Genomic DNA, 72,089 nt, shown 5'->3' on the forward strand with positions numbered 1-72,089 from the left:
AATAATGACAATCAATAACCAAAAGAATGTTTATATATTCATACATTCAATCTTATTTAGCTTCTTATTTGAAATTTTAGCCAAGTAGGGGAGAAAAAAACACTACAACACATGAAATCCATAAATGGAGTCGTACAAAAATAAAAAAAAATAAAAACATAATTCTACGAAACATACCTCATTGTGTTATGAAGATTTAATGGATTCAACAAATCCACTACTGAGAAGCCTCTCTACATACTTGCCAAGTATGTCGACCTCCAAATTCACCTTCAGCCCTACTTTTTTTAGAGGAATCACCACCTTTTGTTGGGTATATGAAACCAACATGAAATTGAAACAACTCTCATCATCAAACACATCCACCACAGTCAAACTAGTTCCATCCACAGTAATAAACCCTTTTGGCACCACATACTTCAAAATCTCTTTGGAAGCTTTCACCTTGATCCACAAAGAATCTCCCTCAGGCTCCATACTCACGATTTCTCCTGTTCCATCCACGTGCCCCTGAACAAAATGCCCTCCCATTCGGCTCGTGGGCTGAACCGCTCTCTCCAGATTGACCAGCGAACCGGTCGAGAGCTCGGCCAGCGACGTCTTCCGAAGCGTCTCGGGAGCTAAACCAACTGTGAATTCAGAAAATTGGTTGTCGAAGTGGGTGACTGTGAGGCAAGTCCCGTTCACGGCAATGCTATCGCCGAGGTTGACTCCCTCGAGTACTGTCTTGGCACCGATTATCATGTCGAATCCGCCATGTTCAGCGATACCAATTTGCTTGACTTGGCCCATTTCTTCAACAATTCCAGTGAAAAGGCATCTGATTGCGGTGTTTCGGTTGGGACGAAGAGATCTAGAACGGTTTCGATGAAAGGTGAGGTTGGAGATGAAGAGAGTGAGCGTTGAATAGCCAGAGAAAGGATTAAATTTGAGGTTTGCTTTGGGTGGAGTGGTGGTTAGACTAGCCAGGACTGAGCTTCTAGGAAGAGAGATTTTCGTTGTAGAGAGTACGGAAAGACAAATGGGAATTGCCATTGTTGTGTCGCCCTTCCTCTCTCCCCAACGGCCAATGTTCTCTTCTCTTTTTACTTTTCACTGTTAAACCCTCTCTCTTTAGGGCCGTTTGGTATGCAGGTTTTATTTCATGAGAATGGGTTTAATATTGCTTGCATCATATCTTCACCTCTACTCTCCCGTTCGTTTTTTCTTTTCCACTGCTGTTTTTTAAAACTGCAGAAAAAAATGGTTTAATTGATAATGGTGACACAACCATCGTACCAAAAACTAATACAAATTTACGAAAATTCATATCTGCATCAAGTTTTAAAATAGTAACTCACTTATATGCATTGCCAATTATGTAAAGTAAAAAGTATGTAAAAAAGAAAAATCACAAAAAATAATAATAATAATAAATGATGGTTACAGCATATTAAACTCAAAAAACTAACAAAACAAACACATAAAACACATAGTTTGAGCCCAAAAAATAAGTATTCTTTCTTAATGAAATAGTGGACACCCCATTTATCAAACTGCATATTATCACCAACCACATACTTGAAACAATTAAGAAAAACACTCTAAAACAGCAGCCAGCCAGTACAATATTGTGTTTCAACTTTTGGGAAAACTAGATGAGCCATTTATACACTATTATATATATACACCTCTAAACCCAATACTACTCAACATCATAAACCAAAACCACTTCTCATTCTCTCAAGCTCAAGCTCGATTCCTTGCATTTAGAAAGAAAGAAAACATAATGGGCATTGCATAAAGTACCTCTTCCCTTAGTTTAGAGCTGAAAATTGTAGAAGCAAAAAGTGTAGAATCAAAACCAAGAGGTGACCTGTTTGTGAGATGTTATCTTCCAATAGGAAGCAACAAAAGAAAAGTTTGGATCGACACTAAAGAAATCCCCACCAAAAAGGACCAAGTTTGGAATGAAATTTTCTCTTTGGAGTGTTCTGGGATTGAAAGAAAAGACAGTAAAGTAAAAAAAGATGAAGACTTTGTTTTTGAATTGGACAAATGATCTAACACAAAAAAGGCACCAACACTAACCATGCCACCTTGAGAGACCAAAGGGTAATCAGAAGCATTGAGATTGATAAACCAATCCCACTTAGAAATCTCCAAAAGGATTGACATTGCATGAACCGTGGTGGAAAGCATAGTGGGTCCTCTGTAAGTCACCAAGTTTGAATTTTTAACAATCCAAATATTACCCACTTAGCTACACATATTATACTCTAACCCCATTTTCCCTCATAATGGTCTACACATATTATATATATACACATGTGTGAATTATTTAGAATATGCTAGTGATAGTAATTGACTGAAGTTTGGGAGGCACGCACATCTTGTTCTTATAAGGTAATTACTACTCAAAGTATTCAATTTATTATTTGATTTGGAACAAAATAGTCAAATTTAGGCCCAGCGTAGTGGGAATATAGAAAAGAGAGAAGATAATGGAAGTTGCAACTAGAGATAACATGAACACTTTGATACTCATTTTTGCAGAAAAACAAAGATGAGTTTGAGTGGGAATATACAAGTCAGTGAGTTTGAGAATAATACTACAATACTAATATATAATAATAATAACTAAATAATAAAACCAAATATATACAGATAGTAGAAGATAATTATATAATAATACCACAATTAATATTCACTCTAGGTACTAATGAGAATACAATCATCACACAGTGTTTTTTGGGTCATGGATCTCAACACCAAAACTACATTATTCTTTGATCTCTTTCATCACTTCCCCTGAATCCAAATACACTACTCAAGCTTAAAATAATTTTTCTAAGTCACAGTATTGAAAACCATCCAAATACAAATTCAGCCACGCATTTAATAAAATTGAAAATTAAAAACCACTTTGAATCTCTACATATATCAAATCGCATCACTGGAAAAAAAAAATTGATGCAAACTATATGCATACATCAATAACAGAGTGGCAAAAAAACTTGGAAGATCAAATCAAAAAAGAGAAAAACTGTTTGAAAAAATCATACCAAAAAATTGCATAATCCCCAAATTCAAAACCGATTCTCAGTTAACTTTAGTAGAGAGAGAGAGAGAGAGAGAGAGAGAGAGAGAGAGAGAGAGAGAGAGAGAGAGAGAGAGAGAGAGAGAGAGATACCTGGTTCAGCAGAAGAAGGATGAAGAGATAGGGGACGACTAGGGCTTCACCAAGCTAAGCTAGAAGATGTTGATTTTCCAGGCAAATAAAATACAATGTTTTGGGAGATGTTAATTTTCCCTCAGTGTAAAGGTAAGGGAAGCCCACAGTAAAATGAAAACCCCCTTTAAAAAAATTAAAAATACAAACCAAACACAGACTGGACTAAGTATTCCCATTCCTGAGTAAGGAAGCCTGAGTGCCAAACGCCCCTTGGGACCGTTTGGTATGCAAGTTTCATTTCATGGGAATAGGTTTAACATTGCTGGGAGTGTGATGAAGGGAATTATAAATCTAGGAAAGCAATATTAATGTGTTTGGTTATGATGATGCTTAGGAATGTGAAGATTACTTTGTTTGGTTGACATAGGAATAGAATGTGACAACTTTTTTTTTTTACAATAATGATTATTTTTTTAAAAAAAAATACTAATAATTTAATTTTTTTTTTTCTTTTTTAAATGTTCAAAATAATTTTTATTTATTATTTTTCATATAATTTTATAAAAAAAAATTAACAATAATAAATAATTATAAAAAGTAAAATATACATATATAAACAATTCTTGAACCATTGCCACCTCTCATCAGTTGAACCATCAAGAATTGGTTCAGGCTTTTTTAATAATAGCCCGTGAAGACGCAACAAAGCATTCAAAACAACATTAAATTGTCTACTCACTGTTTCACCCGAACGTGCAAATTGTTGTCTCACAATTCTATTCTTAATGTCATAAGATATAATATGTAAAAATATAGCAACCATTTCTTCAACATCTATATTCTTTGTTCCCTTCAAACCCCCGATAGTTCTAAATTGGTGACACAAAATACCAAATGTTTTCCTATCTATACGAGTATTTTCTATACAAGCTAAGTCACCAGCATGTATCATTCTAAAAAGATTTAGTTGACGTAATTGGTGCCTACGGAAAGAACTTTCAAGAAACATATTTCTACTTATATGTCTCTTACAACAAATAATAATTATTTAGAGTATGAAAAGAAGTGTCATCTTATTTAACATCTCCATATATTGAAGTAAAATTGTTACAAATCTTTTTTTTCTTTGCAACCAATGGAAGACGAGTCATATCTGCATCAAGTTTTGTAATAGCAACTCACTTATATGCATTACCAACTATGTAAAGTAAAAAGTATGTAAAAAAGAAAAATCACAAAAAAAAAAAAATACATTCAAAGAAATTACACTCATCAATAAAAATCTCACAAACAAACGAACAATTTTGTTTGCATACTTGACTAGACCAAACATTTCTAATTATGTTAAAACTCAAAGTTACAGCAACTTCCTTAAAAGTTACAGTTTAGAGTAAACAAGTTTAAATTCTTTCAGGGAAATAAAATTTTCAATTAAAGAGAATAACGTTTTTCTTTTCTATCAATAAATGAGATAGGTTTCTTATTTGTATCATAGTCAAGCAAAAAGATAATTAAAAGAATGAGTAAAAGAATGAGTGATAAAGATGAGTAAAAGAATGAGTGATAAAGATGAGTAAAAGGGTGTTGTACTTATTAAATAGAAGAACACAAGTGAAAAGAAAGAGGGCACTGAGTAAGTATTAGAAAGAAGAAGAAATGTGGATCTTACAAAGATGAAAAGCCTACAGTGAATCATACAATGATCCATTATATCTGTTATATTCAGAAACAGAAGAAATTGGAACTTATATACAACTGCAATATCTATACAAAAAGGAACCGATTTAGCCCCACTCCAAATTGACCACATTCCAGTAAGCAAATAAAGCATGAGTAAGGCACAAAATGCTTAATTTTAAACACTATACCTTAGCCAGAAATTATCTTCCAGTATGTATGTTAGCTTAACATCCAACATTAAATTAGTCCATCATTGAGGACATAAAAATATCTGACCTCCAAATTTGGAGGAAACCCCAAACCCGAGAAAAAATTAAGGTATCCTTTAAACAAGGAAATTGCCATCATCAGTGGCTTACACTGAATAGTGCTGGAAAGATATTGTAGTAAAAAAAAATACACAAAAGAGAAGAGACCCTCATTTATCAAGATATCATTTCACGTATGAGTATGAAAACTGAGCACTGGTGATAGTACTACGGTAAATCAATTGTATTTTACAATGTAAAAAACAAAATCAAAGTAAAAACCATCTATTATGTCTTGGCTCAAAACTTGAAATCACCATAAATATCAATGAAACATATCATTGCCCCCAACCCCTGCTCTGCTTGAAGGTTAGGCTGTAATTTCAACTCGAGCAAGAACTGAATCCAAATACAAACCAAACAAACAAAGAACATAAAAGAGAGCAAAAGCTTTTTTTCATTTTAGAGAAACAAAGCAGAATGAACATAATCTCAGCTTTATATGTTTAATTGTAAACTTAAATAAAATAAAAGTAGATTTTTAAATAACTGAGATTGAAGGGTTTATAGGTCACCATCTACAAAATGATCGTTAAATCTAAGCATAGCAATTCAATTCATGAAATTCACACAAGCACAAATATATTCCACAAAACAAATCTCAGATTCAATTCAATAAACAATTATACCATCACAATTCAATGAAACAATCAACAAAAGCATCTCATCTAGAATCTTTCACTTCCCATAACCCTCGTCCCCAACCAGAAAATGAGAGAGAGAGAGAGAGAGAGAGAGAGAGAGAGAGAGAGAGAGAGAGAGAGAAATACCTGAGAATTGGTTGATGGAAGGAAGGAGATGAAGAGCAGGGGCGGGTAGGCTTGGTTGTTCTTCCAGTCGGGTGAGCTTTCCTGAGAAATGAAACTCTTGTGTTATCAAGACTAGAGGTGGATTGGATAGGGAAATTTACACCCTGTACTGATATTTCCCATTTTATTTCTTTTTTACTGTTACACGGCAATTATTATATTTTTACTGTGTATACTATTTTTTTTTTTTTTAATTTTGTTCAAACCTATTTAATGTACTGATTGATGATTTTTATGTCACTTTCATGTCAGATTTTTTATTTAATATACTGATTGTTTTTTATTTTATTTTTTTTAAATTTAAATTTTAAGTCCAACATGTGGTCCCATTTTTTAAAATTTATATATGTGTTTTGGTGATTGATGACTTACATCACTTTTTTGACTATTTTTTTTAATTAAATTTGAAAAAGTGAAATACCCACCCACCCACCCACCCACCCACGTGATCTCCATTAATTCCAAGGCTTTACATATATTTTCTATTTCTCTCTCTATCTCTTTTTGTGGGTTGGTATCTATTAAAAATTTCTTGAGATTGGTGTCTTGCATAAAGAAAATTTATTGAGATTAGTGTCTAAGATGAAGACCATCAACTAAGGACTTTAGATAAAATCCTTTTTCCCACTCTTCACTATTTCAGAAATTTACAAAACTCACTCCTTTCATTTATTTTTTTTTACTTGGGTTTTGAGAGAGAAAATCAAGATATATATATAGAGAAAGTTTTTGTGGGTGTGTTTCAGAGAGAGAGATAGAAAAAACTTGAAACGAGAGTAGACTGATGAAGGAGTGTGGAGGCTCTCTTGGTGAAGAGAGTCCATCTCGTGAGAATATCTTCAAGAAGAACAATACAGAAGAAGAAGAAGAAGAAGAAGAAGAAGAAGAAGAAGAAGAAGAAGAAGAAGAAGAAGAAGAAGAAGAAGAAGAAGAAGAACAGACAACTCAAACTTTCTAAGTAAAAAAATTCTCTTTTTTTCTTTATTTATTTTTTCTTTTTTGGGGTTGTAGTTTAGCTCTGGTTTCGTGAGTGGTGTTGTTGTATCGTTTGATAACTCTTATGACTTATTTTGTTATTGATTTATTATTGTTTTAATGTTGTTTTACTGTTGTTTTCTTTCAATTTTTATCACATTTTTCTAAATATTATTGTACTGCTCTATTTTTAATAGTAATAGAGAATAATGAAATTTGTATGTAAGTTATTTTCTTCAGTTCTCATATGCTCTAATATATGTTCAGTTTTCCTCTGTTGTTCTACTGTTGTTTTTTAGTTGTTCTGTTTCTTTTCATTTTTGTTGTCTTCTCTTGTATGTTCTTTTGTTGTACCCCAACTCCCTACATTTGCTGCATTTATTATGTTGTTTCTTTTCCCATCCAGCTTCAATCCTTTTTTTTGGTCTTCTAGATTTCACAACTTTAATAGAAGGTAAGACTATTACTGTCCATGATTATTTCATTCTGGTTACCTCAAATAAATATTCAGTAATTAGTTTAACTTGTGTAATTTAAAACCAATATTTGTTAAACATACAAAACAATAGTAGAACAACCCAAAAACAACATTAAAAAACCATGACAACCCCAATATTAATGGTTTTAATGTTTTTGCTTCATCTAAACGAATTTAATGGTTGTTTTCTGCCTGTTCTGGTGTTGTTGTAGTAGTTTTGTCTGCGGGTGTGGAAAAAAAAGACCTCATTTTTTTATTTTTGATGTTTACAGTATAAAAGAAAAAAAAAGTCTCAAGGCAGTATAAAAGTTATTTTTGCCGTGTGGCAGTATTTTTGTAAAGAGTAAGTTAAAATCCAGTATTTTTGTAAGTTTCCCATTGGATATTACCTCAATGTTGAGCCCATAGTAAAATGAATCCCCAGGCCCAGCTACAAAAATAAAAATGTAATACCAAACATGGCTTGGGTTGGGCTTTAAATTCCCAATCCTGAGTAACCAAACAGCCCATTAAACAATATGAAACAGTAAGGAATAATAATATTTTGTTTCCAAATATCATCACCTCACTGATGCGACAAAAGTTGTTCAGTTGACCACCTTGTGTCGCAATTGAATGATAACCAGTGAATATTTTGTTTATGTTAGGAATGGCGTGAAAGAGATGCATTCTACTGTTGCAAAGAGTTTAAAGCTTCGCTTCTTAAAAAATATCTCTCTTCCTGTATTCACTGGAGCTCGAATTGAAAGAGAAGAAGGCTTCCCATTACAAGTAGCTTTAGTTGATTGTTTTACAGGCCAAATTATTTATTCTGGGCCAGAATCCACAGCCAAGGTGGAAGTCAACATGACTTTACAAACATAATTACCATGTTGTCCAAAACATGTACAAATAGTTTGTTTCATTGGTGTAGACTTCGAAAACAATAATAAGCCCATCACACAATTTCAATAATGAAACGAAAAGTGCTTTCTTTTCTTTTCTTTTCTTTTCACATTATATATATTTGCTCTGACTATGTCTGAGCTGTAAACCTCAAGCTCAAATTTTGAAAGAGAGAGAAGAAAGAGAAAGACAAAAAAGAAAGTGTTTTTCTTTCTTTAATCAATATAAACTACAATAAGACCTATTTTGTTGTGTTCTATTTTTTGGGTTTTGGTTATGGTAAGGATGGCAACATTTGGAGGGACTACCCAGAAGTGTAAGGCTTGTGAGAAGACTGTATATTTCGTTGATGAGCTTACTGCTGATAATAAAGTTTACCATAAGGCATGCTTTAGATGCCACCACTGCAAACGCACCCTCAAGGTACCCACAAAACAATCATAATCATAATCATGGTTTCTTTCTATTTTGATCATATATTTGTTTGTGTATATTTATATAATAATAGGTACTTTGATTGAGCTCGATCATGGTTTTTTCTATCTGGGTTTGGTTTGGCTTTGAGATTAGGATCATGGTGCTTTACTTTTGTATTTTTGGATGACAAGTATGATCTCTTATACCAACAAAAAAAAAATTAGAAAATTGACTATTGATTCAATGAATAACCAACCGTTCAGACAAGAAAGAGGGTTTTGTTATTACAAATTGCCCTGCATATCATCATCATCTATGTCTCTAGACAATCTTGTCATGGATTGTGTATTAAAATATCAAAATTTTCTCTATCAAAAAAAAAAAAAAATCAGATTTTAATCTTAATTTTTTTTTGGAAAGCAATTTATCAATAAATGGTGTGTTTATAATTATACGGTACATCCGTTTTTTTTTAGGTAAAACCAAAAAAGATATTCCAGTTTCTTTTTTAAGCTTACAAGGTTATTTTTTTTCCTCTTTATATTTTTTTTAATGAAACATAAAAGGTTGGTTATAAAGAAACTGATTTAGAAATCTTCAAATGATCCAAGAAACATGTGAAAAAAATGTCATTTTTAAGGAGCTTATCATATCATACTTAATTTAGCCTTATAAAATAATGTTCAGCTGATAAGTGAAAACTTCTGGCTCAATCACTTCTTTATATTTGGAAACAAATATTTAAAACACTAGTTTCGCATAGTCTCCTAAAAGATAGAGGTATAATTTGGTTTGGAATTTGTGTTCTTGCTGCAGCTAATCATTTTGTCTTTCTGATTTTTTCAGCTGAGTGATTATTCCTCTTTTGAGGGTGTTCTATATTGCAAGCCTCACTTTGATCAACTCTTTAAGAGGACTGGTAGTTTGGATAAAAGTTTCGAAGGTGATGAGTCACTAATTTCCCCTAATCAAATTCTTCATGTTGAAGCTTAATCCTTACTGTGTTTTATTTATTTGTAGGTACTCCTAAAACTGTTAGAGACAGAACAGCAAATCAGGTACAATGTCTTGTTATTATATGCTAACTTATCTATTTCAATAGTCCAAATCACATTTGGTACTTGAAATAAAGCCTCTTTAGTTGCAACTAATTATGATTTAACTTTTCAGGTTACTAACAACAAAGTTTCGCGCTTGTTTGCTGGTACACAAGAAAAGTGTGTTGCTTGCAAGAAAACAGTTTATCCCATTGAGAAGGTAAAGAATTTAGTATTTGATGTTTTTACATAAATAAGATATTTGTTTTGCCAATTCTGTTTTCTAAGACAATCAACTTAAATTTCCAGAAATTATAAGATGTAACTGAGGGGTGTGTGTGTTTTCAGGTTGCTGTTGATGGTACATCATACCATAAAGGCTGTTTTAGATGCACACATGGTGGTTGTGTGATCAGTCCATCGAACTATGTAGCGCACGAGCATCATCTTTACTGTAAGCATCACCATAATCAACTCTTCAAGGCAAAGGGAAACTTCAGTCAACTTGACAAGCATGAAGATGTGAAAATACAAGATGTTAAGGTAGAAGATGTGAAAGGGATGACTGAGAACACAGTGCCTGTGGTGGCCGAGTAGTTGATCCGTACCGTGATCTGCCTCTGATCGTGGATTTTCTCGACCTAAAACAAAAGCAAATTGTTTCTAGTGTACAAGAATAGTCTTTGTTTGATTTGAGTTTTCTGTTTTCCTTTCTTTTTTTTTAAAAAAAAATATATATTTTGTTGTTAAATTTTGAATGTGTTGGTGAGCGAGTTTTAATAAAAAATGAGTGTTAGGCAAAAATGTCTGATGTGTTTCTATTTGAGGCTTATAAAAAAGTTTAAAGTCTTCTGTCTGTAATCATTTATTGGACAGAAATTTATGAATGATGGATCCGAAAAATATAAGCATAACAATATCATAATATGATATCTCAACCAAGGGGGCTATCAGCTATGAGTTTGTATTCATGTCTTAATTTCTTGACAGATGAACTAAGAAAAACTTATTTGGTCTTTCAGGGATTTATGTGATTAGTGTGCCTATGTCTTTGTTATTTGTCTGTATCAAACATGGGTCTTCTGACATTATATGTTTGTAAACCTCACAAATTGCTCATTTTTCTATTCGCTTTAAAACATACAGGCATTGTTGTAGATTTTCAAACACAATCACAGGCTTTGTGGTCCGAAAAGGCAATATTCAATTATTATTTTTAAATGAAACCTTGAAATCTTCTATACACATCTCTTGCAATTTTATGTCACATTTTAACATATTTGCCTCCTTTATTGTACAAAATAAATATTTATAACAAATTTAAAATTATAATACATTTATAAGAGCATTCTTCTAACTCTATTTTTTTTTTTTCCTTCTAACTAGAAAAGGAGTAACTTTACCAATCACGGCTATGGGTTGGCAAGTTCAAAGTTAGGGGTTCGAGTAGCTCTTATGCTTAGTAATAGAGAGAGAATGCTTTTTAGAATAATGAGAATAGCGGTGCTTAGTTGGTCTTCTTTAAGTTTCTCTCGAATGCCACTGTACTAAGATTTATTTGTGCTATCCGCATTTCCAGAGGGGACACGTGCAATTTCAAAGCGGTTTTAGCTCAATTATTCCAGGCCCAATCACAGGTCCAACCAAGATAATGGATTGGATCCATTAATGAAGTCAAACCTTCCGGATATTGAATAGATGACTTGTCCAGACAAGATTCACCTCTTGCACAGTGTATCTCTGGATGGCATCATACAGATCTTCTAGATGAGTGATTAATGGATATCCAGATATCTAACTTCGCATCACAACAATTTATCGTCAAATTTTACAATATAAAAGTTTTATTTCTAAGATAATGTTTATGATTCGTATTTTTTGAATAATGAAATAAAATAATTGTCAACCAAGTATTTATGTGTTTTTATTATTCACAAAAGTAGGACACAGTTTGACAACTATCAACATGATGTAGCATTCACATCAGCAGAAGATCAATGCCTCATGGGCTGGACTTCCCTAAATGAACTCAAAGTCAATGAATTATCTGTATTTACCCCATCAGTGGGCAAAGTTTACATACAAGAATCATAGCACTATAAATATAAGAAAATCCCTTCATGCAAAGAGTTAGAAGCCATTCCTTGAGTGCTCAGGCAAATCCTAGGGTTCAAACACTTGTGTAAATCAATAAAAAAATTTCAGACTTATCATAATAATATTGATTCATGGATTAGAGGTTATTAATCTTTCAACCACATAAAATCTTTGGTCTTATTATTTGTCTATAATATAGTTCATTAAACTTTATTATATTTATCGGTTTCTGAAAATTTTAATAAACAGTGTAATATATTGTTTAAATAATATTGTATTGTATAATATTATATTTATTTTGTTTTAATTTATATTAAAATATTATATATTTATATACGTACAAATTAATAATAAATATAGTATTATTATATAAAAATATGATATCCAATACATTTTAATATAATATTATATATAAAAACATATAACATTAAATGAATACTATTTGGTATGATTTAACATATCCATTTTAATCCAGTTCGCACGATCTAATTCGTAAAGTGTAGATATCCACATTTTGTGAAGATTGGATTGGATTAGAAAATTTGAAATTTGTACTAGTGCGGATTCGATGTTGATTGACATGTAAAAGTAACCAATATAATCCAATCCAAACATATTTGAAAAATATAATCTAAAATAAAACTAAACATTTTTTCGTACATATAATTTTTTTTTTCTTTTTCTTTAAATTTGTTATTCTTTTTTGTTTTAATTTATCTATTCTATATAAAATATAGTTATATAGTAGAATTTTTCATTTAACGATACTTTTTGAGTTTCTACGTTAACTTTAAGAGAATATCATATTACTTAATAAAATATCCTTTATTAATTTTATAATATTATTATAAATATTTAAAAATAAAAATTATATAGATATTTTATATAAAAATAAAATTAAATTTAAATTTAAAATACTTAAAATATTATAGATATTTTAATCATATTTTTAAATTTATTAGTTTAACTTTGAATTAAAATAAAAAGAAAAATTATGTACTAATTATAATTTATTTTATTTTACTGTTTTTTTTTTTTTTGAGATAATTTTTACTGTTAGTTATGTGATTTTTTTATTTTTTTTATTAAATATTAAATAATTTATTATTAAAAAATAATCAAATTTAGGCTTATTAAGGGGGATTGAATTTCATCAACATTACATTTTTTTTCAAAAAAAAAAAGCTATAACATTGTCATTCTTGTTTCACGAACATTGTACAAGGTTGAAATGAGCTGACCAAAAAACAAATTTGAAATGAAAGTGATCACAGCAAGATCCAAATTCAAACATTTTCCCTCCTTCCCTTTCTCGTCTTCATCAACTACATTGTCCGCCATACCCAAACCAAGTCTTATCAGAATTCCTTTTGACCATCCAATCCCGCAAACCCTTTTTCAGCTACTAAAGCAGCGTCCTCAACTCCCTCAGCTTAAGCAAATCCATGGCAGAGTTTTCACCGTGGCACTTTCATCTCATTCTTCTTTAACCACCTCTCTTATTAACTGTTATCTCTCTTTGAAGGACCTCAACAGTGCTAGAACACTATTTGATGGTTACCATTCTTCTTTGGCCCCCACTCTTGTATGGAACCTCATGATTAGAGCTTATTCAAAATTACACAACTCCCAAGAATCCATTTCTCTTTTCAGTCAAATGCTGGCTTCTTCTTTCCCTGATAATTACACGTTTACATTCGTCCTCACTTCCTGTTCTCATCAGATATCTTCACTCCATGGAGAGATTTTTCACGGGTTGGTGGTGAAAAATGGGCTCGAGTCCAATTTGTTTGTGGGCAATGCGGCGATTAACATGTATGCTGTTTTTGCAAGAACGGGAGATGCCCGGAAAGTGTTTGATCATATGTCTGAGAGAGATGCTTTTACGTGGACTAGTCTTTTACGTGGGTATGCGAAACGAGGGGAGATTAACAAAGCTTGTGAACTTTTTGATGAGATGCCATTGCGCAATGAAGTGTCGTGGGCTGTTATGATATCAGGTTTTGTTGGCTGCGATAGAAATATTGAAGCTCTCGGATGTTTTCATGACATGTTGTATGAAGGCAAGGTGAAGCCAAATGAGGCTATCCTTGTTTCAGTTCTGTCTGCTTGTGCTCATCTTGGTGCTTTAGATCAAGGGAAGTGGGTACACAAATATATAGATGCTACTGCAATCTCATTGACCAATAATATAGTTACTGCTCTAATTGATATGTATGCAAAGTGTGGAAAAATAGACCGAGCAAACCAAGTTTTTTGTAGGATTCCCAAACGGGATGTCTTTAACTATACAAGCATGATCAATGGGTTATCAATTCACGGACGTGGGAAAGATGCTGTTCAAGTCTTCTCTCAAATGTTGATGGAAAATGTTATGCCAAATGGCATTACAATTCTTGGACTACTAAATGGATGTAGTCACTCAGGTTTAGTAGAAGAAGGCTCTTCGGTTTTCTTGCGTATGGAAAGCTCATGGGGAATCACTCCTAAGATTGAGCACTATGGCTGCTATATTGATTTACTTGGCCGCGCTGGGCATTTGGAAAAGGCGTACGAAGTTATCAGGAGTATGCCAATGCAACCTGACATAGTTATATGGAGGTCTTTGCTGAGCGCTTGTAAAATCCATCGTGATGTCAAACTAGGGGAGCAAATTGCAAGGCATATTGAGCTGTTAGACCATAATGGACATACTGAAGGCAAAGTGCTTCTCTCTAATTTGAATGCCTCTCTTGGTAAATGGGAGAGAGTTGCAGAACTGAGGCATTTAATAGGTGAGAAAAGAAACCAGTCCAGCCCAGGGCATAGCTGGATTGAAGTCAATGGAGTAATTAACGAGTTTAGAGTTGCTGACCGATCACATCCTCGAATTGCACAAATTCGGGAAAAGTTAGGTGAAGTTCTGAAACGAGCTCAATTAGGAGGCTATATTTCAAATACAAGTCAAGTTTCCTTTGATTTGAGTGAAGAAGACAAAGAACAAGCAGTCACTAACCATAGCGAGAAGTTAGCCGTGGCTTTTGGGCTGATGAGTACCGAGCCTGGGACTTCAATTAGGATTGTAAAAAATCTAAGGACATGTGATGATTGTCATTCAGCTATGAAGGCCATATCTAAAGTTTATAATAGAGAATTAATTATCAGAGATCGTTCTCGTTTCCACACTTTCAAAGAGGGGGCATGCTCATGCAATGATTATTGGTAGTTTTTCACCTTTTTGTAAAATAATCAAATACAAGTTGAATGAAAATTACTGATATGAGAATTAACGTCTGGAAAGTTAATTTAATAAGATTTGATCTATTGAGTATTTAAAAAAGTAGTACCGTAAAGGCTGGAATATTAAGAAAGTATATACTGCATCTTGAAGCAACGATGTAATATTTTTCAGGTGATATGTTCAGAATACAGACAACTCTTACGTGATGCTATAAGTTTGTTGAACAATGGCAAACATCTAATGGCCCGCAAGGAAGAGCATTATGTATTATTGTTGGAATCTGAAGAGACCCAAATGCATAATTCACAGAAGTTTCATGCTTAGAAAAAGCTATATCTGGTGAGCTGGTTCAGATTGTCTTACTCTAAAAAAGTTGCCCATTAAGTGGAGCAATATTCCTAAAGTGATAAAGTTAGTAAGAAATGAAATGGAAAAAGGGAAATAGAGGGCAAAAAAGATGGTATCTTTAGCCTCTGTTTTTCTTGTTCCTGGATGCTGAAAGGCAAGAAAAAGGAATATTATAAAGAGAAACAAAATGGCACGGGTGTGAGAAGTTTCTGCTACTTCCAGCGCACTAAAAGAAAAGATCTTTTTTTTTTATGGTGTCTCTCACTCTCTTACTCTTTAAAAGGTCAAAAAAGTAGTAGTACTACAGCTCTAATGATTGATTACAGGTAATCTTGAAACATTTATGGCTCTCTTTTCTGTTAAAAAAACATACTTTGTGCTAATGAATGTTGGTTATGTATATCATATGCATTATGAAGATTAATTCTCATACTACTTTTTCTTTAGAGCTATGCCGTTTTGTATATGATGACTGCGTGCATGCATGATAGACAACTTTTCTTCTAATTATTATTATTATTATTTTTCAAAAAAAAAAAAAAACTATTTAAATGCTTGCTGCTGCACTATCAATGTGATATTTTGTGGCTTTCATATGATTAATTGAATTTTTTTGAAAAACAAAAGTGGGGGAAAATACAGGTGCTACTCATGAGTCTCTTGGTTGTATATTTTGGAAGTTTATTAGATTAATAATAAAATATTTCTAGTACTTAAACCCCCATTTACAATTTTTTTTTTTCTGGAAATTGATCATTATTAAAATATGAGTTCAGTATTGTGAATTGAGAAAGACAAAGTAATCTTCAATATACATTTTCTCTAATTTGGTCATTTAGTTTACCTAACATTAACATAATTACTGTATAAATTGTTAAATTTTAACATTTGTATCACATTTTTGTGAGGGTATGCATACTAGCATCTCCAGTAGTGTACTAATTTAGTAACATATTGCAAAAAAATATAATTCAAACTAATTTGCTGCATAAATATTTAAGTTTAACTCTCCGTTGCAAATGAATACTTAAGTTTAATTTTTGATGGTAATAATACTTAAGTTATATGTTTAAAACTCTATAGGTACTTGGCCGTTAAATATCAAGTAATTATCTACATGTTATTTTCTTATTGTTATATTTAAATTATTTTTTAAAAAAAAAAAAAAATCAAAAATTCATGACTTGGACCGATGAGGGATTTCCATGTTGCAATTTGCTTATTTAACAATTAGGTACCTACAGAGTTCCAAAAATATAACTTAAGTATTATTGTTGCCAAAAATTAAACTTTGGTATTTATTAATAATTGAGAGTTAAACTTAAGTATTTATGTCATACATTACTCTTCACTTTAGAAAAAACTTGCTACAATAATAGTGTGTCAATTTAATATTGTGAAAAATTTGACGCACAATATATTAATGTGGGAAAATTACAACTAACATGCAGAATCACATAAAACTTAATCAACGAACAATTAACAAAACTACAACTAAGAATCGGAGATATAACATGGTAGAGCAGAGTAATTAAAACCAAAAATGATTAAAGCAAGAAAACAATAAAAACAACACCAAGATATATTCTGGTTCAATTCCTATAGATCGATGTGATCTATGGCTTTACTCCAGTTGTGGAACACCACCAAGATGTCTTTATTCATTGAGCAAGAACAAGGGTACATTACAGTCAAGATTGATTCTCTGTTGGAATTCTCTCAAACTGTTTATCTCTCACACTCTTACCCAAAAAGCTTCTTCATCAACAAAATATTCTTCATACAAGTCTCAATCTCACTCTTAACATCTGCTCTCAAAATCATCTCCTGTGTTGTATTTCTAAAGAAGAGGATGGTAATATATATAGATTTAGAAAATGATTCCCATAGTCGGTGGTTGCAACAACCAAGTTGTTAAGTCGGTTGCGACTTCACAGACTTAAAAAATTCCTTGTAACAAAATCTCCCCATCAGCTCTGGCACAAGCTCTGAAAATGTAAAGCACACTTTCTGAATGGGTGTCCCAGATAGATGAAACATGTTCTTGGGAGGATGTTCCAAATAGATTCAACGCCAGCTAGAGTAGAGTTATCCAGAACCCCCTTCCTTGAGGGAACATCTAGCCTTTTGAAACTCCATTCTGGAGGACGACTAGCTTCTCTGAAGACTACTTTCGGAGTGGACAAGCTAGACTTCTAAAACTCCTTTCCCGACGACTGCTAGCTTTCCACGAGACTCTTTCCAGAAATCTTTTCATTTGGAAGAACTATACCACAAATTCCACCTAGTTCCTTTAAATTAAAAGTGATGGTAATTATTAGGCCAGACAGTTAGAGTTAGTTTAGTCTGTTATGTACTGTTACTTTCAGTTAATTATTTCGGTTGGGATGTTAGTTGTACAGCTGTAGTTTGTTACAGCTTTCTGTTATTTGTACCTGTACTCATTCATTATATATATTGAATAAGATACTTGAGCCTCTGATCAATTCAAGCTCAATTTTCATCTCATTTTCTTCTCAAGTTGGTATCAGAGTTTCTAGGTTACAATTTTTTTTCCTTTCTTTGTTGTCTCTGCTGAAGCTTTCTCCCATGGCGTCTTCTTCTAATGCTGGTTCCAGACCCTAAGGTGCCTCCTCTGCCACAACATATGCTCCTCCAACACAGGTCGTTCAAGTTATCCCCAATCACATCGTGCCCCTCACCTTGTGACTCGATCGCAACAATTTCTTTTACTGGAGATCTCAGGTCCTCTCCACTGTTCGTGCGCATCAACTAGAAGGCTTCCTCACAGGAACACGCATTAGACCCCCTGCCACCATTGTTGACCCCTCAGATACATTAAGAACCCTGCCTAATCTGAATTTGCTGAATGGATATGATTGGATCAGTTCTTGCTCAGCTGGTTGCTCAATTCGATCTCTAAAGGCATGCTGGGACATGTTGCTCGTTGTGTTTCTTCTACAGAGTTATGGAGTGTTCTGCTGCAACTATTCTCACACACCTCCCGTGCGCGTGTTCTCCAGCTTCATGGCATGCTTCAATCAACAAAGAAAGGCTCTACTCCGATTGATGAGTACATACTCAAGATGAGATGTCTTGGTGATGCTTTAATGGCAGCTGGCCATAACATCACAGATGATGAACTCATTGTTGGGTTTTATGCCCCAAATAAAACTCATTTCAATATAATCAGATTTACTTATTAATATAGATCAGAAATAACATTTAATGTTGCATGGTTCACATGATTTATTTCATGATTATATGTACATAATGTATGAATTCTATTTAAGTCCAGAACATATCAATTTGTTAATGATTATAGTGTTGTCAACACAGTGGAATATAATCTTAATTATATGTTCGAAAGTTTATTCCCTGATTTGTCAGAACACTGGATTTAGACTGACATGGTATAATCAGCGATAGGTATTCTTACACCTTGGATAAGTGTTATGTCCTTTCCAGGACATTAGTAAAGTTTACCAGCATCGGATGTATGGAGTATACATCGGAAGGGACCGATATTGAACTTTAATTAGATATATTAGAATTTACCGTAATATCTATTCAATTCAATATCACCTGTTGATCCTAGATCAAATGATCTTAATCCTGATATGATTAGGTTCAATCTCAAGAGTGTTATTCGTGTTCTTTGATTTGTTAGTTAAGCCTACTTTTGGGTCAGGGTGATACGTACATTTTGGGAACACGATAGTGCAATTGAGTGGGAGCGCTAACATAAATATGGAATCTATAGTTTCTATCTGGCGAATAGAAAGTAAAGGATGATTTCCTTCGAGCTTAACCAAACGAAAATAAATGGTGGAGATCTCATTTCACTTAGCTGAAATATCATTTATACGGGGTTAAGTGTTTTAAGGATAAAATACATTGTAGGGTGTTACGGTAATTTAATCCCTTTACAGTGTAAATCATCTATATAGAGGATCATTGATCACATTAGGGTTATAATAATGGATAACTAATGACGTGTCTATATCGTGGAACATATAAAGTGTTCTATATACTGAGAGTGTAATTCTAAGTTCTATGCGTGGATTCAACGAAGAATTAATAAGTCAGTGAATTTAAGATATAAATTCTTGATCTACTTATTGGAAGCTCTGATATATAGACCCATGGTCCCCATACTAGTTGAGACCATACAGCTTGTAAGACTCAGTTAATTGATTTTGATTAATCAATTATAATTCTAAAGTTAGACTATGTCTACTTTGTGAATTTTCACTAAGCAAGGGCGAAATTGTAAAGAAAAGAAATTCTAGGTTTATTTATTAATTAAGAGACCTTATATGTCTAATTAATGAATATATTAAATGACAATATTATTTAATAATTAATTTTTAGTTATTAAATAATTAGAATTGGCATTTAAATGGTTGAATTTGAAAATTGGCGTTTTTAAGAAAATCAGATGCAGAAATGATAAAATAGCAAAATTGCATAAGTGAGGCCCATTATCCAAGGCCCATGGCCGGCCACACTTATAGGCTTTTATCATTTATTTTTTCATTATTTTAATGCCAAATAATTCTAACCTAAACCTAGGTGGTTACCTATAAATAGATAGTGATGGCTCTCATTCACACTTAACTTTGTCAGATGAAATTGAGCCTTCTTTTCTCTATAGGCTGAACCTCTTCCTTTCTCTTTTCTTCTCTAAATTTCAAAATACTTGAGTGAATGAGTGAGTGCCCACACACATCAAGTGGTATCTCAATCATAGTGTGTAAGATTGTGGAAAATCAACCAACAAGAAGGAGATTCAGCATCAAAGGAAGGAGAGAAAGAGATCCAGGTTCAGATATTGATAATGCTCTGCTACATAAAGGAATCAAGGGCTAGATATATGAACGGAAGGAGTCATTATATTCCGCTGCACCTAATGTAAGGTTTCCTAAACTTTATATGTGTTTATTTCATTGTTTTAGAATTCATATTAGGATGTTAATGAAACATACTTGTTAGTAAATCTAGATCCTGGTAAAATATATCCAACACTCATCATCTATATTCTTGGAGGTCTTGGAAGTGAGTATGATCCTGCTATTGTCACTCTAACCTCCAAAGAATCAGTCTCTATGCAAGATGTCCAATTCTTGCTTCAAACTCAAGAAATGAGAATCGAACAACAAACCTCTGCTGCTGCACTGGATCTGCATAATCCGATAACAAACTATGTTGCTGCAGCCAAGAAAGGTCCTCCGCCACCCCCTTCCACTGGTTACAACAATAGCAATCGAGACCGTGGGACAAACAGAGGAAGAGGAGGACGAAACTCCAATAATAGAGGAGGTAATAGACCTATTTGCCAAGTTTGTGGTAGATCTGGCCACACAACATTGAAATGTTATCACCTGTTTGATTTAAGTTTCCAGGGAGAAGGAAACTCGAACAATTCAGATCATACTTCTGATGAGCCTCAGGCCATGCTTGCCACAACCAACACGGTTGCTGATCCTCAATGGTATTTGGATAGTGGAGCCTCCAATCATGTCACATCCGATGGTGCCTCCCTCACCAACAAAATCGACTATAAATGCAAGGGTAAATTGACTGTAGGTAATGGAAATTCCCTTTCAATAATAGCTACTGGCCAAATAACCATCTCGTGTTCCAAAATTCTTTATTTGAATCGAGTTTTATATGTCCCTGATATTCACAAAAATCCCATAAGCATATCCCAACTCTCTTTTGATAACAATGTCTCTATTGTTTTTGACACTAACATATGTTTTGTGATTGATAAGACCACGAAGCAGGTCCTTCTACAGGGAACCCTTAGCCACGGCCTCTACAAAATCTCACACCCCTTGCCAAGACATCACACTCCACCCTACTGCCAAGGGAATCACCAAGCTCATCAACCACAATCCCAAACCAGCACCTCTACTGTGTCTAATAATGTTGTTTATAATCTTTCTTCTACTAATAAATCCTTGTGTAATAATTCTTGTACTCCTAATCTTTGGGATAATAGATTAGGACACCCTTCACCTATAATTCTTGCTAAGGTTTTACATTCAATAAATACAACATTCACTAAGAAAGATTTGTCTTTTTGTGATGCTTGCCAATTGGGTAAAAATCATCTCATGCCCTTTAGTAGTTCCACTATCAAAACCACCACACCTCTACAAATAATTCATTCTGATGTATGGGGTCCTTCCCCTTATCCCACTCATGAAGGATACAAATATTACATTTTATTTGTTGATGACTTTACCAAGTATAGTTGGATATACCCAATGAGAACCAAGTTAGATGCCTATCCTATTTTCAAAACCTTTAAAACCCTTGTAGAAAATCAATTTGATCTAAAAATCAAAAGTTTACAAACGGGTTGGGGAGGGGAATACAGAAAATTACAACCATTTCTACAATAATTAGGCATTCTATTTAGACACCCTTGTCCTCACACTCATCAACGAAATGGTAGAGTGGAAAGAAAACATAGGCATGTCACTGAAATGGGATTAACTCTACTTGCTCAAGCCAAAATGCCATTGCATTTTTGGTGGGATGCCTTTGTTTCTGCTGTCTACTTGATCAATAGACTTCCCACTATAGTTAATGCTTACAAGTCTCCATTTGAATGTCTATTTCACTATAAACCTGATTACTCCTTTCTTAAAACCTTTGGGTGTGCTTGCTTTCCATTTCTTAGACCATACAACCAACACAAGTTTCAATTTAAAACTTCAAAGTGTGTATTCCTTGGCTACAGTCCCTTCCACAAAGGGTATAGGTGTTTACATACCTCGGGCAGAATTTACATAGTACGAAGTGTCAGTTTCAATGAAATTGAATTCCCTTACAGCACCCTATTCCCACAACAACTTCCCCAAGTTTTTCATCAAAATCTCCTTGCCCCAGCATTTATCATACCAGATATATCACCCTCTACTCCCATCACTCCTATACAATTTGGCACAATTGACATTGAGCCAAATGTGTCAACCACTGTCTCAGATTTCCCACACCAGAGTGTCCACACCAGCCCAGTGTCCCCTGCTCCACAAACCAGCAACACAAACATAAACTCAGACCCTTCACTGCCTGAAGTAGGGCTGAACATTTTGAGCGGGTTTGACCCGAACCCAAGCAACCCACCCGAACCCGAACTGGTGAACCCGCAAAAAAAAAATTAAAAAGTTTCGGGCGGGTTGGGTTCAACCCGGTACCCTTCGGGTGGGTTGGCGGGTTGAGATTTTAGGGGTACCAGGTTTTGGGTTGAACCCGCGAACCCGCCCGCCAACCCAATTTATAAATATATTATATATATGTTTTTTTTTATTACTATTTTTATATATATAATATGGACTTTAGATTTTTATGGACTATGGATATTGGATATGGATGTATTTTGAAATATTTTAGTTTTCACTTTTATCATGATTCATGAACATGAATATGAAGTTTGATTTGAATCTTTGATAAATAGGTTGTTTGTTTGTTGGTTGGATTGATTAATGCATTTTTTCTTCAATAGTAGATACTATGAACAAATTGTTATATTATATATGCTTAATTTAATAAATAAAAAAAATAATTATTTGAATAAAAAATTAATTTTTTTAAAGAGTTGACCGAGTCGACTGAGTTGACCGGGTCAACCCGACCAACCGAAACCCGCCAACCCGTGACCCGCCAACCTGCCAACCCGTGCCCTATTCGGGTCCGGGTTCGGTTTCATTTTTTTGAACCCGAAACCCGTGAACCCGAAACCCGCCAACCCGAAACCCGGTAAACCCGCCCGATGTTCAGCCCTAGCCTGAAGACACCATTGTTCCAGACCCTCATATACCCATTCAACCTCCCCCATTACCTACTGGCCACCCTATGCAGACACGGTCAAAATCTGGCATCTATAAACCTAAAGTTTTCCTAGTTACAGCATCTCAGCAACAAGTTTATGAAGAACCTAGGTCTGTTAAACAAGCCATGACCATGCCACATTGGAAAAAGGCCATGGATCATGAAAAGCATACTTTAGTTAAAAAGAAAACTTGGGTTATGGTTCCTAGTACTTCAGATATGAATGTACTCTCAAACAAGTGGCTCTTCAGGACAAAGTATAACAAGGATGGTAGTCTTAACAAATTTAAAGCTTGGCTGGTTGTAAGAGGGTTCGAACAAGCACCTGGTTTAGACTTCAAAAACACATTCAGCCCTGTTATAAAGGCTTCAACAATCAGAATTATTTTTGGGTTAGCAGTGACATTTGGTTGGGATATTCAACAAATTGACATTAATAATGCTTTCTTAAATGGGGAATTAAAAGAAAAGGTTTTCATGAAACAACCTAAGGGCTATGAAGATCCCACTAAACCTGACTTTGTGTGCCAATTAACCAAGTCCCTTTATGGCCTGAAACAAGCTCCACGGGCCTGGTTTGACACACTAAAGAACACCTTAATTACATGGGGATTTACAGCCTCTATATCTGACTCTGCTCTGTTTTACAGCAAACACCAAGGTTCACTATTACTAATTCAGGTGTATGTTGATGACTTGCTCATCACTGGGGAAAACAATGCTGCTATAGCTACTCTCATTGCTGCTCTTAATCAGAAGTTTGCCCTCAAATCCCTAGGCTCAGTCATCTATTTTTTGGGATTCGAAGCCTACAGAAACACCTCTGGTTTATACCTTACACAATCCAAATATATTGCAGACTTACTAGCTAGAACCCAGTTTGAAGATTCCAAAGAATGTGACACACCAATGGTAATGGCCAACAAACTGTCTCTTGATGATAGTCCACCCTTTGATCAACCAGAATTATATCGAAGCACAATCGGAGCCCTTCAATATCTCACCATGACACGGCCAGATCTTGCTTACTCTTTAAACAAGTTGAGTCAATATCTCAAAAGTCCCACAATCCAACACTGGAATGCTTGCAAGAGAGTGCTTCGATACATCAAGGGTACCACTGACTTTAGCCTTCACTTCAAACCCTCCACACTTCTTAACTTGGAAGCATACTCAGATGCCGATTGGGCATCTAGCCTTGATGATCGAAAGTCCACAAGCGGGTTCTGCTTATTTCTTGGTGGCAATCTCATTAACTGGAGTTCTAGGAAACAAAAGGCAGTAGCTCGATCCAGCACAGAATATGAATATCGAGCACTGGCTTCTACTGCAACAGAAATAGTTTGGATCAACTCTCTGCTTGGTGAACTTGGTGTAAAACTTCAAAAGACTCCACCAGTGTTATGGTGCGACAATCAAAGTGCACAAGCTCTTGCCTTAAATCCGGTTTTCCACACCAGAACAAAACATATCGAGTTAGATGTGCACTATATTCGAGAACAAATTGCAGAAAACAGGATCGAAATTTGCTACATCCCTACTCAGGAACAGACTGCTGACCTCTTTACAAAACCTTTGTCTTCACCTAGGTTCCAATATCTATGTAACAAGCTCAATTTGGTTACAACCAAACATAGCTTGAGGGGGGTATTAGGCCAGACAGTTAGAGTTAGTTTAGTCTGTTATGTACTGTTACTTTACGTTAGTTATTTCGGTTGGGATGTTAGTTGTACAGCTGTAGTTTGTTACAGCTTTCTATTATTTGTACCTGTACTCATTCATTATATATATTGAATAAGATACTTGAGCCTCTGATCAATTCAAGCTCACTTTTCATCTCATCTTCTTCTCAAGTGTAATGAAGAAAGTATGCAACCATTATGGTTGGTGTTCCAGGTATCTCAATATGCTAATTTTGAGATTGATCAAATCCAAGCAATGCTTGAACTTGTTGACTGTTAAGACCTTAGTCCCAACACCGACCAGATTATCTTTTGATCTGACCTTCTCTAATTCAGCCAACCCTTCTTCGATCTTTTTTCTAATCCAGTAGAGTCTTATAGCTATTTGTTTGCTCTTTTCATGATAAATTGAGCTCTTACAAAGATGGATAGATGACTGACTATCTGAGCACACAACCACTCCTCCTTTTAGTTGTTTCAATTCGTACAAAATCCCTTGAAGCCATAAAGCTTCTTTGAATGCTTCCATGGTAGCCATAAATTCTGCTTCCGTGGTGGAAAGAGCAACCATAGACTTTAGTTGGGTCTTGTAGCATATACAGTCCCAGCTTTTTGAATCAGATCAGATCAAACTGAAAAACAAGGCTAATTAAGATTTTTTCCCCCTAAACTTTGACATGTACCAAATCATGCCCCCTGAACTTTTAAGGTCATTAAAAATGTCCCCTGAACTATTGAGATTGTTGGATTTAAGGACTTTTATCTAATTTCATTCAATTTTACTATTTCAGTGATTGTTTATATACTAAACCATGCTTCCCAAACTTTGATGTCTACCAAATCATGCCCCTTGAACTTTGACATGTATTAAATCATGGCCTCTAGACTTTCATCCATGTTATACTTTTTTACTAAAATTGGAAAAAAGTCTTTAAATCCAACAATCTCAATAGTTCAGGGGGCATTTTTAACGACCTTAAAAGTTCAGGGGGCATGATTTGGTACATGTCAAAGTTCAGGGGGCAAAAATCATAATTAGCCTAAAAACAATGACAAAATCAACAAAACCACAACTAAGAATCAGAGATAAAATAAGGTAGAATAGAGTAATTAAAATCAGAAACGATTAAAGCAAGAAAATAGTAAAAATAACACCAAGATATATACTAATTGAAGTCCTATAGATTGATGTGATCTATGTCTCTACTCCAGTTTTAGAGCACCACTAAAATATATTTATTGATTGAGCAAGAATAAGGGTACATTACAGTTGAGATCAATTCTCTGTTAGGATTCTCTCAAAGTATTTATCTCTCACACTCTTACCCAAGAAGCTTCTTCATACAAATCCAAAAACTCAATCTCTCTCTTTTCTCTGTACCTATCTCTCTCTCTAATTCTCAATCTCACTCTTGACCTTTGCTCTCAAAATCATCTCCCGTGTTGTATTTCTAAAGACGAGGATGGTGGTATTTATAGATTTAAGAAATGAATCCCAAAGTCGGTGATTGCAACAACTAAGTTGTTAAGTCAGCTACGACTTAACAGACTTAACAAACTCCTTGTACAAGATATCCATCCAGCTTTGGTGTGAGCTCTCTGGATGTAAAGCATGCTTCCTAGACAGATGTCCCAAACAGATGAAGCGTGTTCATGGGAGGATTTTCCGGATAGATTCAAAGCCAGCTGAAGCACTTATCCGGAACCCTCTTCCTTGAGGGAACAACTAGCCTTATGGAAATCCTTTCCGAAAGATAATTAGCTTCCCTAAAGACTAATTCCGGAGTAGACAAGCTAAACTTCTAAAACTCCTTTATGGTCGACTTCTTACTTACCACGACTCCTTCTAAAAATATTTTTATTTGGAGGAACTATATACCACAACTAATATAGTATTATTCTGCAAAACTTTTTTTAAAAAACTTTTTTTTTATGTTATTTATTATTATTATTTTTTGCTATCACATGAAATACTATTTTTTTTTTATTTTTTTCATTATGATCTTTATTTATTACTAATAAAATATAAATATATATTTTTTAAGGGTAAATACTATTTTGGATCATGTGTTTCGCAAAAATTACAAATTGGACCATCTATTTTGTAAAATGGCAAAATGGACTTTGTATTTTCTAAAATTGTACAAATAGGACCCTGAACTGATTTTTTGTTAAAATAAAACTTAATAATAATCTGATCTAGACATGTTATGATAAAACTGGTTACATTTTTTATATCTGTTCGTGTTAGAGATTGTCTTAAAGTTGGTTATATTAAAAAATAAAATTGTTGAAAATTGAGCTCAGGGTCCTATTTTTACCATTTTAGAAAATATAGAGCCTATTTTTTCATTTAACAAAACAAATGGTCCAATTGGTAACTTTTGCAAACCACAGGATCCAAAATGGTATTTACCTATTTTTTAATATACTTTTAATAAATATTAAACAAACATTAAAAAAAAAATTTACATCAATTTTTACTATTTTATTTTTATATTGGAACAATGTTAAAGATTAACTTTTGTAGCAAATATAGAAACATAATATTTACATCTTCTAGTCGACAAGGGGAAAAATACATTTACAAATTTAATATTATAATACGATATTTACTACTACTGATGTTGATTTCTAAATCGGATGATTTAGTACTTTGAAAAAAACAAAAAGAAAATTGGATGATTCAGTTACCATTTTCTTCTTTTTCAAAATTACTTTGCTAATAATTATATATATTTTTTTGAAAGCTGTTAATAATTATATATTAATAGCATGTTTATTATAATTAAAATTAATATTTATAATATATTATTTACTAAAATTATTTAGAAATATTTCAAAAAAAATTATTTAAAAATTAAATAATAATTATTTAACTTGTTACTTTATAAAAAAACGTAATGAGAATATTTAAATTAATTAAATTCTCTTTTTGAGTTAATTATGTGGGAGTTATTTTGTAAAATTATATTTTAAAGAAAAAATTATTTTTATATATTTAATATTAAAAAATAATAAAAATTATTACCTTTAATGATATTCTTAAAATAATTAGTGGAGGAAGTATTCTTTTATCTCTTATTTAAACAAATTTTCACTTTTTTAATTTTTATAAAGTAATAAAATGTAGAAGAATAACTATCGGGTGATTCTACAATGTACCCCTTGAAAGAGATGTATTGATGCACCCATGACGTGTTTCGGTATTCAGAAGAATTTTTTAGTCTAATTTTTTTTTCATATTCATGTACGTTATAGCTATATAAGATAACCTACAAAATTTTGTAAAATTCAGAATAATTTACAATATAGAAAATAATATTCAAACAGTCTATTTTACACGCGTATAAAATAAAATAGTCACGCGTGCAATACACTATTTGAACATATTTTTCGGCGTGTTAAATTTTTCCAAATTTCTTAAAATTTTACAGGATATCTTAAATAACTATAACGTACATGACCATGAGAAAAATTTTGACTAAAATATTATTTCGGGTGCTAAAACAGATAAGGGTGCATCAATATATCTATTTTAAGAGTGCATTGTAGAATTTCCCATAACTATTTTACCATTATTTTTTATTATTTATTAGTAAAAATGTGAGAATCAATCCATAGACTCTTGATAAAATGCAATGTTTAGTTTACAAGGAAACTTACTCTTTTAGAGGTATTTTAGTGCAACTCGTGTGGAATCTTCACATGTTAACATCATTTTACTCCAATAACTTTTCCTTTTCATTTTAACTATTTTTTTAATTTGTAATTCTTTGTTGACTATAATTATATTATTATAAATTAGTTATTAATGTTTTTTTGTAGCATAAATTAGCTATTAATGTTAATAATATAAAATAGGAAATTTTATAAGCAGACTATTTTTATTAAGTGTCATATATGGTGTGATATTTATTTACTGGAGTTGCACAAAAACTTAATAGATTCTACAACGATTGAATATGGTAGAAATAAATAATATTTATAGTTCTTGAAAACAATTTCCATAAAACAAGAGGTTGTGATTAGTTAAACATTGAGATAGATTATGGTGGTTTGAAAACAAATGCAGTTTAGTGCTCTTTCCCCCCCACCCCCAAAAAAAAATAGAAAAAAAAAAAGAGAATTACACTTGCTCAAGTCAGTACTTTTTTATGATCTTTCAAAAGTGTTACTTAGAAAACACATCTCTAATCTGAATTACTATATTTTTGTCAAGATTGAATTTGCAATCTTTAAACATTTGTAGCAGTGAGTAACCTATCTGGATTACAGTTTGAATGCTCTAATTAATCATAGCTCAAAATATACACACAAAAAAGAAAAGGTTCACAAACTAGAAAGGACAACAAATCCATCCAAGTATGAGATGAAAGCCAGTAGTATAGTGTTGATTTCAGTCTTTTTTGTTCATATTTTAGTTTTGGAAACTGAATGACACTCTTTCCTATGCACAATTAACTATTCAACTCACACTCAGATCTGCAACCTCATCAACAACACAGAGTTTTTAAGACCCTCTTCATATCTCTCTCTCTCTCTCTCACTCACTCACTCACTCAGTATAAGTACTCAAGTACTCTTTCTGTGTTCTCCTGCAAATATCTGCCATGACAGTCTCTTCCTTGGATTGATAAAACGACACTAAAATTATTCGTCCTTTTTTAACAATTCAACTATTTGAAGAGGAAGAAGAAGAAGAAGAAGGGGTTGTTTGGTTTCTTCTCATCTGTAGGCTTGGAGTTCCTCCTTCTGAGATGCTATGCAATGAGGGTTGCCATGTTCTTGGCTTGCTGGCAATAGCAGAGGCTGTTCCTGATGATGCTGATCTTGGTCGGTGTCTCTCATGTTTTATTACCTGAAAACACAGATTCAGACCTTGGTATTGTTTCTTTTCATATTCATGAATGAATGAAAATAGTAGTAAGTAAAGGAATATCTGACTTAATCAATCATATTATTGATTCTTTTTATTCATCATTTACTAATATATTAGCCCAACTTGAGATAGCTGGAGCATTCATTATTAATTTTTTAGTATCTTTTTTTTAATTTATTATCAAGCCGTTACTATAGGAAGGAGGACTAATAATTATTATCCCTGATATTATGCTGATTCATTAATAATTAAATTTAGACCCCAAAATAAAAGTTTCTTGTTTATTGTGTAAACCTTCTTAAAATTAGTCAGAAACTTAATTATGGCAAATAAATGCAGGAGTTTAATTTCAAGTAAAGCACACAAGATGGGGTTAATGAAGAACTAAAATAAACTAATCTGTGCTTAAACAAACACCATAAGGCATTAATCTAGAGAAATTAAGATAATGGTTTTTTTTCTTTTTATGAAAACTCACCTGATTGTTCTTCTCCATTGGCACTGAACCTGGTTTTTCTCTACCAACAATCTCTACTCTCATATCTCCATCTGACTGGCTTAAGTTTCTCTTCAACTTCGCTTGTTTCTTTGCCCATAATCCTTTCATAACCTCTGCACCAAACGAAATAACAAATTATAACCCAAACCCACCAACTGAACCAAAAGAAAAAAAATAAATAAACACAACATTATAGTAAAATAATAAAAAAAAAAAAAACAAACCTTGAGTTGTGATGAGTCTATAAACTTGACCAAGAGCAAGAGTATCAGTTGGCCTGAGAAGTTTAATGCGTGTCAACCTGACAGAGCCGTTACCGCCGGTCCCGGTTCCGGCGCCGGTGGTGGTTGTGGTGGTACTAGTAGTAGTATTCTTGTCAGTTGTTGGTTTTGTGGGACACAAAGTGGTGGAGATGAGTAGAGCAACATAGTGACCTGGGTTAGTTTTCATTATCTCACTAGCACTAACAGGACAGTACAATTTCTCTACTTTCCCATTTGGGTGTTGTATCACTAGTGTTGCTGCATCAATGGCTTGACAATTTCCCATCTTTCTCTCTCTAAAACCAGAAAAAAAAGTTGAAGAGGATAGAAGAAGGTTATAAGGCAGAGGAGGAAGGTGTTGAGGTAATGAAATAAGCTCTTTATAGCTCACACACTGCTCATTTACTCACACACATTTCTTTCTACTACTGACCAAATTCTCAATCTTATATTCATGAAGGATATTTTGGTAATTTAGGGGTTGACATGTGAGGACATTATTGTCCAGTGGAAAGTGATGACGTGGTGAGATGTAATTGGTGGAAGTTTTATTGTTGTACAAAACGGGTCAGATACGTTACATACTTTTGGTCTACCTTAAGTCATCCACCGCCCGTTAAATGCTCATCCATAGCGTGCTCTCTCTCTCTCTCTGCCTTTATCGCCTGTGGTCGCCACGTCATCATTTCTAATCTTAAAACTCGTGTTACATGATTACGTGGCTCAACTACTAAATACTATTTCTTGAAAAAAAAAAACTACTAAATACTAATCTCTCACCCCACGCTGTCAAACTTCTATTTCACGAGTTTAGCAGCTTGTTTTATCTCAAAAAAAAAAACCTTCTATTTCACGCTCCTCCTTTCCTTGTGTCCACGCGCCATAAATGAGTATACTTTTATTTTTAAAATTTTTATGGTTTTTTTTATTATTATTTTTTTATAACAAAATTTTGGTTTTTGTATTTTTTAGAATTTTACAATTAATATCGTGATTACTAAAATGTGTTAAAATAATTTTGAGAAATTTTACAATGCACCCCTTTAAAATGATACATTGATGCATCCTTGTCTGTTTTAGCACTCGAAATAATTTTTAGTCAAATTTTTTCTTATGATCATGTACGTACGTTATAATTATTTAAGACATCCTGTAAAATTTTAAGAAATTCAGAAAAGTTTAACACGCCGAAAATTACGTTCAAACAGTGTGTTGCACGCGAAACTATTTTATTTTATACGCGTGTAAAATAGACTGTTTGAACATTATTTTCTAAATTGTAAATTATTCGGAATTTCTTAAAATTTTGTAAGTTATCTTAATTAGCTATAACGTATATGAATATGAAAAAAAATTAGATAAAAAATTCTTCTGAATGTCGAAACAAGTCAAGGGTGTATAAGTACATCCCATTTTAAGGAGGTGCATTGTAGAATAACCCAATAATTTATTATGTGTTTGTTTCATATTGCTCATATGTAAATAATTTATCTTATTTATATTATATTTAGGGTAAATAGTGGCATAAGTACCCAAAGTTTTGGGTCTGTAAGCGGCATAATACCAATGATTTTTTTAAGCGGCATAAGTACAAAATATTTATAAAACTATAATTGTCTTAAACAGGATACATATAAGACCCAAATTCTAGATTATTTGGTCTGGAAGAAAGTATGTAGTATCATTTACTTCTAAATCTTTTTTTAATAAATTTAAAACGGAGTCTGTACTGACGAAAATAGAGAAAAATTACAGTTTTACAAACATTGGGTACTTATGCCACTAAAAAAAATTATTGGGTTTATACCACTTATAAACTCAAAAGTTTGGGTACTTATGCCGCTATATACCCTTATACTTAATAGTTACTATGTCTTAAGTTTTGATTATTGGATAAATGTCATTTTTGATATTATTTATATATAAAAAAGGGAAAATTTTAGTATTATACCTATAATATAATCAATTAACAGAAATAACCTTAATTAAAAAAATGAACCCTAATAACGTGACACGTAGGCTTCTCCTACCTGAATTGAAAAAAAAAAATAACGCAAACAAAAAAAACACGATCGACCATACGCGCCAAAAAATTAACAAAAAATGGAATATGAATCTTACAACCAGTGCGTGAAATACAAACGCACATACAAGAACATATAAATTCACGATTTGTTAGTTTTCAAATCAATTTGAATCATTTTTACCAAAAAAAAAAAAAAACCATTAACGACCAAAAAAAGCTTGGAATACAACCTGAAATTCAATAATCAACAAATCGAAATCAAAAAACGATTTCGAATCTGTCTACGACTTCGATTCTGTGTTACTGTGAGTAAAAAACATAGAAAATTCTTATTAGATCCTGAAAACAGAAAACACCATTGACGAAGAAAAAAGCTTCGGCAACAATCTCCAGTATTTCAATCGAAAAGCAACAATCGAAGTTGTTTCTCAACAACATAAAACGATCCTCAACACAACACAGATTGCAGAGATGTTGTGGCCAAAAAATAAAACAATGGAGAAAAATCGTTACTGCGAGAAAAACTTGTTGGTATGCTCGTTCTTCGCGCAACCAAAAATAATCATCGAACAGAAAAAGGTAATCTATATCTTTGTTGTAATATTACATTGTTAAGAAATATCATTACAAATAACATGATCATAAATTTTCCTATTCACAGTGCAATTTCTTCATGTTTATGCTAAATGCAATTCATCGATTTTTTTTTTCCAAACAAAAACATAATTACTGTGCAAAAAAATATCAACATTAATTTTCACAAATACTTAAAATTTCATTAAAAAAAAATAATAAATAAACTAATATGTATATGATAACACACAGGAACCAATGGACCCCATGACAATCATCCTTTTCTACAATGGAACATGGGTAGACAAAACAACATACAATGATTATGAAGTGGCAGGTATACTAATCCCAATAAAATGTTCCTATAATGTTCTTGCACAGGAGATCTATGAAACCTTATCAATAGACAGAAACAAGTATGGAATTACAGTGAAATTTCAAATTAAAGAAGGGATACCACCTATAACCATCAAAGATGACAATGGCTGCAAGTTCTACCATCAAATAAGGAAGAAAAATGATGATGAAACAAGATACCCTTTGATGGTAAACACATTTGAATCATCAGCATCACCTGAATGTCTTGCCAGCAACAATTATTTAGAAATTGGAGAAACAAGTATGCAGTGTACTGAACAGTTACCAACAAGAACAGAATATGCACAATTGGTAGCAGATTATGCTTATGATCATGCACAACAAGCACTGCAAACAAGTTCAGAGATAAACCATGTAATTACAAATCCTCAAATTGACAGAATACATGTTGGCCAAGTCTTTTCAAACAAGCAAACACTGAAGAATGCAATCAGCCTATACTCAATTAGACAAAACCGGCCATTCAAGGTGAAGAGATCATCAACTCTTGACTATAAAATCTTTTGTGTTGATGAAAATTGCAAGTGGAGTTTCCTAGCTTCAAAACATGGAAAAACGAAATGTTCAAAGTTAGGAAGATAAAATATGACCATACATGTTCGTTAGATATCACCTCCGGAAACCATCCTCAAGCCACAAGCAACCTAGTTGGGCATGTGATAAAAAACAAATTTGTCAACCCAAAAAGAAACTACACTCCAAATGAAATTGTAGACGACATTGCAGATGACTATAGTGTCTCGATATCCTACCAAAAAGCACGGAGAGCAAGAGAAAAAGCTATGGTGGATGCTAGACGCTGCCCACAAGAATCGTATGGCGAAATACCATCCATATTATACATGATGCAAATATCCAATCCAGGTATTCTTTTTATACTCTTGCATATTGTAAATCAAAAAACTTAATAGTATACTAATATAGAAAAAAAAATTAATAATTTAACATAAAACATCAAAATATATTCAAAACAGTATACAAAAATATTCAATAATAAAATAAACTAAAAAGTTACTTATGTAACAGGGACAATCACGAGATCTTGTTGCGATGAAGATGGTAAATTCAAGTATCTATACTTCGCTATAGGAGCTTCAATCAAAGGTTGGCAACATTGCACCCCAATAATAGTCACGGATGGTACATTCTTGACAAACCAATATGGAGGTACTCTATTGACCGCAAATGCACAAAATGCAAATCGGCATATATTTCCACTTGCATTCGCAATAGTGGATTCTGAAAATGACAACTCCTGGAATTGGTTCATGCAAAAAATAAAAGAAACATATGGAGAAAGAGAAGGACAATGCATAATCTCGGATAGGCATGAGAGTATATACAAAGCAACAAAGTCAAACTTCCCACTCCTAATGCATGGGGTATGTTGCTATCACTTGCTCAAAAATCTAAAAATGAAATTCAAAAAAGGAGGAGATGAGCTCAAACATGCATTTGATGGAGCTTCGAAAGCTTACACTATAGAAGAATTTGAGAAATGCATGCAAGATTTGGACAACATTGACTTAAGAATAAGAGATTTCTTGGCCAATGAAGTTGGATATGATAAATGGACAAGGCTATACAGCATGAATAAAAGATACAAAACAATGACATCAAACATAGCAGAGTCAGTGAATGCAGCTCTCAAATCAGTAAGAGAATTACCAGTTGCAACCTTACTAGAATGTCTACACTCTTTGGTACAAAGATGGTATTGGGAAAACAAAAATAGAGCCTTGAAAACGGACACTACTTTGGCAAATATTCCAGAAAAGGCTCTCAAGAAACAAAGAGAAATGGGCTTAAAATACAAGGTACACTTAACATTAATTTAAATTAAATTTTATAATTTGTTTGAAAAATATAAAAAAAAACATTAACAGTAAACCAAATAATTTCTGAAAAAAATATAATAACAAAAACACGTATAAATTCTTCATGCGAGTTGAGACGATTAACCTTCTTGTATACAAAGTGCACGATTATACAAGCTCCTACATAGTAAATCTGGAAAACAAAACATGCACGTGTCAGAAGTTTGACTATGACGAAATGCCTTGCTCGCATGCAATGGCTGTACTAGCCAAAAGAAACTTCTCTTGCTACAAATACTGCTCCTACTACTACACTAAAGAAGCTTTCATGTCAACATATGAGGATAGCATACTTCCATTAGGTGAAGCAACATCATGGAATATACCAGAGGATGTGAAGAATATCACAGTACATCCACCAAAATATAAAAGACCAGCTGGGAGGCCAAAGAAAGATAGATATAAAGGAGCAATGGACACAAAAACAAAAGTCAAGTGTGGGAAATGCAACCAAAAAGGACATAATCGACGGTCTTGCAAAAATGAAGCAATTCTAAATCCACTGAAGAGAAGAAAGTTACTTTAGAAACAAACTATACAACAAAAAAATGTCTTTCAGATTTCTTATTTTTACAAATATAAGACAAAATAAAGGAACACTAAGAACTTCTGATTTTTCATTTTAAATACCTTCATATAAATAAATAAAGATGAACACAAATGTGCTTACTGTTTTACGAAAATTAACAAAATAAACATAACAAATATATTTTGTAAATAAAATGATTTCAAAAATATAAAAGAAAAAACCAATAATTTGAAAATTGATTTATAATTTACAAAACTATTTTAAAAATATCTTCTTAATTAACATTTTCATAAACAATTTAGTTGTTAATTTGATAGTAAAAAAAAATGTAATCAATATTATTTAACTTAATTTCTTAAACATAATAAATTGAAAAAATAAACAAAAATACCTCTATGATTTGAAAGTGTGTACCTCTTTTCCAAAAAATATAAATAAAAAACAGAAGATATATGCAACGGTTTACAAAACCTGAAAAAAGAAAAATACCAACTTAATCAGACCAAACTCAAAAACGAATACAACAAACAAAAAAAATACATACTACCATTAACAAAAAACCAAACTGATAAAATTCCATAATAATCTTACATTATATTACACATCTAGTAAAAAAAAAAAACTTCAAACTTAACTCCAAAAGCAACCTGCATTAATATCATATTAAAGGTACTGAAAAATAGTTCCAATATCCATACATACGTTTGACAAAATGACCAAGCAAAAAGAAGGTTAATATGTTTAACGTTCATAACTACCCAAACTAGTCAATAATAACCCGTACAAAAGTATCAAAACAACAAGAAACAAAAGTGTTTCCAACTACATTAAACAACTACTTCTTTTTCTTTCCATCCTTTTCCATCCTCCCAGGATACTCTGAAGGTGATTCATAACCACTCACTTCCTTCTTCTTAGCATGAACAAAGAGCTCAACACACAGCTTCTTTCGAACAAAAGGAATGTCCAACTCCTTCGGAATCTTGTCAATCAATCCATGAATAAAATACTCAGCGTACTTTATAACAAAAACACCACAGTCACTGTGACAAATCAAAAACAAACAGTTAGATACAAAAAAGAAACAGAAACGAATATAATCAAATAAGAACATAAAAACAAAAAAATAACAAAAAAAAAAAAAGATTACCACTTGCTCTTGTTGAGGCAAATCTTGAACGATAACAATTTCCAAAGGGTGCATCTCACTCTTTCCTTGAAAAAATCCTGTGCTCTTATCAATATCTTTCCTTTGATCATAAAAATTTACATGTGACAACAAAATAGGCAACATGACAGCAAAAGCACGAACCAATTTTTCTGAGTTCTTGTACCTCCCAAATCTCATAGAATTGCACACTTTAAGACATCTCAAACGTATGTCAAAAATGCACATAATCCAGTGAGCCAAATCAATCAGATTAATAGGCATTAAGACATTATCTAATTCAATCCATTTTCTACTGCAATACATACCAAAACCAGCTACGTATGCAGAAGCTTTTCTTGTCCTTCTTAACATTCAATGTCACAATCATTCTTAACAAACTCATTATACATCTCAAAAATCGGGCGGCAAAGAAACAATCAGTGGTATTAACAAAAGAGTTTACACTCTCATTGTACTTTATCTCCTTTCTCAAGTAGTAAAAACAAACATCCAAATGCAGCATTAGAAAAAAAAAGCCAAAATAAATTCATAAAAAATCAAATATAATGTAAAAACCCATTTAAAATCAAACATAAAAATAAAAAATAAATGGACTAACCGAGCATGACAAATTTCTTCCAGGAGTCAGCAAATCATAAAACCACATCTTATCATCAATCTTCATAATTGCAAAATCCAACGGGACTTTCAATTTCCTATCACGTTCTTTAAACTTTTTAATCTTGTTCCTATCATTGAAACCGACCTTAAACCACTGCTCAAAAAGTTTAGACTGAAGATCATCAATACGGTCAAGTGCAACTGAAGAAAAAGCAAGCAACTTAGATTGTTCTCCCTTTGGTTTACTACTACTCCCAATAGAACCAAAATCAGATGTAAATGGACTCCTCAATGCAGATCCAATATTGGGAACCCTCTTTGCAAACTCATAAGAATTAGCTTCTAAATTCTTTTCCTAGAAACAAAATCAAACAGATTAATACATAAACAATAATAAACAAACCAATATACAAACAAAAAAAGAAACACTTTGACAAACTGTTAATTCCATTAACATTATACGTACCTTTTTCAGGCTTCCTTCAATGGTTTCAATTTTTTCATTAATGATCTCCATGGCTGACAAAGTAATACTATCTTCTGTACCTTGACTATCAAACAAGTTAGGAGACCCAATGACACCAGCCACAACAACATCAATTGCAGATGAATCAACCATATTTTTTCTTGCTTCACCACCAACATCATCCTTGGTATCTGATCCACCTTTTTTAGATTTGTCATCACCCTCATTAATTCCCTTTATAACTTCCTTGACAATAGAAGAAACAGCATCACCACCCATACCCTAAAAAATGAAATTAACATATAATGAGAAAAAAAAAAAAAAAATATAAAGATGAAAAAAAATAAATTAAGGAAATAAAAAATAAAATATACAAAGTGGTTACCTGGTCATCACCATCATCTTCATCATCTTTTGATTTCTTATTTAAATCTTTAAACTTAGCATGATCATCTTCATCTTGTTTTTTCCTCTTCTCTTTATCAGCATTAGCATCGGGCTGAGATGAAAGAAAACCCATTATATCAAAACTTGGAACATCATCATTATCACCCTACAAAACATACATAAAACTTATTGTGAAGCATAAACTTAAATAAAAATATAAAAATATTTACATAAAATAACAACAAAATTGTAAACAAAGTCAAAACTTATAGAAAACACACAAAAAATACGTAAACAGTAAAACACATTACCTGTAAACAGTAATACTGTAAACAGTTACATGTAAACAAATTTTTATATAAAAACACAAAATCAAATAGAAAATAAAAACATTACCAGTAAAGCAGTGTGTCCTTCTTTAACCAAACCACCATCTCCAACATTTTGTAAACCTTCACCCTAATTAAACATATTGAAAATAATAATGATATAAATAAAAATAATTAAACATAACAAATAATAAATCATATTAATTAGTCTTTTAATAAATCATATCCATATACAAAATAATTTCTTTTAACAATAAAATACAAAACTGTAAACAACAAAATATTTATAAAGGAAACATGAACAAAACCTCTACAACAGTGTCTCCCTCATTAACCAACACACCACCACTTTCAGCAAGATTTAAAACAGGATCCTGTTACAAACAAATAATTAAAAAGAATATGAGAAAAACTAAGTAATCATAAAAAAGATAAAACTACTTAATATTGCAAAAAAAAAAAATAAAGCTCATTAAAATAAAAAACTATTTACAAACATACAATAGAATAATCTTTAACATTTTCAGTAACCAAATCTACATCATCAACCTCTTTCATAACTAGATCCTGAAAAAACAAACAAACACATCAATTATAAAAATAAGAACTTTAAAACTATAAAATAAAAATAAACAAGTAAAAAAAAATAAATAATCATATTTACATCCTTCACTGCCAAATCAACATTAACACCATCTTTCAAACCAGATTCCTGCATTAAAACAAATATTAATAAACATAAAAACGAATAATAGTAAGACAACTAAACAATTAACAAATGGATAAACACTCACATCATCACTATCACCACCACTATCATCACGGATATCCACGACACTCTGAGAAGCTTTTAAATCATCAAACTTTTCTTTCAAGTCATTAAATTTCAAATCCAAGTAAAATTGCAAACTTTCATCAATCTTAGAATCTATGTGGGAAATCATATTGAGTTCCAACTCCTTGAATCTACACTTAATATCTGATGTAAAACCCTCGAAAAGACCCATCAAAATGTAATTGCTTTTGAATTACTTTTTTAACGTCCCTCCTTAACTCATTTAAAATAGAAGATTGTAAACCAATCGCACCAACTCGATCAACATCAACATCTGAATCTTCCTTCTCAATAAACTCAAGACCAGATAGATTAAGCATTGATCTCTCTTCATCTGTAGGAAATATATATTCACCTTTCAGCTATCACGAAACAAAACAGAAAAAAAATAAACACAATTAGTAACCAATAAACTTCAAAAAATAAAAAAAAATGTAAACTACATAATATCAAAAAAATAAATAAAAATGTACCTTAGGAGATGAAAAAACTTTCCTCTCAACAGCACTATTATTAGGAAGACCCACATTCAACCATCTACAAATCCTATATTCTGGATCACTATCATATTCACAAAAACCAGCCTTCTGACAAAGAGGAATAGTTTCGTAAATCCAAACAAGAAATGCATAAGGAAAACAAGGCAACTTGTAAGTCCTCGAAGATTCTTTATCAGCAGCCTTTGCTTTCCCTTTACGCTTATCAATATGCTTGGAACCAATATCTTTCCCTGTTTTTTTCTTTGGTACACCCCTCAAACCAATCCTCAAGTTGTGTAAAGTTTTCTTAAAAACTAATTTTCCCCAAGGAAAACTCTCATAATCACCAATCCCAACAATATTGAGTATTTCATTAGGAACCTTCTTGGAATTAGGGCTTGTGAACAAGCAATTAGAAACGAAATACAACACCGCCATCTTAACAGCGTATTCGTCCAACTTAAAATCACTATACCTAAACCTCTCCTCCACAGCACTGACTGTTACTTGTTGATCACTAAAATACTTATCCACAAATGCATTCTCCTTCTTTGCATAACCACTCATATCAGAATCACCAACACATAATAAACCAGTCACAACAGCAAACTCAGCCAAACTAAACCTGAAATTTTGAGAACCAAATTTGAACCACATTTCATAAGGATTTTTCTGGTGTACCTCCCTGTGCAAAGCACTGTGAATCAACTGAGTTTGCATTGCAATTGGATTCATGTCCAAAAAATGTCCAAAACATGTCTCACGAAACAGCTTTGCTTGAGAAGGAGTCAATTTACTATTGATAATGGCAATAACATTGTTTTCATGGTTAGGAAAAAAAATTATTCTTCCACCAACCCTATCCTCATGCTTGAAATATAACTCACACTCCTAAAAAATTAAAATAGTAATCACATAAAAAAATTACAAATAAAAAATTACAAATAAACAAAACTATGTAAACAAAACAGTCAACATGCCAACAATAATGAAAAAACATAACATTATTGTTTACTCCTGAAAATAGCAAAGTATACAAAAATACATAAATATTAAAAAATTAAACTAAATCATATACAAAAATATTAACCACCTAAGAATAACGGCAATCATTTGTAATTGAAAAATAAACAAAAACAAACACAATGGACCCAATGTCCCCAACAACTAAATAACAAAGAAAACTATGTAAACAAAACAGTTGACATACCAACAATAATAAAAAAAAAACAGAACATTACTGTTTACTCGTGAAAATAGTAAAGTATATAAAAAAGGTTAGTTAGTTTAACAATAACAATAACAATAATAAAAAGAGGTGTTCTAAAATCTAAATGGTTAGTTAGTTTAACAATAACAACAAATCTCTCTCTCTTATTTATATCATCAAATAAAAGGTTTGATACTAAATTTACTTATATATATGAATAGTACTCCGTGATTGTGTGTGACTTATAAATAAAAATGCTTCATATATATATATATATATTACAAGATTTTAATTTGGTCAACTGCCAGTGGACCGTTGTTGATCCAACTACAAAATCATGTGTCCAACCATGTTGTTTTCTTTTCTTTCTTTATATATAATCTACTCTACTATATTTTTAGAATTCACGAGAGGCCATATATGTCAACAAACTAAATCATATACAAAAATATTAACCACCTAACAATAACGGCAATCATTTCTGTAAATTGTGCTTGATTTGTTAATATAAATGTAATTGAAAAAAATAAACAAAAATACAAACGACTGAACCAATTTCCCCAACAACTATGCCAATCATTTCTGTATTGTGCTTAACTTGTAAGTGTGTGAATTAAGAAACTGTAGGAATAGTAAAGTATACAATAACATAATAACAAACAAAATAAACTAAATCATATACAAAAAAAAAAAATATAAACATAATAAACACCTAAATAAACTTGAATAACAAAAAAAAAAAAAACTAAAAAAAAAAAAATTAAAAAAAAAAAAACAAACTAAAACTTAAATATACAAACCAAAACAACACTATTAACACTAACAGATAAAAACGAAAAAGAAAAGAAAATCCACTCATACATATGCAACATCAAATTAACAAATGAATATGCCCAAAAATTGAAGATGAAATAGCATCAACAAAGAATATGAAAAGGAAATAAAAGAATCTCAAACAACAAACCTAAAATGAAAACAAAATATAAATATATATATATGTGTCACCCTACTCAGAAAACAAGAAACAACTACCAAAATGAAAAATAAAAATCAATAAAAAAATTAAAAAATAACAACAAAACCTAAATCGATAATAGAAAAAGTTATAAAGAATACCTAATCCAAAAAATCTCATAAAAAGTAAATAAAAAACTGAAAAATAAACAAAAATAAGAACACATACCTTCATCGATTCATTGTTCTCAACTTCTAGATCATCACTGTCGTAGAAGTCCTCATCATATTCAACAACTTGTTTCAATTTTTTCAAAGGCCGATCGTCAGTAACCTTCTTGTTTCCACGATTATATTGCTTCCTCTTCACTTCCTTAACAGAAACATCACCAGAGCCCTCAGAACCACCAGAAAGATCTTCATTGTCATCTTTAGAAATCGTTTTCTTCATTTTTAACTTGTCAAGAAGAAGCTTCGATGAACCAGATGGAGAAAGGGAAGAACGAGTATTAACCATTTACAATCAGATTTTTTTGAGAAAGTTTTAAATGAATAACCCTCTATGAAACTGCCACACTAAATAGAGAGAAATTTTGAATTTCAAAACTCTCTCTAAAAAATACCCACACTAGAAATTTCTGAACTTGAAAAAAAAGAAACCCACTAAAAAACCCTATAAACCGCTCCCTCCCTCTAACTAGACAGTATACTTACAAGTCTACAAAATAGGGAGCAATTATCATGAATATCAAAAAACGTGATACCCCTGACGCGCGTGAGATGCAAGACGTGGGATGATGGATAAGAAGTGACAACACATGGTCTGACGTCACTTGGGAAACGCGTGGCTCAATAAATGATAATTAAATATAAAACGGTAATAAAAAACGGTAAACTTACCCAATATAATAGATCACGGCAAAAAAGGAAATTAGATCAAAATAAAGGCTCCAAATGTAAATTTTCCTATAAAAAAACGTGTTTATTTGTCCCATATTGCTCCAATATGAGTAATTTGTGGTGCTTGTATTACAATTAATAGCTATCAAGTCTCAACCACTTAATAAAATTTTAATAATTAGATAAATTAATGTAATTTATTAAAAATAAATAAATAAGTAACAAATAAAAATAACTTAGCTTTTTCAAGTTTAAATATAGAATATCATTTAGTTGTGTTAATTATAGTTATAAGTTTTATCATCTAGAAGGGAAGCTGTGAATCCGAAGAGCAGATACGAGAAGCTTGAAGTGAATTCGAAAAGTCTTGTGTGGAAGACTTTGTAAAACTCAAAAGATGTTTCTAAATAAGCTTGTACTGCATATGAACTGTCTTTTTCCGAATAGCTTGTCATTAGTTCGGAGATGCACTTTTAGATAGCTTGCTGTCAGTCTTAGTTGTTCATCCAAGAAGGAGCACTTGTACATATCTGGATAGCTTGTTCGTATTAAAACTTCTGTATTGTTTGTACTTAAAGCGCGTTATCAAAGTTGATGTGGTTTATTACTGTTGGAACATTTAAGGCAGTTTAAATGTGCTTCGTTGTTCTCAGAACTATTTTAGACAATAATGCAAATCTATAAATAGCTATTAATATTTGTAATCAGTGAGGGAATCAAACCATTATTTCTTGAGTGTAAATCGTGATAGTTTAAGGTTGAGTGAGAAAGTCTAAACTGGAGAGAAAAATTTATTCTCGTAATCTTTGAGAGTTTGTGAAGATTCTTGTAACCTTGTAAACACTAATATCAATAAAGATATAGTTGTTGTTGTTCCGACTGAGATGTAGAGCATTACACATGGTTCGAACTCATTAAACTTGATGTTATTCTTTTTTATTTTACTACTTAATTCATTACTTGAATTTTGATATCTCTTGATTGTGTTACGTGTTTGTTGGTCTGGTATACTAAATCGTAAGTCATTGATTGTTTCCATTTCGTACAAAAAATTGGTATTAGAGCACAGTTTGTAATCATGACTGCCGCGAAATATGATGTTGAAAAGTTTACTGGTACGAAGGACTTTGGATTATGGAGGATGAAGATGAAGGATTTGTTGGTTCACCAAGGGTTGTATGAGGCTCTACTAGGAGAGAAGTCTCTTCTAGATTATTCGATGTTTGAAAAGGACAAGAAGGACACCCTTGCAAAGTCTCATAGTGTGATGGATTGTTTACAAGGGGCAAGGGTGTTCGCGGTGCGGGTGGTGCGGTTTTTAACCATTTTTTCAAACTAACCTGCACATGCGGTTTTTCCAATTTTCCAAACCGCACCCGCACGGCGATACTGAAAAACTGCAAAAAACCGCACCGTAAAAAATGATGCGGTGCGGTGCGGTTTTTGCAGTTTATGCGGTTTGAACTATCACAATTTTTTTTTGAAATCATCATAAAATAATTACATAAAATAATTAAACTATTATTAATATAATTATTCCAAAACACTTAAGAAAATACAACAAACTTGAGACTAATAAAAGTTATAACAACAACAATAAGTCAATAATCTTTTTAAAGTTTCAACAACACACCTAAATCAAAATAACAAACTTGAAACTAATTAAATTTCAACAACAATATAAATGTACAACTAACATACTTACATCAATAGATTAAAAATAAAACAAACACAAACTTCCAACTCCAAATTTTAATACACATGTATGGGCTTGGGTTTGTTGCTAAGAAGAGAGGGTTTGTGAAGAGTTATGGATTTTGCCCTAAGATTTATAGGCTTGGGTTGGGCTCACATGTATGGGCTTAATAAAATAAATATAAAAATTGAAATTTTAAAAGATGCGGTGCGGTGCGGTTTGAATCGCGGTTTAATAATTCAAAACCGCAAACCGCACCGCACCGCGCGGTTTGGGAAAAATTCAAACCGCAACCGCACCGCGAAGAATTTCAAACCGCATTTTTTTTGCGGTGCGGGCGGTTTGAGCGGTTTGATGTACACCCCTAGGCAGAAGTGAGAAAAGAGAAAGTCACAAAGGTTCAAAAGTAAAATCAAGATCTAAATCGCAGTCTGTTGGCCTGAAGAATCTTAGATGTTGAATTTGCAAGAAAATAGGGCATCTCAGAAGGGCATGTCTAGAGAGACATAAGACAGGTGATTCAAGATCAAAAGGGGATGCAACAGTGAGTAGTGATAGTTATGACTCAGCTGGTACTATACTGACAACCTCAGAGAATTCAGATTCTGAAATGATCTTGGATTGTGGGTGTTCATTTCATATGACGCTGAATAAATCTTGGTTCAAAGAATTTATATTTGGAAATTATGGGACTATGTATTAGTAGCTTAGAGATAACAAGTCTTGTAAGATGGTGGGGATTGAAACCGTAAGATTGAAATGTTACGATGGTGTGGAAAGGGTGTTGAAGGACGTCCGACTAGTACTTGATCTCAAAAGAAATTTGATAGATGATCAAGGATTTCTTGTTAAATTAAGAAGGGAGTCATGAAAGTTCGTAGAGGTTTGATGGTGGTGATGAGGGGAAGGAAATCAAATGAAATTTATCCTCTAGAAAGCACTACAATGTAAAACACGAAAGCATGTGTTTCAAGCAAGCACGTAAATAAAACTAAAGTATGGAATAAGAGACTTGGCCATGTTAGTGAAAGAGGATTGTATGAACTAAACAAGCAGGGATTACTTGGAAAAGTAAAGCTTGAGCAGTTTGATTTCTATGAGTATTGTGTTCCTGGTAAGGCTTGTAGAGTTAAGTTTGGTACTGACAAAAGGGATACCAAGGGAACACTAGATTACATTCACAGTGACTATGGGGACCCTAGAGAACACTATCACACTCTGGAAGTAGGTATTTTCTTTATATTGTTGATAATTACTCAAGAAATTTATAGTTGTTTATTTTAAAGAATAAGATGGAAGTTCTTGAAAGATTTAAGTACTGAAAGCTAATATTGAGAATCAAATAGGAAGAAAAGTGAAACGGCTTAGAATAAATAATGGTCTGGAGTACTGTTTTGAAGAGTTTGTTATGTTTTGTAAGAAAGAAGGAATAGCTAGGAACAAGACCGTGAGGAAGACTCCTCAAAAAAATGGACTCGCGAAGAGGTTCAATAGAATCATTCTGGAAAGAGTCAGATGCATGCAATTGAGTTCTGGATTTCCTAAAGTGTTATAGGCGGAAGCTGTGTCCACTGTAGTTTATTTGATAAATAGTGTTTGTCAACAACACTAGATTTCAAGACGCCAAATGAGGTGTGGTCAGGGAAGCCAACAAGTTATGAACACTTAAAGGTATACAGATGTGTCTGATATGCACATATCAGGCAAGACAAACTTGAAGTGAGGGCCTTAAAGTGTATTTTCTTGGGGTATCCAAAAGATGCTAAAGGATATAGACTGTGGTGTTTGGAGCCCAGAATGAAAAAATATATAATTAGTAGGGATGCAACTTTTAATGAATCTGTTATGGGATTTATTGACAAACTTGTTGGAAGTTAAGCCAAGACTGACATGAAATGAATCAAAGCTTCGGGAACTGAGCTTGAGGTGGAGCCTTCAATAAGAGTAGAGACTGAAACACTTATAGATCACAGCAGTGGTGATTCAAAAGATGATTTCGGAAGTGATAATCTGAAAAGTTATAAACTGGCTAGAGACAGAACACAGAGAGAAGTAAAGGCTCTAGATGGGTACAAAGATGCTGATTTAATTGCATTTTTATTTCACGTTGCTAATCAGATTGTGCGTGAAGAGCCTACCAACTATGCACAAGCAATGAAAAGTAAGGGTAGGAAGAAATGGAATGAAGCTATGTCGGAAGAGATGCACTTCTTGAAAAAGAATTGGACTTGGGATGTAATATCAATGTCGGAAGATGGTAAAGTTATTGGGTGTATAGAAGAAAAGAAGGCATTCCAGGTGTACAAGAGACACGACATAAAGCAAGGTTGGTAGCGAAGGGATTCTCTCAAAAGGAAGGAATCAATTATAATGAGGTATTTTCTTCACTTGTTAAGCATAGATTGATTAGAATTTTTTTGGCACTTATTGCTTGACAAGACCTCAAACTAGAACAATTAGATGTCAAGATTGTCTTCCTGTATGGACATCTGGATGAAATAATTCTAATGAAACAACCAGAAGGATTTGAAGAAGCTAGAAAGGAACACTGGGTATGCTTGTTAAGGAAGTCTTGGTACAGTTTGAAATAATACCCGAGATAGTGAAACATGAGATTTAATGATTATGTGACCAAGATAGGTCTGAGGAGAAGTAAGTTTGATCCTTGTATATATTTTTGAGAAAGAAATGGAGATACTTTGTATCTATTGTTGTACGTAGATGATATTCTGATCTCCAGCAAAAGTGTACAAGAGATCAAGTACTTGAAACTCCAGGTAAAGATAGAGTTTGAAATGAAGGATTTGGGTCCGATTAGTAAAATCTTAGGCATGGACATAAGAAGGGAATGAAGAAGAGACTACTACACTTGAATCAGATAAGCTACATCAAAAAGATTTTAGATACTTTTGAAATGAATAACTCTAAGGCAGTGAGTACTCCACTTGCACAACACTTTATATTAAGTGTTACTTAGATGTCGAAAGATGAAACTGAGAAGTCAGAAATGTCAAGATTTTCATATCCTAGTACTGTTGGCTCCCTAATGTATGTTATGGTCTGTACTAGATCGAACATAGCATATGCACTGAGCATGGTGAGTAGATTCATGGGAAATCCTAGAAAAGGAGCATTTGGAAGCCCTAAAATGGATTTTTACATTATTTGAAGGGAACTATTGAGAAGAGACTGGTATTTAGCATGAATAACTAGAATGAAGACTTCGATGTTATCAATGGTTACGTGAACTTTAATTATGTAGGGTGTATTGATACCATTAACTGGATATGTGTTTACTATGTTCGGAACAACTATTAGTTGGAAAGCAAACCTTTAGAAGGTTGTGGCACTTTCGACAACTGAAGCAGAATTTATGGCATTGATGGAAGCAATCAAGGAAGCACTGTGATTTATTGGGTTGATGAAAGAGTTGAAACTCAACAGAAGATTATTATTGTTCATTGTGATAATTAGAGTACAATTCAATTAACTAAGAATTATATGCACCATGAATGTATTAAGCATTGATTTTAAGCTTCATTTCATACAAAGAAGTTGTAAAGAAAGAAGCTGTGACGATTTCTATGATCCAAACTGAAGAGAATCCTTCTAACATGATAACCAAGATAATGCCGAGTGGTAAGTTTGAGCACTGCCTGAAGCTGATTGAAGTCAGCTCAGCCCGAAGGGGCTAAGGGGAAGAACAGTATTTATAACAACAATTTTTCAAGCGACTTCAACTTGAAACTAAGGTAGAAATTTATTGATTATGGTTCCACATTTTGTCATCTGGAAGGGAAGCTGTGAATCTGGAGAGCAGATTCGAAAAGCTTGATGCGAATTCAAAAATTCTTGTGCGGAAGACTTTGTAGAACCCGAAGGGTATTTCTAGATGAGCTTGTACTGTGTATGAACCGTCTCTCTGGATAGCTTGTCATTAGTCCAGAGATGCACTTTCGGATAACTTACTATCAATCTTGGTTGTTCATCCGGGAAAAAGCGCTTGTATGTATCTGGATAGCTTGTTTGTGTTAAAACTTTCAGATTGTCTGTACTGAAACTGGGTTATCAAAGCTGACGTAGTTTATTGTTGCTGGTAATGAGTTGAAACATTTAAGGCAGTGTAAATGTGCCACAATGTTCTTAGAACTATTTTAGGCAACAATACAAATTTTTAAATAACTATAATCTTTATAATCAGTGAAAGAATCAAACCATAATTGCTTGAGTGTAAATCGTGATAGTGTAAGGTTGAGTGAGAGAGTCTAAACTAGAGAGAGAAATATCTTCTCCTAATCTCTAAGAGTTTGTGAAAATTTTTGTAACCTTGTAAATTGAAAAATCGAGTTTTTGCAAATGTCAATAATATATACGAAAAATATAAAATTGTATACGTTTGCAGAAGCATAATGTAATTCTGTTACTGCAGAAACCAGTTTTGCAACGACATCAAAGAACAGGCAGAATATAAAAATATTTACAGAAAATAAAATAACTTGACACAAGAGATTTGTACGTGGTATCAGTGTTCTCCCGAACACTTCTAGTCCACGGGACCACGCCCAGAGAATGAAATCAATTAATAAAGTATCAACAATTACAAAGACAATTGACTTAAACAAGTTTAGACTCCCTCTAAATTATTGCCGCAATCCTTTGTAATGCACTTTATGAATCTGACTTCTGAAACACCTTCAAGCCTGAACTCCCTTCGTCTTTGAAGTGTGAGTGCTTACTTCCTCCCGAAGTAAGGCTTCAACAAGTCTTCTCCCGAAGACCAAAGTGCTTACTTCCTCCCGAAGTAAGGCTTCATCAAGTCTTCTCCTGAAGACCACTCTCTTGTTCAGTCAAGTCGTTCTTAACAAACTCTAGGATAGAGTAAGAACTGATATATAAAATACTAGAACTTTGATGAACAACTAGGCTCTCACATAACAAAGAAACTCTCTTCTCTCAAATAAGATAAATGCAAAAAATGAATAATGGAAGAGCTGATTCGAATGGCTGCTCTCTAGGTCTTATTTATAGAACACAGGAACCCTAGAGACAGCTACAAGATCGAATCTACAGCTTTACAAAACTTTCCTAAGATAAACACGATCTGCAGCATCAGAATCGGGATCTGACGCAGCAAATCAGACCAGAAAAAAGGAAACTTGCTATAATCGGGTCCGATCTTCTATTGGGTCTTGATACCTGCTATAAACAGCAAATATGATCTGATATAATCAAGACAAATTCAAACTTAACAAGGAAAGTGATAAATATCAAAGTTTCCTTTAAGAACTAACTTTCCATAAGAGAATTGCTTCTCTTACAAGAAGTTTCCATACAAGAAAAGATCAGTTGTAAAATGCATATTTCCTAACATAGAAAAGAGCAATTAAAACCGAATATACAAGGTAAGACCATCGGGTATGAATGCAAAAATATCTTACCATAAAAGAAAAAATATTTTGTCATCTAACTTGCCAAAAAAGGACTTTACATAAATATTGATATCAATAAAGATACGATTGCTGTTGTTCTGACTGAAATGTAGATCATTGCATACGGCTCAAACTCGTTAAATGTAGTTTTATTCTTTTTTGTTGTACTGCTTAATTCATTACTTAAATTCTGAGATCTCTTAATTTATTGTTTCTTGATTGTGTTGCATATTTATTGGTTTGGTATACTAAATCGTAAGTTGTTTTTGTTTCGCACAAGAAGTTATAATTCATTTAAAGCATAGTTTGAGATTTTAATAAAAGCTTTATAAAAAAATAAATGGACAAAAATTAGTCTCAGATTATTTCTGACGCGTTTTAAAAATTATGAAGTGATCTTATGTTTAGCTAAAATTTATGGGTATAAAATGATATAATCCATTTGTATTTTTTAATTTAGTAGAATAATTAAGGATTATAAGAGATTTATTTGAATTTCATTTGGTTTTGTGTTATATTTATTTTATTGCTAGATGCATTGGACTTAGGTGTGGATCTAGGGAAGTTGTTATTATATTTTATAAGATATATTAATTATGACATATTTATTTATTTAGTTTTAGAGATATATAGGAGAGATGACATATGTGCTTCAGACTTTTTTTATTATTCATAATTATAAATTTGTATGGTTAGATTCAGAACAAAATGGACCCCTTGTAATGTGAGTCTTTATTTCTAAGAAATATTGCAAATTATTGTTGATAATAAATATTTGATATCAATGTTTTCTATATACTCATATAATTTCCTCATAAAATATGATTGAATGATTATTTGAAAACATAAATATATAATTATTTATATCATTATTATTGATATGTCCAAAAAGAAGGTTTGCTTGCATGCATCATGCATAGAAAAAAATGGTAGAACATCAAAGGTCAATTATGACTATTTTATATTATATATATTTTTATAGTGAGGGATTAAGATTTAAAATAAATTATATTTATTTATATATATTTATATGAATTGATGATACATGCCTTTCATATGCATTTACTATATTCCTTTTCCATATTGATTTTTCTTGATTATATGAAACAATAGCATCAACAATATTCAAGAGCATTGACCTCATCCCAATCTAAAACCATAAGTTGCAAAAACAAAACCAACCAAATTTGAATTTCAATCCTAAACTTAAATACAAAATTTAATGCCCAAGATAGCCCCACATATGAAAAAAAGAAATATTATTGTTATTATCAATGGGCCACAAAATGAAAGGGACTTATTTATTTTTGTAAGGTGAAAGGGACTTATTTAGGGAAGAATATTTGATAATATGTTTGGTTTTTGCTACCATATTTATCACACGCGCTTTGAAGGTGAGAGTGGTGGTTGGGTGGGTAGCATAGAGAGCAAAAGAGGTGTATATATGTAAAGAAAGAGAAGGGTACGTACTAAGTTTCATGTTGTCTACCGAACACAGTAGAGACTATAGAGAGAAGATTTTCCTTTTTGTGTTTGGTGAAAGGGAAAATCTTTGAGGGAACAAACCAACATTTTCATTTTCCTTCTTCTTTTCCTTTTTTATTTTAGTCTATTCTTAATCTTAAGCCCCCCAACACGTAATGAGTAAGTGTCGCGTGTGAGGAACTTCTTTTGCCAATGTCTTATATCATTCTGTTCTTTTCTTTTTCTTTTTTAATGAAGAAATGTTTTGTTTTTTCACCTTTTCTTTTTCGTTTCCACTTTTTTACCTTATTTAAAAAGTGGGTTAAATGAATGTATCCTATCTAAATAGGCCAAAAATAGAGATGTTAAGTTATGGAGGCACTTACAATTTACAAAAGAGGATGTATATTATCAATTTATTTTTTATTTAGGGCAATTTGAGTTATGTTTTAAATGAATATTACTGAATTGTCATTTGTCACTAAATAATATAGACCAAATCAATTGTAACACATGCACTTTCAGTTTTCTATTAATTGTTTTTTTTTTTTTGTTAATTGTTGTTTTAATAAAGTATTTGGGCAGAATCAATATGTCGAGAGACTTTAAGTAATTAAGTTCATAAAATAATGTTAAATATTTTATGGAAACAAATCATAATATTTTAAGATTCAACTAACTTAGATGTATGTTTTAAAAATGTACAACTAACTTAGATGTATAATATCTATTGTTATATTATTAATGATGCATTAGAAAAATGTGAAACATCGTGTTTTTTTACTCAATTAGCAAAAGAACATTAAGAAACTAAATTATATTTTAAATCTGTGATTATATATATAAAAATATATATGTAATTTTAGTAATTAAGAAAATAGATTTGTTCATAATTTTAGACTTACTGTTGAATTGTTTCATTTCTGTCTTCTTAATATATAGATTATTACTGATTATAGATTATTACTGATTTAAATATTAAAAGTGCATTAATTAGATATTAAATTTTGTCATTATACATTAGCACAAAATCATAAAAGTTGCAAAATAGTCTAAAGCATTTCCTTAACTCATTGGTTAATTTTATATATTTCATCCCACAATAATAGATAATAAATAACAAAGAGATTGAACTTAAACTAGTTTTTCAAAACAAAATAAAAAAGATATATGTAAACATGGCAAGTGATCTTCTTTTGCTTAAATAAGAGTAGTCAATGTTGTTCCTTCAAAAGAAGATTAGTCAATGACAAGTACTTAAGTATATGGACTAACAAACACTTGTTTTAATGCACCTAGTCCTCTAAAACAACCTAAATAATAATAAAATATACATAAATAAAACCTTTAAAGCACTCTTATTTTGATTTCTTTCTTTTTGTTTTTGTTTTTGCTTTCTCTCAAGAGGTCAAGATAATGTGCTTTAATAAAAAGATATTATTTATTTTTCTGAAAATAGCCGTCCTAATTTTTTATTCTTGATTTTCAGTAACCCCAAGAAGCTATTGTGACATTACATCCACACAATTTGTTCATCTATAAATTTTGCCTACATCATAATCATGTAGCTATTTCTTAAAGAATCATCATATAATATATATATATATATAAATATTTATTAATCTATATATATATAAGAAAAAAAAATAGGAATGTGAAGGGTGCATATCCATGCTGGCATGCTCTATATCTAGCTTGGAGCAAACAATATTAATGTTTGATATGTATGAATGTATAGTGGGCCTTTCAGAAAAGAAAGGAAAATAATAAACTTAAAATAAAATTATAAAATGAAAATGAAAATGAAAAATATATATAGTTGGGTCCATTTCCATGTCATAATAATTTCTTTCTTTGAAAATCTTGTGGAGGACAATTTGCAAGATCACTCACTCTCATTCTTCTCTTGTATATATCAAACTATCCATCATTACACCCATCACCCAACTTAGGATCTTTAGTCTTTAATTTATTTAAATTATACTTCATTTATTCACCCTTCAATTATTTTATGATTTGAAGTCTTTCGTATTTTTATCAAAATTATCACTGAGAAAAAATATATTAGAATTTAATTATGGATATATATAGACTCTCGCATACCGAATTATCAATCTCAATTAACTATACATTTATCCAATAAACACTACTATTATTATTTAAAAAAGAAAAAAAAAGATTATATATAGACAAATACTTTTATTGCATTTTTACCTTATAAAACAGTTCTACACACATCAAATCTAAAAATTAATATATATTGTCATTTGTCAAAATTTTGTCAATGATTTAATTTGTGTAATCAATAATATCTGCTTGAGGGGAAAAGGATAACAACAATTGAAAGTAACATATATATGTTACTTGAGAACTTTAGTTTGTACTAGAAGATTAATTAGTTCAAGATAGTAGTATATGTGTTCCATTCTTCTACAGACACACACCCAAAAACCAATTAGTTTTGTAAACAAAAGAAAAATATTTATTTTTTGTCAAAATATATATTATTAGTTATGTGGGATATTGAATACACACGTGGAATTAATATATTTGGAGTAATAAAAACTAAATAAATTATTATTGCACAGCCAGTCAGTGAACATTACCAAGCTGTCCCAAAAGAATGAAAAGAAAAATAATAATAATGAAGCTTTGTTTGTATATAACGAATGAGTTCAGTCACAGAAAAGAATCAAGTTCATTGTAAAAAAAAAATGGAAATAAGCACATTTAAATGGAAATTTTAGAATATTAAAATAGCTTTGGAATAAATAATATAAATTAGTTTTTCTTCATATGTAAATAAGGCGGTTCTTATAAAAATGAAATATATACTAAACATATATTAATTTGACTTTTTTTTAAAAAAAAAAATGTGAAAGTGATGAAATGATCAACATGATCACATGCCAAATTGTAGTAAATCTATATCTCGAGATACTACACACAACATAAGTATAGATTAAATATGTAATTAACATGTATATAAAAGCATCAAATTTAGTTGTGAAGATGAGTAAAATCATGCAAAGCAATATTGAGATTGGGTTTAAGAACTTCGATATATCTAACTGGGAAAATCCCACTTTAGTTGCTCAAGAAAGAAAGAAAAAAAATATAAATATATACATACAGTGATCATTCAAGATCTGACATACACAGTTCTCTTTTCTTGAATTTTCCCAATTCCAACCTTATCATATATTCTTTGGATTTCTTAATTAAAACATTATCTTAAAGTCTACTCTTTAATTGGGTGTCGGTAAATCACCATTCAAAATACTACGCCTATACCAATATGAATATCATCATTATTTTTTTCAAATTCATTACATGTCGTATATGCTCTAGTCATGTAAATTGTAATCACCACTTTTATTTTAAATTTTAAATTTCTAACTCCCCACACCCCACTCAAGAAATATTATCCGGGCTTGCATATATTTTCTTTTTAGAGTAAAAAAAACTCAGCTAGAGTCGGACCGGCCACAAAATAAAATTTTTATTTTGTGGGAGCTTATTTATCATTAAAAAATATTTATATTTATATTATAAGTACTCTTACTAGATTTATTTAATTTTGTGGGGATTTTTTTTTATTATTTTGGTCTATAATTATCAAATTAAAAAAATTACATTTAATTTTTGAAAGGCAATATTTTTATTAGTGGGGCTATAGCCCCACATTGATACTAGTAGGTCCGTCGCTAGCTAGAGTACGAAGAAGATATCATTTATAAACAACTATTAAACTTAATTAGTGAATTGATTAGTTAGTTAGAAAGTTAGTTAGGATATTGACTCACGGGTTAGTTAGTTGGTTAGTATGTTTGTTTCTCTTGTAATCTCAGCCAGTATAAATAAGTTGATGAACACTTCGTATCAGTTCAGTTTTTCATGAATGAAATTCTATTAATTCAATTCTATCTTCCTCTCTTTCTCTCTTTCTTTCTTACTCTATTTCAAGCTCATTCGAGCTAATATGGTATCAGAGCTAGCAAGCTCTTCTTCTTGATTCTAGTTCTGGTTTGTTGTTGGTGAATCATGGCGCGGGATGGAGGAACTCAAGCACGAGCAAGAGTTCATACTTGTGCTAATCGTGAATCTGAAAATAATTCCAATGACTCGAACGTGTTCTCTATTCTTGGAGAGAATTCTCAATCCACTAATGCTAATGATTTTTTGAATCCATATTTTCTCTCCAATGGCGATAATCTATGTATTGTTCTTGTTCCAAAAATTCTCAAAGAGTGGGAATTACAGTACCAAGAGAAGAGCAATGCTGATTGCTCTGGTTGCTCGAAACAAGATTAAATTTGTAAATGGAGAGCTTCCTCAACCTGATGAGGATCATGAAGACTATGATAGCTGGTGTAGATGTAGCATTGTCATTTCTTGAATACTTCATGCTATCTCTGATGAAATCACAGATAGCATAATGTATCATGACAATGATGCTGAAATCTTAACTGAGCTACATGAGAGATTCAATGAGAAGAATGCTCCTCGAATCTTTGAAGCTAAAAAGACTATGCAGAGTCTTACTCAAGGATCGAACTCTGTGACTACCTACTACACTCGATTGAAGGCTCTGTGGGATCAAATAAGAGAATATAGACCACAACCTGTTTGTACTTGTGGTGCAATGAGAATTATTCAAGAATATCAGGAAGAAGATCGATTGTTGGAATTTTTGGTTGGTTTGAATGATTCGTACAGCTTTGTCAGATCTCAAATCTTGATGCGTGATCCTCTTCCAAGTGTAAATAAGACTTATGCTGTTGTGGTTCAAGAAGAGAGGCAAAGAAGATTAACTAGTTGATTTAACAACTCATCTGACTTAGATAAATCCACATCGAGCAATGCTCGAGAGTTTGCTGCAGTTGTTCAACCTTTTCGATCAAAGTACAATTGTACTCATTGTGGCATGAATGGACACTCAATTGAAAGATGTCACAAACTCAATGGATATCCCCCTGGTCACAAATTTCATGACAAATTTCTCAATCGTGATGCCAAGGGACCTCCAGGAAAGCCTGCTGGTGTGAATTTCTCTGGTACTGATGAAGGAAAATCAGAAGAAATGCCACTAGAAAGAAACCTTATTTTTAGCCTGTCCAATGTGCAATGTCAGAAGCTTATGGGTGTGGTGTGGTGTCACTCTATTTTTTCAGAGAAAAATTATTTATTAAATTATTATTATTTATTTAATTAATTAAAAAGTTTTTTTTTTAAAAAAAATGTATTTAATTAATTGGTAAACAGAGGCTTCGGCTTCCTGATTTTTAGCATATTTCCCACGATCCTACGTTCTAACAGTAACGTCTTTCTTCCCGTTACTACCTTCAGTGCATTGCCTATATAATGCATTAGAACCAACGGAAGAAACACATATCTTTTTCTCACTGAAAAAACATATACGATATATACATACGATTATATTATATATATATTTCGAGCAGTAGTTAGTTTTTTGGTGTGGTATTTCGACGGTTCTCTATCGTGCAATAGAGTTCTGATAGAGTGTGTTTGACTGGGTTGTTTTACCCAGGGGACGACGAGACTGATAGTCTGCTTGCACATATTTGGGCAGTGTCACGAACGTCTTAAAGAGAGTGACCTAGTCCGCGACTAGGGGTGTGCAGAAAGTCATCCGATCCAATTACAACTGACTGATCCAATCACAACCGATCCAATAAAGTTGGATATCCAATCATAATTGGATCGGATCGGATGTTGGATGAGACATCCGATCCAATGGATAACCGAACCGATCCAATCTACTATCATCCAATGTGCATCCAATTGTATTTAATATTCATAATTTTATATATATAATTATTGAGTAAACATCTTCTTTTGTGAGATTGGACCATTAAAGATTAAACTCAAGAGAGTGATTGATTTTATATTTTATATAATATTTGCATTTGATGTATTGGACTTGTTTATTAAGACTTGCGCTTATTAAGTTAGATTTGTGTTATATTTTTATTATGGGATCATGAAAAGTAGGTTGGATTTGGATTAAACTATTGTTTATTATCTATGTTGGATTATTAGGTTTTAAATTATGTTTTTTCATATTTTTTTTCTTTTAAATGAAATCAGCCTAAATAGTGGCTAAAATAGATTAGATACATTGGATGGATCCAATCCAATCCAATAAAAAACCATTTAAAGTATCCAATAGATGGAACCGATCAAATCCAATACATCAATTGGATCGGATCGGATCGGATCTGATGACTCAATTTAATTGGATTGGATTGGATTGGATGGCAAAATCCAATATCCAATAAATAACTGGATCAGATCGGATGGGTCCAAATCCATTAGATGTGATCCAATGAACACCCCTATCCGCGATTCAACCCAGATTCTAATTCGGTAAATTCGTTCCTTTTATTTTTTGCAGCAACTATTTTTACAACACAACATATATAGACTATAGTTGGATCAAATTTAGATAGGCCTAAAAATATTAAAGGAATCATTACATAAGGCACTATTTTTTATAAAATATTTACATTTTTACGTTCAAAGAATGTTTTTTTTACATTTTTACGGTTTTCTAAAAAATAACACGAAAACAACATAAAATCAACAAATAACAACATAAAAGTAACATGAAAATAACATCAAAATAACAACAACAAAAAAACAAAAAATAACATACATATAACAAAAAATTAACAACAAATGAACAAAATTTCAATATAAAAAGACCGTATTTTATGTAAATAAAATCAAAAAATCGTAAAAATGTTTAAAATTCCGTGAAACTGTATTTTTGTTATTTTTTTGTTGTTTTTGTGCATTTGTGAAATTAACCCAATATTAAATGTGGTCCAATAAACATATATATTGGATGATTAAACAATAGTATATCCATTTATAGTTGTAATGAAAGATATATATTCCACCAAATTCCAAGTGTGTGTGTGTGTTTTTCCGTTCTTTCTAAATTTCATGTTGTATATTATATTGGGTTCTGATGGCCTTGGAAAATCCAAATGTTTGTGCTTAAATCATGGACTACCTAAAAAAAGAAGGAAAAAAAAACTAGTGGGTATAATTGAAGTTGTTCTCATTTTAATTTTTTTTATCCAAAGTTGTTCTCATTTTCGTGAATTGAATTGGGTGGAAATGGAATATCTTCATCAGAAAAAAAATGGTAGAATATGAAACACTTTGTAGGGTCCTTTTGTCATTACATTGGCATTTAAGGTCTTTAATTAATTACACATCTCCCACCAAACAGTACAGAGAACCATATATATATATATATGTTTATATATATATTTATTGTTGAGATTTTTGTTAGGAGCTGGTCTTTTTTTTTTTTGTTTTCTTTCACACAATGGTGTGCATTTGCAGGTAGGTCCCATAATTTTGCTATTTTTTTTTTTCCTCTATAGATTTTTGGAAGTTTTTTATTTTCAACTATATCTCTCCAAACCAGCACATCAGGATGTTTTAGGGGATTTATGTATGGAGTTGAGTTTTCAGTTTGTTATTATTGTCTGGCCATTATTTTTATGTCATCACATAAGCCAAAAAAAAGAGTGATCCTAAGGTATTGTTTATGATTTTGATGATCTTATATGTTTCCTTTCTCAAACTACATTGTAGTGGGCATAACAAGATAACAAAATTATTTATTTATTAGGTATTGGGTTTTTAGCATGAATGTTTTCTAAATTACTAGTATACTTTCAAACTCATCCTTGAAAAATAAAATATTCGTGGATTGAATTTTTCAAATATTCAAAATAATTGTCGAAAGTAGCCATATTTTGTAACAAAAATAAAATAATGGCCACACGATTTTCCCATTAAGTTGTCTAAATTTTGCAATGTAGTGCTTGAAATGTTCAATAAATTAGCATGATTCCCTTCTCAATTTCTCACTTGCATACAAAAGAAGTAAACATTAGCTTTTTGTAAATAATAATAATAATAATAATAATAAGATTTTTTATTTTTATACTTTAAAATAGTTTTATATATATTTTACGGAAATACACATAAAAACTTTTATAACAACTAGCAGAGTAATCTAAATCGTAACAAAAATTCACATATCAACTCACATAAAAACTACCAGATCAACCCAAACAGTAAATTTAAAAAAAAATAATAATAATAAAAAATAGTATCTATAATAATTCCTCTAATAATAATAATGACCACTTTTTATTTAGCAATATTACAAAATATTTTTCTTTAAATTTTACATAGCTTTTTGAAACTGTGCGACAGTCTGTAACATTATACCTTAAAAACTTTTAACTTAATAGTGAAAATCACTAATTTAATAGAGAGACTAATTAACCAAGAAGTTTGGATATCGCCAACTACTGTATCTTGATTCAATCGCACATGTTACATGAAAATATATAATACAATCATTAAGTAACGTTTCATTGACCTGTGACAATAATGAAAGCTAAATATATAAAGAGAAAAACAATTGATTCGGTTGGTATTTTTGCTCGAGTTGTCAAGCTCAATAAACACCCTCTAGTTCGAACATGACAGAAGAATATTCAGTTGCACCTACATATATTTTTGCAGACTATAACTTATGACTGATCATTTTCTCCATGTTATAAATTCACTGATATATTCATGTCATGAGCATCAATGGGTCCAGAAAGAACACTGGATTTTCTTGTCATTCATTATAGCTATTAAATTGTACACAAGTTTAGCAAAGTAAAGACTAGAGTTATTGGACACTGCATAACTCAGACTTTCTCTGCATAGCTTTCTGCAATTTCAGTCACAGAATCTTATGTCAACTTCAGGGAACGTTAATATATGCTTTGTTTTCATGAGAAACCATTTACTGATTAAGTGTATGAACAAAGATGTGAAATGGGGTCCTTTTTTATTGATAATAGAGTTGTCTTTAACTGTGATACTAATTGAGGTTTCCTTTTTCTTTTTAGTGAGTTTATGACAGTCTGAAATCTACTTGTAAACACTTGATAAAAAGACAACACTGACACAAATGGAGAGAAGAACAAACAAACTTCTTCATTGCTACTTTTAAATTCACTTCCCTCAGTTGGATTTACATAAAGGAATATAATGAAATAAATGTACTAAAGCATCGTAAAAAGGATAAAAAGAGAGAACTATCTTCTTATACTGACTTAACAGAGTGAACAATGGGTTTTATAGAAAGAGGCTAAGTAAGAACTTGGAAGATGGAGATTAGTATTTAATAAATACCCTTTTAACTTCTTAACTTCACCAAACTCACTCACACAGATGGGAAGTATTTGTTTAGATTGAATGGAAGAGAATAGAACTCCTCACTCCTGGTGTCACCCTTGAAGGATCTGAACTTGTCCCACCAATGTTTACCTCGGTCTTTCCTGATCGCGCTATCCTTTTTATGCAATGTGTTGTCCAAGAAGTATGCTACACAGCCCGCCACAAACGCTTCTGATTGTAGAGGGACGTTGATGATATCGTTGAACTGCCAAGAACAGGAGAAACCACATTATTTCGAAATAAACAATCAAATTTGGAGTGATCTTATTCGAAAGCTTAGTTTAAGAATAACAGAGCAATGATATTTGGTCCTTACCCATCTTCCACCAGTGTGAACTGGACCATAACCATTGATGGCAGTGTACTCGTTGAAATATTGTGGAACAGACAAACCCATGAAGAGAGAGAAGCCTAGAATGAACTTTGTTCTGAAGCTATTGAGGTTGCAGAACTGAAGAAAGCTAAGACCGCCGGAACCTACAGATATGAAAGGAAAGGATACATCATTCATTTTCACTAGGAAATAGCCTGTCAAAGGGACCAGCTTCTTAAAATAATGAATCTAAGTTCGTACCAACGTAAGCAAAGAAAAGGCAGTATAAAGCAGCTATAATGGGTGCTGGGATTGAAGCAAAGACTGCTCCGAATTTCCCTGCAATGATTAAAATGGTAATAATAAGTACAATATGCTGGTGCAGAATAGTGCAATTATATGACATATCATACTTTACAACTAACCAAGAATAGAGAAAAATATCATAAATCCAGCTGATATTTGCACCACCCTTCGACTGCCAACACGAGTCAACGCCAAAAGGCCAGCATTCTCACTGCCCGGAAGGAAGAAAAAATTTAGTTCATGTTGAAAATCAGCTCATTAGCCAACAAAATCTGAGGGTAAAAATTAATAAGATTAGAAATGTGTCGTTATTGACGTACATAGATACTGAGGATCCACTCACTGTTCCAAACAATCCAGAAACCAGAATGCCAACTCCCTGAATGTAGAAATATACTATTAATCAGCAATGAGCTGAAATAGAAGGTCAGCAAACTTGCACAAGCAGAGTTGAAATGGTATGAAAAACACACTAACAGTGTTGCACTTGCTTTCATGTTTTAGTCAATACATAAGAACACATGAGTCCCTAAAAATCCACAAGAGCCAAGTTTTCATCTATACATATGATTTGAACATGCTTATTAAAGTTTAATTTCAATATGCTTATTATTATAATTTCATATGCGGGAGGGTTGTCTATTTTAAATTGTTACATAAGCAATTGACATGTAATGGGACAATAATTTCGGGAGGAAATGATTCCCCGGGTCTCAACGGTCAACACATTGAAAATCAAATTCATCTAGCTATTACAAAGCAACCTGCATTTTGCATGGAATCAATCACATATGATAAAAAGTTTATACACAAAAAATGTTATATTTGTTACCTGCCAACCGACTCCACGACTGAGTATAGAAGCTGGCAATGGAGTTGCACTAGCATACCTTGCAACAGCAATAAAAGCACCTGTTGACTGTTCACATAATAGGTCAATATGTGAGAAACAATTTTTCAATAAGATAAAATGGCATAATCATCATAAAGAGAATGCGCCAAATCAAATGCATACTGAAATATATATCAAGCACCAACTCATGGAACCAAAGCAATACACAGACCACAATTAAATAAAATAATTTAGTCGACAATGAAGAGAGTGTCAAAATAAAAAGAGATATTGCATTTTGGTTTTTCATTGGCAGACTAGGGAATAAAGGAAGCAGAGGAAACTGACCTCGACAAGAGCAACAAAAGTAGCCATCATCATGGCAAAGGCTTCACCTGCGTCGAAAGAAGGTGCTCCCCATTGAAATGGATAAGGAACTCTTATCCTGCAAAACCAAATACCTTTTAAGGATGATACTTGCAGTGCATCAACAAGATTACAAAGCTATGACCAAATTTCTTCTATAGCGTACAAGCAATGTTATTTTGTACATTCAGGCGAAGAAAAACATCAAAATTTCTTCAAAGTGAAAGTTAAGATGTTAGATTTGAGAAACAACAACAATAATAAAATAGACTGACCATGGAGCGCCACTAATAAGACCCGCACGATCTGTACGGCAGCTCATTTGTGTTTTTGGGGCACTATCATTATACGCCCCACCCACTGTGAGAAGGTGAGCGTAAATCCATACAATCACCACTGTAAATAGGACAGCAAAACGGTCAAAGATATGTTTCCCTGAGTGGAAGAGGTGCGGCAAATACTGCAAAACAGAGAAGAAAAACAATCTCAGCATTTTATTTTAAAGGAGCCGGTAAATACAAGCAAAAGCAGCAAATCAAAACAATTCATAGAAATTACTGTAACTAAATCTCGTGAAAAGACACTTCCAGGAACTTACCTGTGAAACGAACACTAAGAGAACAAGCTGTGGAAGTCCAATCTCTACACATTTAGCCACCTAAACATCCAAGAGAAGCATTTCGATTAGAAACAATCATTACAATGAGATTCAGTAAATGCAATGTGCATTAGAGGGAAAGTACACATACCCCAGGAAAACCCAACTCATAGAGACCAAAACCAGCTAGAGCTACCAAAGGAACAGCTGAAAGTGGACTTAAGAACCTGAAGAGTGGGGAAAATGTTTCACCTTGATTAAATTATTTTCTGACAATCTGTTCTGAAGAAAACAGTGAAAGCATATTGAAAGTCTAGCCAACTTCGTTATGAAAATGAGACCGTTCCTCTTTACAATTTAATTCTTAAATAGATAACCTTGTAACATTGCGCCAAAGGCCACTGAAGCCTAAAACAATCTGAAGAGTTGAAGCAACAATAAGAGACCCCTGAATTGCCCGCATTGTCCTCTTAAATTTCTGAGACAATATAAGAATATTTACATGGTGAGAAGTAAACTTAAGAATTTCACAAAATTAATGTGTGTTTGAGTGCATTCATCAATCTTAATTTTGGAGTTTTCATAGGTAATTAAGAAATCTTTTTTATTTCCTTTTGGCTTCCGCTATGTATCCCCACCGCGTGAACTATATGATGCACTGGTTCTGATAAAAACAAAGTCAAGTTTATACATGCAGTCTCCTAAAAACTACATCCTTTTGTAAGGTGAGAACCATTGCTAAACCTATGATTGAATCTAGCCATCAAATCCATTGTACATGTATTGAATTAGTAGTTAACAAACAGCTCAATGTTAAAGTATCAACCAAGTTTAAGGTGCTCAGATTAAAAAGAAAAAAAAAACCTCTTCAGGATCAGAAGAATCACTGAATCGTCCGGCAAGGATAATTGAAATTGTGGTGGGGACAAACGAATACGATGCTCCAATGACAGCAGGTAATCGAGTTCCGAACAATGATTGTAGCAATGTATTCAAACCAGCAACAAAGAGTAGGGTCTGGATCACCTTAGCCTTCTCGTCCTACAAGATGATATTTACAACGTCATTATACAAAGAAACAACTTTTACAAATCAAAATCTACCAACACAGTTAAATATCTTTCTTAGAACTTACATTTCCACCACCCATCTGGGGAACAAGAGCAGTTGGAATGAGAACCGTAGTGCCAAGCATCACAAGATAATGCTGAAAACCAAGGAGAATGGCCTCGGCTGTGCATCAGACATGGTCCACATTTTTATAAGTAACATTTATATCTGCTGAAATTACTGATACTCATATAATTTCAAAGATGGCAAATTATCAAAAACCAGAAATCTCAATCCTAAAACATTTCAACTCAAAAGTTAAAACTTACTAAATTATCATGATGATAAAATATGTTCCAGCACCCAATCCCAGGGGATATGTTACAATTATTATGGAGAATAATATTTAAAAAGCAACTTACAAAAAGATATTTTTTGCTGCGAGTAGCAGACAAATAAACTTAAATTGGGGTCAACCAAACTTATATGCATATTCTCCATAACAACTAAAAACAACAAGATCTCAGTTCCTCAAATTTACAAGGTAGGAACAAATAATAATAAATAAAATTTAAAAGGACTAATTAATTAGTTGAAGATAATTGTACTAATTTTAAACACTAATCCTCTTAAGAAAACAAAATTAAACTACAATTCCCACTTCTTTTTTTGTTCTTGTTAAAGTCAACAAGAAAAAAATATTCCTTCCTTATAAAACTAGATTTCTCTTCCTTTTTTATTTTATTTTTCTTTCAATGATTTCCATATTTGCTGTACAAACTTATCAGTATTTCAGCTTAATTACTTTTCCTCAAAAGATAGAATTACTTTTTAAAAAGTGGCTTCTCAGGCCAAGATAAAGAAGGAACTAAGAAAAGCTACTTTCAACAATTATGTAGTACAAAGAAAAGAAAAAACCCACCAAAAGAACCTACTTGAAATATACCCCAAAAGATCCAGAAGAATCAAAGTAATAATTAAGAACCACCATTAATTAATCTAACACCATCTTAGCAAATGAACGAGATTTCTACTAACAGAATGAAAAAGGAACAAGATTCAGAATAACAAAAAAAAAAAGGTGGTTAGAGTGTACTTACGCCATGGAGGAGGACTGGTAATGCAGTAAGAGATATTTGGTAGCTGATCCTTAGGTGGATGTGGTTGTGGCTCATCTGCTTTTGGTGCAGCACCGCCTGCCATTGTTACTCTACAACTTTCTCTCTCTGGAACTTTCTCTCTCTATCTAACCAAAAGAACCACAAATGAAACTCAAATCTAACCAAAACCCAGATCCCAAATCTGGCAAAACCCAACTAAAATGAGCAGAAAACAGAGATATATTGAGATAATATGTATGACCCAGAAGATTGAAACCAGTCACATGTGTAACCACTACAGCACAAATAATAGAAGATGGGAACTGTGTAACTAAACGAAAGCTACACCCAAAATAAAAAATAAAAAACAAGAAAGCAGAGGAAAATGATAGTGTAAGTAGAGGGTTTGATATAGTGAGAAGAAATAATGCGTTTAATAATTGCTACAAAGATAAATAAGGAAAGTTAAAGAGAGAAAATGATAATAATAATTAAAAAAAAAAAGTACCTTTTAACTATATATTGTGAGGAAGCAAACTCAAGTGGTAAGCTTAAATCCAAAAACCAACATACCCCACACCTAAAAAAATTATATGTTTTCTTTCTTTTTAAAACTTTAAAAGTGAAAATATATGTATCAAAAAGGAGATATGGATATGGTGAAGAAAACCCAGATGGGTTTTTTCCTCTTTTTTATCCTTCTCTTCTCAGTAGGACATGAAAATGGGACTTTGAAGAAGGTGAAGAGGAGGGTTTGCGGTAATGAAAGCCAAAAAAAAAAAAAACTGACTCTCACAAGCTTTCTCTCTCTACAAAATGTATAATCTTATTTATTTTTATTTTTATTTTTTTGTGTTGTACGATTCTTATTTCCCTCTAACCTGAAATTACATTCCAACTAACATATATTAATCATTTATTTATTATTGTAGTCCAATTTAGTAAAATAAGAAATAATGATAATGAAAAAAGTATGAGCTCTCTGGTATCTGAGACTGACCTTATTTTAATTCTAATTATTTTATTTTTTTTCAGTGTTCAGTTATGCACAACGTCAGTCAGACGAAAATTAAAACAAAGATTTCTTATGCATAAAACGTCAGAGACAAATTAAAAATAAATAGATAAATTGTGAACAAACGACGTCGTTAGCCTATAAGCTGTCTTGGCAGTATCAAAATATCAATTCCCTCAATACCCTAGAAAGATGCACTAGGGAAAGTTTATGTACGGTAGGTCCCTAAATTAAATAGATTTTTTTTTGAAAGACTAAATTAGATAGATTTTGATAAATTGGTTTTTAAATTTTATTTTTTAGTAAATTAGTTCTCAAATTATATAATTTTATTTTTTTTTTTAGTAAAATTGATCTCTAAACTTTTTTTTTTTGAAAATATAAAGTCTTCACTTTTAAATAATGATATTTTATTATTTAGTTTTGTATTAGTTTTAAATATTTTTATATTGATATATGTTATCAAATTAAAAAAATATATATGAATTTATTTTATTTATATGTATTTTTTAAAAAATATGTAAAAATAAATAAAAAAAAAACAAATCAATACATATTGTTTTAGATATATCCAAATAAGAAAAAAAAAATATATATTTTTATTTATATGTATCTTTTTAAAATCAAATCAAGACATATTTTGAACATTACAAAATTATTTATACATGTGAACTACCAATTTATTTTTTTTTATGAACAACACTTACATAAAATATTTTTGCTACCGAATAATTCTTCTACACTTCAAGCAAATATTCTATCTCATCAAATAGTTTTTTAAAGGGAAAAAAACAGAAAAATACAAAAAAGAAAAAAAAATTACAAAAATACTTTGGGCCGGCCCATTAAACATTTATACAGTCCACATATAAATATTTACAAAAATACCACATGCACTAAGTCTTCAGCTGTACAGAGCGAACCATGAAGGTGAAAATACCGCGATCGTTTCAAAACTGCAAAACAACCAAAATGAAACCAAAACGATAAAAATACAACTATTAATTCTGGCGAAATAAACTGGAAAAGAAGACCTGCAATGATCTAAACAGAAAATGACGAAAAAAAATCAGAAAAACTGTGAAGAAACTGAAATTACACATTTGTTTTCTGTTTTATTCGATCAAAATAATTCCCCCTAATATCGAAATCTATATTCATGAAATGTAGATCTGTAACAAACAGATCTGAAGCTCCCACCAAATCCAAAACAATGTATGATGTGAAAATTTTTAAAAAAAACCTCATGAATAATACATGTACGTTATATACAGTTGCATTTTGATTGATTACTGGTTTTTAATATAAATATATTTTTTTAGAAACACAATAAGAAGAGTGAATTCGAATTAAGGTACAACCAGTTACGTATAAGTCTGTTTATTTTTTGTTTTGGTTGCCTTATAGTTGCATTATCGTTTTATTATAGTTTATATATTATGCATGAATTTAATTTGACGGGGACCAAAAAATAGTAGTTATAATGAAATAGTTGCATATTAGTTTTATAATGAAATAACATATGCAAGTAGCAAAACTATAATAAAACTACTAAACAACTGTATACAAACTAAAATACAGGAAAAACTCTTTGAACATCAACATCCATGATAAATCTCATTGTTACCCATTGATGATATAAAAATGGACAAGAAACAACTAGAAAAAAAAAACATATTTAAAAAAAATACATACATAAGGTGTTTACACTATTAAAAAACTATGAAAAAACTATTACAAAATGAGAAATAATTAAATGAAGAAACTGAAATGAAAAACAATAAAACATCTGAAAAAACAAAAACAGAAAAAAAAAAAAAAAACAAAAAAAAACAGAAATTAAGACTAAACAAACGAAAATGAAAAACTCATAAAAAGAACAAATAAATTAAACTAAAAAATAGAAGCCCTAAAAAACTAAACAAAACTAAAAGAAATGTTAAAATGAAAAACCTAAAATAGTAAAATCGATAAACACAAAACACAATAATGTCAAATACGAAAAAAATTTCAAAAAGGGGAGAAACGAAAAAGAAACCGAAAACAAACCTGAGATCAAAGACCAGCTCCATCTTAATCATTTTTTGAGCATCATCTTGATGAATTTTTTCCTGAGCATCATCTTAATCATTACAGTTATGGGATTCGGTAATGGGAGTTGAAAAAAAATTAAAGAACAAAAAGAAGAGGGAAATCGAGTTGGGATCGTGGAGGGGGAAGTGTTTAGCTATGGAGGTTAATATTTAAAAAAAAAAAAAAACTGAAAAGAAATGAAAATAAAAAGAAAAAAGAAGAGAAAAAAAAAAGAGAGAAATGATATATAGAAAGATTGATGTGGTACATCAATCTCACGTGTCAATCAAGAAAGCATTTATTATGTGTGCATGTGGTACAAATGTAAAAAATTAAAAGAAAAGGGTATAAATGTTTGGGTAACCGTGTAGTGGGTTTTTGGTAATAAAATTAATATTTTGTATTTTTAATGTAAAAATTTCTTTTTTAAATATATAAAAGAACTTAATATGAACTCTATTTATATATGTAGTAAAATAAAATTTTGTAGCCAAAATTATATTTTTTTTATAAACTACTAAGTATATTATATTATAAAATTTATTTTTAACTAATACTCAGTGGCAAACTTATAAAATTTTACCAACATTGATATGAAATTTAAATAATTAATATATATACACACAATTAAAAAATTATTAAAATTATAAAACTACGTATTCATAAATCAGTAATAAAATCAATATGTATATATATATAAAAGAATGTACAAAAAAAGAAAAAAAGAAGGATCGTGTGGTATTATATATATGAGTTTTTTCTTAATTTGCAATGCTCTATTTTTCTAATTTTCTTTTTTATTTAGTTTATATGTATTGTTTTTATTTACTCATATTTATATTAAATATTACTAATTAACACTACAAATGTAATTTATAAAAAAAATCTAATAGTCATACAAATTTTTTTAAATGATAATTAATTAAAAAAAAAAAAAAAAATATGAAGAGTTTATATGTTCTATTATAATAATAATAATTAAATTTATTTAGTACCTATTAATGGGTAATACCCATTAAAAAATATTCCGTACATATATGTAACAATATATATTATTACTATTACTTGTAACAATTATTCATTTTGTTTGTAACAATTATTTATTTTTTTAATTTTTTGTTATATTTTTTCTTTTTAATTCTTGATGATTTATTACAGATTACTTGGCAATAATTATGTTGACAAGTTCTTCTCTAATGGATATATTTTACTGTAAAATTATTAGGTTTTTTTTTTTTTTTTGCTTTGAAAGATTATCATTGGAAGTATCATTATAATACATATGCATTTAGACTCAATTTTATTTCATAATAATTTTCTTCACAACTTTCAATCTTTGCCATGCATAAGAGTATAAATTATCATTTTGCAATCTATATATAACTATTTTCCAATTAAGATTTCATTTTTTTAAAAATATTTTCGGACACCTTATTATATTTGGTAAGAGTATTTTATATACTTTATAATTTGTATTTTTTATCATGATTAAAAATAATTTGTAAATCACAACTCGAGCAAATTATAAGACTAAATTCATTTATATATATATATATAATTATGTTGTTAGAGTAAGTGATATAGCATTCTCTTATTTTAGTATTGTCATTTTTTTATTTTGTGGTTTTTGTAAGATTTATCTAATTTTATTTAAGTTTTTATCATTTAATAAATAATTACTAATAATTATTATTACTAATTTTATTCTCATAACTCTATCGTATGTTTACTAAAGGAAAATGGGAATCAATTGTATGGGGTTTATTCCCATTTATTTGTTTACTAAATTTTAGAATGGGAGAAACTAGTGAGGCTCACACAAATTAAGGAGAAAATAAAGGGAAAGGTTCTCTCCCCATTTTCATAAAGAATACCTTACCCTTTCCTTAACTTACTTTATATTAATTATATTTTTATTAATTAAAAATAAGAAAGACAAATATGCCCTTCAAAAATATATAAATAAAAAAAATGATTACATGTCCTAACAATGACAATTTAGTTAAATTAAGTCATTTCGATTACCTTTCCTTATTATGTAAACAAAATAAAATGATTCTGATTTCTTTTCCGGTCAGTTTAGTAAACAACAAAATAAAATATTGTTTCCGATTATTTTATATTTTAACTTAATTTATTTCTTCCATTGATTATTCTGATTCGAATTACAGTTTAGTAAACGTGCCATCATTCTATTATTACTAAATTGCAGGTTTTTCCATACACAAATGGGGTGCTTCTACTCCCTTTTTTGCAGAAGCACAAGCTCTACTTGAAGGCATACATAGGTGTTTGGCTACTCGGATTCCCCTTGGTTCCATTGAATCAGATTGCCAGTAGTTAATCACAAGGATAAACAATCATTGGCAAGACAATTCGGTCTTATGTTTGGCCGATAGAATCACATTTTCTTATGATTTAGTATTCTAGTAATAGTGGGGCAACTTAATAGACATTGGGAATATTAAAAATATTTGAGGTATTAGGTTTGACCAAAATACCCTTAGGTGGCAAGGATACGTTTTGGCTTAGACAAGAGAAAATTGGTCTTTTGCCATATGAATTCTTTGTCCTTTAGTGGAGTTATGTTTTGTTTTATAATCTCAAGTTTATTTAATAAATAAGTTAGATAAACACCATAATATGTCATTTATTCAAAATTAGAAATTAGACAATTAAACTCTTTCTTTCTTCAACTTTCTCTCTCTACCTCTCTCTCGAGCTCTTAAGAAACCAACAGGAAATTAGGGTTTTTCAGCTCAATTCAGGGTATTCTAGGAAGATCTTAGTGATTTAATCAAAGGTAAACATCATAGCTCCCTTCTCTTTATTTTCTTAAGTTCAAAGCTAAGTTCTATGCATGATTTTTAGAGTTAGAGTTCTATAAGTTTGAATTGTTGTTGTTCCTATTTTCAGAAGTGATTTTGAGGTTATTTATGCTAGATTAGGTTGAGTTAGAGGCTAGTTGTGAGGTTTGATCAATGGTATTTTTAGTTTCTCGGTATATTGCTTGATGTTATTGCTTGAATTATGCTTGTTGTGACCTAATTAGGTGGTCTAAAAGTTTTGGTTCAATTTGGGATTGATTTGAATTGCTTAGAAGAGTTTTTGTGGTTCCTGAACTGAACCGGTCGACCAGTTCAGTTTGGACCTGTAGGAACTTGTCTACCGGTTCCTCCCCTGTCAACCCCACAGATTCAGTTTTCTGGTTGGGAACTGGTCTATCAGTTGGGACATTTTAGGGCACCCTAGATTTTTTAGTTTTT

At 31.7% G+C, this 72,089-nt stretch overlaps 7 protein-coding genes across 14 annotated transcripts in view; 3 read left to right on the plus strand and 4 right to left on the minus strand.

Moving 5' to 3' along the window:
- LOC115710326 (riboflavin synthase) overlaps positions 1–6,067 on the minus strand; it is a 9,236-nt gene extending 3,169 nt beyond the window's left edge. For 2 of the 3 annotated variants that reach the window (XM_061112052.1, XM_061112055.1), the window contains exons 1-2: positions 5,913–6,067; positions 178–1,230 (exon numbers count right to left, since the gene is read on the minus strand). In XM_061112052.1, the coding sequence (XP_060968035.1) occupies positions 187–1,035 (849 nt within the window). In that variant the 5' untranslated portion in view covers positions 1,036–1,230; positions 5,913–6,067 and the 3' untranslated portion in view covers positions 178–186. Of the gene's footprint in view, positions 1,231–3,172; positions 3,232–5,912 lie in introns of all 3 variants that reach the window. The other variant, XM_061112053.1, reaches the window with a different exon arrangement.
- A 2,017-nt stretch (positions 6,068–8,084) lies between these two features.
- LOC115710327 (LIM domain-containing protein WLIM1) lies at positions 8,085–10,547 on the plus strand. The gene is made up of 5 exons (XM_030638697.2): positions 8,085–8,712; positions 9,553–9,649; positions 9,727–9,764; positions 9,877–9,963; positions 10,092–10,547. Exons 1-5 carry the CDS (start codon positions 8,566–8,568, stop codon positions 10,338–10,340), a joined length of 618 nt encoding a protein of 205 aa, XP_030494557.2. The 5' UTR covers positions 8,085–8,565; the 3' UTR covers positions 10,341–10,547.
- A 2,433-nt stretch (positions 10,548–12,980) lies between these two features.
- Positions 12,981–15,926, plus strand: LOC115708789 (pentatricopeptide repeat-containing protein At5g66520). The gene is made up of 2 exons (XM_030636799.2): positions 12,981–15,041; positions 15,232–15,926. The coding sequence occupies exons 1-2, from the start codon at positions 13,099–13,101 to the stop codon at positions 15,233–15,235; spliced, it is 1,947 nt and encodes a 648-aa protein (XP_030492659.2). The 5' UTR covers positions 12,981–13,098; the 3' UTR covers positions 15,236–15,926.
- Positions 15,927–29,303: 13,377 nt separating this feature from the next.
- Positions 29,304–31,000, minus strand: LOC115710218 (uncharacterized). The gene is made up of 3 exons (XM_030638563.2): positions 30,541–31,000; positions 30,296–30,429; positions 29,304–29,796 (listed from the first exon to the last, which is right to left on the minus strand). Exons 1-3 carry the CDS (start codon positions 30,863–30,865, stop codon positions 29,611–29,613), a joined length of 645 nt encoding a protein of 214 aa, XP_030494423.2. The 5' UTR covers positions 30,866–31,000; the 3' UTR covers positions 29,304–29,610.
- Positions 31,001–33,436: 2,436 nt separating this feature from the next.
- LOC115713133 (uncharacterized) lies at positions 33,437–35,959 on the plus strand. The gene is made up of 4 exons (XM_061112646.1): positions 33,437–34,076; positions 34,163–34,420; positions 34,583–35,373; positions 35,594–35,959. Exons 1-4 carry the CDS (start codon positions 33,437–33,439, stop codon positions 35,957–35,959), a joined length of 2,055 nt encoding a protein of 684 aa, XP_060968629.1.
- A 1,588-nt stretch (positions 35,960–37,547) lies between these two features.
- LOC115713132 (uncharacterized) lies at positions 37,548–39,936 on the minus strand. Of its 2 annotated transcripts, none has more exons than XM_061112051.1 (8): positions 39,710–39,936; positions 39,580–39,627; positions 39,417–39,482; positions 39,224–39,289; positions 38,983–39,045; positions 38,585–38,698; positions 38,200–38,481; positions 37,548–38,088 (listed from the first exon to the last, which is right to left on the minus strand). In XM_061112051.1, the coding sequence occupies exons 1-8, from the start codon at positions 39,920–39,922 to the stop codon at positions 37,699–37,701; spliced, it is 1,242 nt and encodes a 413-aa protein (XP_060968034.1). In that variant the 5' UTR covers positions 39,923–39,936; the 3' UTR covers positions 37,548–37,698. The 2 variants fall into 2 exon arrangements, with proteins under 2 accessions (XP_060968034.1, XP_060968033.1); XM_061112050.1 differs by having other exon boundaries at positions 38,585–38,752.
- A 20,966-nt stretch (positions 39,937–60,902) lies between these two features.
- Positions 60,903–66,823, minus strand: LOC115711421 (nucleobase-ascorbate transporter 6). 5 transcript variants are annotated; one of them, XM_061112057.1, is made up of 15 exons: positions 66,736–66,823; positions 65,736–65,877; positions 64,721–64,818; positions 64,450–64,626; positions 63,963–64,063; positions 63,737–63,812; positions 63,586–63,645; positions 63,263–63,447; positions 62,970–63,066; positions 62,622–62,708; positions 62,110–62,168; positions 61,909–62,000; positions 61,745–61,822; positions 61,487–61,647; positions 60,903–61,375 (listed from the first exon to the last, which is right to left on the minus strand). In XM_061112057.1, the coding sequence occupies exons 2-15, from the start codon at positions 65,836–65,838 to the stop codon at positions 61,157–61,159; spliced, it is 1,593 nt and encodes a 530-aa protein (XP_060968040.1). In that variant the 5' UTR covers positions 65,839–65,877; positions 66,736–66,823; the 3' UTR covers positions 60,903–61,156. The 5 variants fall into 5 exon arrangements, with proteins under 5 accessions (XP_060968040.1, XP_060968039.1, XP_030495616.1 ...); XM_061112056.1 differs by having other exon boundaries at positions 65,736–65,881; positions 66,736–66,821; XM_030639756.2 differs by having other exon boundaries at positions 66,244–66,786.
- Positions 66,824–72,089: the final 5,266 nt, after the last annotated feature.

Source organism: Cannabis sativa, chromosome 3 (genome assembly GCF_029168945.1).
Source record: "Cannabis sativa cultivar Pink pepper isolate KNU-18-1 chromosome 3, ASM2916894v1, whole genome shotgun sequence".
NCBI lineage: Eukaryota > Viridiplantae > Streptophyta > Magnoliopsida > Rosales > Cannabaceae > Cannabis > Cannabis sativa.

Bases quoted from the DNA above. Each gene is read 5' to 3' on its own strand.
- LOC115708789 (XM_030636799.2), top strand. From the start codon at position 13,099: ATGAAAGTGATCACAGCAAGATCCAAATTCAAACATTTTCCCTCCTTC.
- LOC115710218 (XM_030638563.2), bottom strand. From the start codon at position 30,865: ATGGGAAATTGTCAAGCCATTGATGCAGCAACACTAGTGATACAACAC. The intron at 30,430-30,540 runs GTTTGTTTTTTT...CGTTTGGTGCAG, and splicing joins TAGACTCATCACAACTCAAG to AGGTTATGAAAGGATTATGG. The intron at 29,797-30,295 runs GTGAGTTTTCAT...CTGTGTTTTCAG, and splicing joins CAATGGAGAAGAACAATCAG to GTAATAAAACATGAGAGACA.
- LOC115711421 (XM_061112057.1), bottom strand. From the start codon at position 65,838: ATGGCAGGCGGTGCTGCACCAAAAGCAGATGAGCCACAACCACATCCA. The intron at 62,709-62,969 runs GTCAGTTTCCTC...TTATGTGAACAG, and splicing joins CTTTTGTTGCTCTTGTCGAG to TCAACAGGTGCTTTTATTGC. The intron at 61,376-61,486 runs GTAAGGACCAAA...TGTTCTTGGCAG, and splicing joins TTCACACTGGTGGAAGATGG to TTCAACGATATCATCAACGT.
- LOC115710327 (XM_030638697.2), top strand. From the start codon at position 8,566: ATGGTAAGGATGGCAACATTTGGAGGGACTACCCAGAAGTGTAAGGCT. The intron at 8,713-9,552 runs GTACCCACAAAA...TGATTTTTTCAG, and splicing joins ACTGCAAACGCACCCTCAAG to CTGAGTGATTATTCCTCTTT. The intron at 9,765-9,876 runs GTACAATGTCTT...TTAACTTTTCAG, and splicing joins GAGACAGAACAGCAAATCAG to GTTACTAACAACAAAGTTTC.
- LOC115713133 (XM_061112646.1), top strand. From the start codon at position 33,437: ATGGACCCCATGACAATCATCCTTTTCTACAATGGAACATGGGTAGAC. The intron at 34,077-34,162 runs GCAAGTGGAGTT...CATGTTCGTTAG, and splicing joins CTTTTGTGTTGATGAAAATT to ATATCACCTCCGGAAACCAT. The intron at 34,421-34,582 runs GTATTCTTTTTA...CTTATGTAACAG, and splicing joins GATGCAAATATCCAATCCAG to GGACAATCACGAGATCTTGT.
- LOC115713132 (XM_061112050.1), bottom strand. From the start codon at position 39,922: ATGGGTCTTTTCGAGGGTTTTACATCAGATATTAAGTGTAGATTCAAG. The intron at 38,753-38,982 runs GTAATGTTTTTA...TATGTTTTGTAG, and splicing joins AAGGACACACTGCTTTACTG to GGTGATAATGATGATGTTCC. The intron at 38,089-38,199 runs GTACGTATAATG...TTTTGTTTCTAG, and splicing joins TTGAAGGAAGCCTGAAAAAG to GAAAAGAATTTAGAAGCTAA.